Source organism: Oncorhynchus clarkii, chromosome 14, assembly GCF_045791955.1.
Source record: "Oncorhynchus clarkii lewisi isolate Uvic-CL-2024 chromosome 14, UVic_Ocla_1.0, whole genome shotgun sequence".
Taxonomy (NCBI): Eukaryota; Metazoa; Chordata; class Actinopteri; order Salmoniformes; family Salmonidae; genus Oncorhynchus; species Oncorhynchus clarkii.
In genome coordinates this window covers 8,577,894-8,649,982 of record NC_092160.1, presented here as the reverse complement: position 1 = coordinate 8,649,982, position 72,089 = coordinate 8,577,894, and the positions used below count along the sequence as shown (strand labels likewise).

At 44.3% G+C, this 72,089-nt stretch overlaps 1 protein-coding gene across 2 annotated transcripts in view; it reads right to left on the bottom strand.

Annotated features, from left to right (window-relative positions):
- Positions 1–70,630: 70,630 nt before the first annotated feature.
- LOC139365950 (centromere protein I-like) overlaps positions 70,631–72,089 on the bottom strand; it is a 23,917-nt gene continuing 22,458 nt past the window's right edge. For both annotated transcript variants that reach the window (XM_071103012.1, XM_071103013.1), the window contains exons 18-20: positions 72,033–72,089; positions 71,362–71,403; positions 70,631–71,174 (exon numbers count right to left, since the gene is read on the bottom strand). The exon at positions 72,033–72,089 is cut by the window's right edge and continues 162 nt beyond it. In XM_071103012.1, the coding sequence (XP_070959113.1) occupies positions 71,031–71,174; positions 71,362–71,403; positions 72,033–72,089 (243 nt within the window). In that variant the 3' untranslated portion in view covers positions 70,631–71,030. The remainder of the gene's footprint in view (positions 71,175–71,361; positions 71,404–72,032) is intronic.

The following is a 72,089-nucleotide window of genomic DNA, read 5'->3' as shown; positions in this document are numbered from 1 at the left end:
AATCCCACTCCATCATCATTTTCAAGGCCCTGCATGCGGTTGATTTAAGAAAAGGGTGAGAGAAAAATAAAGGGAAAGGGTAGGAGGGAGGGAGGGAGGGAGAAAGTGTAATATGTTTCTATTACATGCATCTAGGTCTGTGTTCCAACACACTAATGATGTGCTAATGATGGAGGAGAGATTAAAATATTCAGACAATGTTAATTCTCAGCAGGTCTTTGAGACCGCATTAACATGCTCTGACTTTCTGTTACCCTCAGTTCAAAGTCTGGCAATTTGGAGACTTTGGAGATTCACAAAGGACCCCCAGACCCCCCCCCCCCTATGCCTCCTCCCTTGGCGACATTCCCCAAAACTCTGCCCTTTAGCACAGGGAGAGTAGGCAGCAAGAATGGACAGAAAGTTACATTTAAGAACAACAATTTGACATAGCATCAAACCAGGCCTTTTGAAATGACATTCATTGTTTCCAGGGTTGAAGACACAGCTGTTTTTGCTCTTTGCAACATAGAGGACTGTATTCAGGCCAGACTATTGTTAGGCAGAAGGAAGGACAACACAATAAACGTCAAAGCCTCTGAATATAAACTGTTAAGAGCACATGAGAGAAGGGGTAGACAAGTGCTTATAAATATGCATATACACTATGGAAGCGTTTACTGGAAAGAGCCCACAGCCTGAACACTATGTTGTTACAACAAAGGTAGTCAAATGAACGATGGCGGTATTTTGTCTGGGAAAAAAAATAGCTTTATGTAACCTCAAAGAAAGAAGAAGTGGCAGAGAAAAATAATAAGAACTGAAGTGAGAAAATGTATTCTAGCTCATTAGAATGTGAGAACTACAAGACAGTTACTATGGCTACAGTGTCGTTATCTCATCAGCTCCCTGTCATTGTCCAACTCTGTATCGGCCTGTATGAAAATCACACAGCTTATCCGCATCATTTGATGCACTGCACATAATAATATAAAGCTCATTGAGACATCACTAATGGTTATTGTATGAGGCTAACATTTACCTCCCACCAGTCTATGGTGTTGTCGCAATTGGGAGGCCTTTGGAACTGCTTTCTAACAATGGGAATACAGTGGCCTATCAAGCTTTCTGGGTGCATTCACTGGCTTCCTCTGAGCGACCTATCCCCCCTTACTGTCCCCCTTAATGCCAACTCATCCTGAAGTCAGAACACACACAGAGCAATGGGTTTAACGCGAGCGGAGACATCATAGAAAATTTTGGCCTGCTTTTCCACCAAAACCTACAGAGGAAACCAAAGGGACATGTTATTCACCCAGCTACTTTAATATTCATATATTCAAGCCTATTATGTAATACAACACTACAATACATTCCTGCTAGGAAGGTTAGTTCAGAGGCACTTGATCTCTCTGATGGCCTGAAAACAGAGGTTTTGGAATAAGTGTTTGGTAAAGCTTTGCTGTTGTGAATTAAAGGCAGCTGGAGCTAAAGTTAGTTAATGCCACTGTTACTGCTTGGGCTCCTGGTTCCAGGGGAGCTGATGAGTTTGATTAATGGCTCTTTGGCTATGGAACGCAACAGGCAATGCCCTTCACTGCAGATCTTTCATTTGGAAAACCAGAAAGTGTTCCTGTCAGTCTGGCTCACTGTTGATTGCTACAGAGAAACAACCAAATAATCAAGAGAACAAATTCCTCCTTTTCATTGGCCGATCCTTTTCATTGGCCGAGAGAGCTCTTTGGCCACGCACAACAGTGGTGGGTTTCACATCATAACAAAGATACATAGGCAGAAAAGAACCCCATACATACTGTAAAATATGGTGGTGGATCTTTGATGTTATGGGACTATTTTGCTTCCACTGGTCCTAGGGCCCTTGTTAAGGTAAACGGGATCATGAACATTACCCAGAAACAGGACATTTTTAGACAGAATACCTGGTTGCCTCTGCCAAAAGGCTGAAACTAGGCGGCAAGTGGACAATAACCCACAGCACACATAAAATCCACAAAGAAATGGTTAATTGGGGGCCTCCCGAGTGGCGCAGTGGTCTAAGGCACTGCATTGCAGTACTAGAGGTGTCACTACAGATCTGGGTTTGAGACCGTGCTGTGTCGCAGCCGGCCGCGACCGGGAGGCCCATGAGGCGACGAACAATTAGCCCAGCGTCGTCCGGGTTAGGGTTTGGCTGGCCAGGATGTCCTTGTGCTATAGCGACTCCTTTTGACGGGCCGGAGGCATGCACGCTGACCTGGCATCCACAATCACAATAACCCAATTGAGATAGTTTGGGATGAGTTGGACCGCAGAGTGAAGTTCCAAGATAATGCCAAGAGTGTGCAAAGCTGTCATCAAGGCAAAGGGTGGCTACTTTGAAGAATCTCAAATATAAAATATATTTTTGGTTACTACATGATTCCATATGTGTTATTTCATAGTTTTGATGTCTTCACTATTATTCTACAATGTAGAAAATAGTACAAAATAAAGAAAAACCCTGGAATGAGTAAGTGTAACGGATGTGAAACGGCTAGCTTAGTTAGTGTGGGCGCTAAATAGCGTTTCAATCAGTGACGTCACTTGCTCTGAGACCTTGAAGTAGTAGTTCCCCTTGCTCTGCAAGGGCCGCGGCTTTTGTGGAGCGATGGGTAACGATGCTTCGAGGGTGACTGTTGATGTGTGCAGAAGGTCCCTGGTTCGCGCCCGGGTATGGGCGAGGGGATGGTTTAAAGTCAAACTGTTACATATGTGTTTCCAAACTTTTGACTGGTACTGTATATATACACAAAAAATAAAAATAAAAAATATCAACATGGTTAATTTACCACAAAATCAATATTTTGCAATGGCCAAATCAGTCTCCGGACATAAACCCGCTTGAAAACCTGTGGTTTAAAGAGGGCAGTCCATAAGCGCAGATGAAGGATATCAAGGATCTAGAAAGATTCAATGTGTGTTCTACAATCTTATAAAACATTTTAGAAAAAGATGCCTTTATCCTCGCAAGGTGAAGCATTGAAAGGCATTGAAAACAGGGGTGCCAATAATTGTTATACCTATCCTTTTGAGAAAAAGTATTATTATTTCTCTGAGCAATTGTATTAGTATAACGATATAGCTCAGCATTTGTATTATGTATTTTATATAGTATTTTTTGAGCACCTTTATCAAGGTTTACAATCATTTTGGACCTGATCAATAAGCCTACATAGGCTACAGAGTATAAACTGAACCTTATAACACTATGCGCAAGCACAGCTCAAAACGTTTGTGCAAATCTTCCATTGACATCAATGGCATCCTTGCGTGATTTAAGCCAAACCCTGGGTTCCATTGTGTGTTTCTAGGCCTAAGAGCCCTGAGCCTTGGGAGAAAAAGTCCTTAATCATGTCTCTAAGCAGACTCATAAAGCATGGAGCAGACCTCCCCAAGGAGCCACACTGGGTAAACAATACCCTCGCTCTGTCATCCTGTTGAATTAGGGGATTGCTACACGCATGTAATTAACATTTGTATTTGAGAGAGGACAATAATTAATCTTGATTAAATGGAAATTGAGCAATCCGCTGTGAAATTGAGAAATGGAGATAAACGCGGAGTAATTTCACCCAATATGGAGTTAGTACAAAAAATTATATCACTAAGCAAAACTAGGGGCACAGCTAGTGTTACACATTCGGTACTAGTGTTTCTTTAGGAGCAGGCTGGCACTGACAGTGTCTCTGTATCCCTGGGAAAAGGCAGGAGGAGAGATATCTACTGTCGGAGAAAGCGAGCTGGCTGGTTGGGATCAGTCCTCCCTTCTTTTCCAGGGAAAATGCTGCAGAAGACGAGGGTGTGCTGGTGTAAAAGTGACAGAGTGATGTATTGTGACTGCAGTGGTGGACATTTTAATTATCTGTCCTAACCTTTTGGGGAGGTGTCAGGGCCATGCATCCACCCATTCCACCCTTGAACAAAGCAATGTACGTCTGAGTGTTTCCTGACTAAACTAAATGCAAGAGACAAAGTCATTTAAATACAGGGGAAAGAGGCAGAGAGTGGGAGAAGGGAAGACAGAGACCGATTTTATTTATTGATGAGGTTTACTTGACAGGGACTATGCACAAGAAAACAGAAGTCTCAGAGCACTGAGAAAACATGTCGCACCAGATTTAGCTAATTGCTCATTTCCATCTGAGTTTCCTAAAACATACAGTGAGGTTCGAAATGATTGACAATAAGCAATAATGACAGTATGCAATAAATAATTCAAATACGGAGCTATATTGTACGCTCCAAAAAATGGGGAAATTATATTATTTTATATTAATACAATTGCCCAGAGAAAGAGATGTTATTTAACAAGTAATACTTTTTTCTCTCAAAAAGGTAGGGGTTAAAATAATCCCTAAAGGTTCTTATAAATAAAGTAGTCAAAAGTTTAGTATTTGGTCCCATATTCCTTTGCATGCAATGATTACATCAAGTTTGTGGCCCTACAAACTTGTTGCATGCATTTTCAGTTAGTTTCAGGTTGTATTTCAGATTATTCTGTGGCCAAAAGAAAGGAATGCTAAATAAAGTGTCATTTTGGAGTCATTTTTAGAATATGTTTCTAAACACGTCTACATTAATGTGGACGCTACCACGATTACAGATAATCCTGAATAATCCTGAATTATGATGACTCTTTCGAAATGTTGTTATGTTACAGCCGTATTCTAAAATGTATTACATCGTTTTTTCCCCCTCATTAATCTATACTCAATACCCCATAATGACAAAGCGAAAACAGGTTTTTAGAAATGTTTGCAAATTTACAAAACACAAATACATTATTTACATAAGTACTCAGACCCTTTGCTATGAGACTCGAAATTGAGAGTTCCTCTGTGGAGATGGGAGAACCTTCCAGAAGGACAACCATCTCCGCAGCACTTCACCAATCAGGCATTTATGGTAGAGTGGCCGATGGAAGCCACTCCTCAGTAAAAGGCACATGACAGCCCGTTGGAGTTTCCCAAAAGGCACCTAAAGGACTCTCAGACCATGAGAAACTAGATTCTCTGGTCTGATGAAACCAAGATTGAACTCTTTGGCTTGAATGCCAAGCGTCATGTCTGGAGGAAACCTGGCACCATTCCTAAAGCATAGTGGTGGCAGCATCATGCTGAGGAGATGTTTCAGCGGCATGGACTGGGAGACTAGTCAGGATCGAGGTAAAGTGGAATGGAGCAAAGTACAGAGAGATCGTTGATGACAACCTGCTCCAGAGTGCTCAGGACCTCAGACTGGGGTGAAGGTTCACCTTCCAACAGGACAACGACCCTAAGCACACAGCCAAGACAACGCAGGAGTGGCTTTGGGACTAGTCACTGAATGTCCTTGACATTATGGGGTATTGTGTGTAGATTGATGAGACAAAAAAGCATTTAATCCATTTTAGAATAAGGCTGTAATGTAACAAAATGTGGAAAAGGTTAAGGGGTCTGAATACTTTCCGAATGCACTGTATATATATACTGAACAAAAATATAAACACAACATGTTTATATTTTTGTTCAGTATATCTACAAAATAGGGAGCAAGTGAGAGTGAGAAAGCGAGAGGAGGGGGCTAAAAAATTTGAAGCAGCAATGTCTTCCTGCCTGAAGGTAGCCAGTACGCTAACTCTCCCATTCTCGGTCTCTCCTGAGCGAGGAGTTTGAGAGGCTTTGAAGATCACAGTGATGCCAAGGCAGTCTGCATTCACCTCCCTACCAGTGGCCCAGAACAAGACACAATCTCTCTCTCTATCTTTCTCTCAGTGGCACTTTCTTTCTCCTCCCTCATATCTTCATGCTCTCTTTATCCCTATCCTCCCCATTTCTTTATACGGGACTCCTTAAATCGTTCTCAGATTATTACCAACCGACTCCAAACACCCAGAAAAGGCTACTCTTCTTGATGTTATCCTCACAAATAATTCTGATAGGTATCAGTCTGGTGTTTTCTGTAATGACCTTGGTGATCACTGTTTTACAGCCTGTGTTCGTAATTGATGCTCAGTGAAACAGCCTTTCCTGATTTGTCATAGATGTTTGCTAAAAAACTTTAATGAGCAAGCCTTCCTTCATGAACTGGCCTCTGTAAAATGGTATAGAATCAGCTTGAACCCCTCTGTCGAGGACGCTTGGACGTTCTTTTTTTATATTTTCAGTTGTATTGTTAACAAAAACGCCCTCATAAAGAAAATTAGAATTAAAAACAGGTTTGACCGTGATCTTGCAGAGATACTCCACCTCAAGAATTGCATTTGGCGAAAGGCTCGGCACACACATACTCAGGCTAACTGGCTCTCGTTCAGGCAAATGAGAAATAAGTGCACTCAGGCTATCCGGAAGGCCAAAGTTAGTTACTTTAAGGAGCTGTTCTCTCTCTGTGGGTCTAACCCCAAGACGTTCTGGAGAATAAACCTTCCTCCTCATAGCTGGCCATGTCCCTTAAAGTTGATGATGTGGTTGACTCAGCCATGCCTCCTTGCCTGTCCAACATTTCCTCATCTCCCACCCCTTCTAATGCAACTATCCCCGATGCTTCTCCTTCTTTTTCCCCTGACCCGCGACAAAGCTTCTCCCTGCAGGCAGTCACTGAGTCAGAGTTGCTAAAGGAGCTCCTGAAACCTGACCCCCTTTCTTCTTTAAGGTTGCTGACCCTATCACCGCCAAGCCTATTTCCGACTTCTTTAACCTGTCTCTGCTTTCTGGGGAGGTCTCCATTTCTTGGAAGGCAGCCATGGTTCATCCTTTATTTAAAGGGGGGGATCAAGCTGATCCTAACTGTTATAGGCCTATTTCTATTTTGCTCTGTTTAAGTGTTGGAAAAACTTGGCAATAATCAACTGACTGGCTTTCTTGATGAATATAGTATTCTCTCTGCTATGCAATCTGGTTTCCGCTCAGGTTATGGATGTGTCACTGCAACCTTAAAGGTCCTCAATGATGTCACCATTGCCCTTGATTCTAAGAAATGTTGTGCTGCTGTTTGTATTGACTTGGCCAAAGCTTAAGATACGGTAGACCATTCCATTCTTGTGGGCCGGCTAAGGAGTATTGGTGTCTCTGAGGGGTCTTTGGCCTGGTTTGCTAACTACCTCTCTCAAAGAGTGCAGTGTATAGTCAGAGAATCTGCTGTCTCAGCCACTGCCTGTCACCAAGTGAGTACCCCAAGGCTTAATCCTAGGCCCCACACTCTTCTCAATTTACATCAACAACATAGCTCAGGCAGTAGGAAGCTCTCTTATCCATGTATATGCAGATGATACTGTCACGACTTCCGCTGAAGTAGGTCCCTCTCCTTGTTCGGGCGGCGTTCGGCGGTCGAAGTCACCGACCTTCTAGCCATCGCTGATCCACTTTTCATTTTCCATTGGTTTTGTCTTGTCTTCCATCACACCTGGTTCCTATCCCATCAATTACATGTTGTGTATTTAACCCTCTGTTCCCCCCCATGTCCTTGTCGGTAATTGTTTCTTGTAGTGCTTATGCAACGGTATGCTGGTATTTACCGGGTTTTGTTTGACCCATTTATTGTATTGTTCTGTTGACGGTGGTTTATGGATATTAGACGACACCGTTGTAAATCAGTTTTCGTTCTCCTGCGCCTGACTTCTCTGCCGCCAGTACGCACCTCACTACAGATACAGTCTTATACTCAGCTGGGCCCTCCCCAGATTTTGTGCTAAATGCTCTAAAACAAAGCTTTCTTAGTGTCCAACAAGCTTTCTCTGCCCTTAACCTGGTTCGGAACACCTCTTAAACAAAGGTAATGTGGTTTGGTAAGAAGAATACCCCTCTTCCCACAGGTGTGATTACTACCTCTGAGGGTTTAGAGCTGAGGTAGTCACTTCATACAAGTACTTGGGAGAATGGCTAGACAGTACACTGTCCTTCTATCAGAACATATCAAAGCTGCAGGCTAAAGTTAAATCTACAATTGGTTTCCTCTATCGTAATCGCTCCTCTTTCACCCCAGCTGCCAAACTAACCCTGATTCAGATGACCATCCTACCCATGCTAGATTACGTCAACATAATTTATAGATCGGCAGGTAAGGGTGATCTCGAGCGGCTAGATGTTTTTTACCATTCGGCCATCAGATTTGTCACCAATGCTCCTTATAGGACACATCACTGCACTCCTCTGTAAACTGGTCATCTCTGTATACCTGTCGCAAGACCCACTGGTTGATGTTTATTTATAAAAACTTAGTCCTCACTCCCCCCTTTCTGAGATATCTACTGCAGCCCTCATCCTCCCCATACAACACCCGGTCTGCCAGTCACATTCTGTTAAAGGTCCCCAAAGCACACACAGCTAGCGACTGGAAAGAGCTGCAACAAACACTCAAACTGGACAGTTTTATCTCAATCTCTTCATTCAAAGACTCAATCATGGACACTCTTACTGACAGTTGTGGCTGCTTCGCGTGATGTATTGTTGTCTCTACCTTCTTGCCCTTTGTGCTGTTGTCTGTGCCCAATAACGTTTGTACCATGTTTTGTGCTGCTACCATGTTGTGTTGTTGTCATGTTGTGTTGCTACCATGATGTGTTATCGTGTGTTGCTGCCTTGCTATGTTGATGTCTTAGGTCTCTCTTTGTGTAGTGTTGTGTTGTCTCTCTTGTCGTGATGTGTGTTTTATCCTATATTTAAATATTTTTTAATCCCAGCCCCCGTCCCCCAGGAGGCCTTTTGCCTTTTGGTAGGCCGTCATTGTAAATAAACATTTGTTCTTAATTGACTTGCCTAATTAAATAAAGGTTAAATAAAAATAAATACAAATATCCTGACTAAATTCACAATCTGGTCCTCATACCATCATGGCCACCTAATCATCCCCAACTTCCAATTGGCTCATTCATCACCCCTCCTCTCCCCTGTAACTATTGGTAAAATAAGGGTAAAAAAAAACAACGGCCATCATTACGATGCACTCAAAGACAAGGGAGAGAGGCAGAGCAGATAGTGCATTGCTCTAATCAGGCAGGCCAAACCCCACAGGAGGGTGCACAACAAGGGTACCCTGGATAAAGCAATTGTTAGTTCCTGGAAACATCATGCTCGCAGTGATAGAGAGAGAGCGAGGGTGAGGGCGAGGGAGAGAGAGAGGGCAACAGAGAGAAAGAGGGCGAGAGAGACTAGGCATGAGAGCCCGAGTGATGCTCATGACCTCTGTGCTTACAGAGAGAGAGGCGAGAGCTATTTCTGAATGCACCATGAATCTTTCACAATTAGACAGCCTGATTGACAGTCCTCTGGTGCTACATGATGACAACTTGCAAGAGTGCATGCATACCTTCACAACGCAGACATTTATCTGTGTCTCAACAGCTCTTTAATTAACAAAGCACACCGAAACTTAAGACTTAATTTTTTGCCACAGATTTTGTCTACAGTGAAGAAACCAAATAAACATTCATGAGTTTAACAGATAATTGACAATTTGGTGCTTTAATTACTTTAATTGTCTGTTTCGTGCTACAGAGGAGATTTCATTGATCTACACTGCGAGCTCTACCTCTATGTGACTTTACTGAAAAACCTGCCATGTATGTTAACCACTACTGTATGCAGAGCTTTGAGACAACGCTGCAATGAAAAGTGCTATACAATTTAAACGTATTATTTGTATTACGATTACTGTACACAGCTACCATGACGCCTACAGTTCTTTCCCTAACACTCAAACTGAACTCAGCGCGTCCCTCTTGCAGGCAGTGGTGTGACCACTGGAGCAGGCTGCTACATTTCCACCCTCCGGTATGTGCATGGCTGAGACTCCCGTCCGTCCGTCTGTCAGTCCAGGGCACTGGTCACGCCATGCTGCCTGGCACCATTACAGCAGCCATCACTCAGGCACAGAGCGAGCATTATTCATGGTCCCGGAGGAGTATGTCAGGAGGTGTGCCCGCAGGTGCGGTGACAGTGCTCTCGATCACCCACTCTCCAGCAGCTCCCACGAACCCCACCAAGATGGCAGCCCACGTCCCGGCCGTCCTCCCTGCCTCCCAGCCCCAGTTGAATGGGAATCGACATCCTTCCGTGAGCTACGTCCATACATAAATATGGCAGTGAATACCTTCATTTGGAATCTATGTGTTTCTGATGAAAGCCCACGGGGCGCCTGGCGTCTGTCCGCATCACAAATAGCGGCCAGTGACACATTTCAGCACCTAGCCTGTCAACGTCGACACGCTACCGGATAAAAGATTGCCAGGGGATTGTATTAACTTGTTTGTTCAATTTCACAGAGCCACATAACTCCTAGCGCCATCAGGAGCTCTCCCCCCAAACACATCGCCACTGGCGTGCGAGCCATTACTTTCTCTCGGTGCTGCCTAGCTAGCGTACGATACACTACACCAGGTGGGCCTGGGAACATCATTTATACACAACCATTCAGGTGTGCCATCCTTCACGGCAGACAGGAAATATCCCTCCTCCTGTCACCTTCTTCTTTCTGCTGACAAAGTGAGGAGGGATACGTGGGGCATATTTACCTAATAATACTGCACTTGATACATTTACATGGAATCTATCACCGCTGTCCTCACGCCCGGCATCTCAGCTCAATCACAGACATTAGAGAGACTGAAGGTGAGTTGTCGGCTCGGGTGTTATTTACGACTCCCTCCGACAACGTGCATAAGTTCAGTCGCATTACGGGAGCTATATTCCAACGCTCGACTTCCGCTCAAATCCATGATTAACTCTCCCTAAGGAGTGTGGATTTATATTTATTACTCTGCAGTCCTGTATTTATGTTTTACCACGGCGCCGAGCATCCCATGTTCTTTGAAGGATGAATAAGACTTGGTTCCGTGGCTTTAGTGAGATAACAGAATGCTATATGTAGCCTTTCCAAACAGGGAGGACGGGGAGGGAGGGTGGATAGAACAGTTGAGCACTTCTTCAAGCTCATTTCTAATTTACCATTTATCCAGGCAATATAGAATAACGTTGAGTTGGATCTGTGTTCCGAGACCCTCGCGAAACACTAAGTAAACACACTACATGTCCAAAAGTATGTGGACACCTGCTCGTCAAACATCTTATTCCAAAATCATGGGCATTAAATGGAGTTATTCTCCCCTTTGCTGCTATAACAGCCTCCACTATTCTGGGAAGGCTTTCCACTAGATGGAACATTGCTGCGGGGACTTGCTTCCATTCAGCCACAAGAGCATTAGTGAGGTCAGGCACTGATGTTGGGTGATTTGGCCTGGCTCGCAGTCAGTGTTCCAATTCATGCCAAAGGAGTGCGATGGGGTTGAGATCAGAGCTCTGTGCAGGCCGGTTAAGTTCTTTCACACTGATATCGACAAACAATTTCTTTATGGACCTCGCTCTGTGCACAAGGGGCATTGTCATATAGAAACAGGAATGGGCCTTCCCCAAAATGGTTGCCACATAGTTGGAAGCACAGAATCGTCTAGAATGTCATTGCATGCTGTAGCATTAAGATTTCACTTCACTGGAACTAAGGGGCCTAGTCCACACCATGAAAAACAGCCCCAGACGATTATTCCTCCTCCACCAAACTTTACAGTTGACACTATGCATTCGGGCAGGTAGTGTTCTCCTGGCATCCGACAAACCCAGATTCATTCGTCGGACTGTCAGATGGTGAAGTGTGATTCATCACTCCAGAGAACGCGTTTCCACTGCTCCAGAGTCCAATGGTAGCAAGCTTTACACCACTCCAGACGACGCTTGGCATTGCGCATGGTGATCTTAGGCTTGTTTGCGGCTGCTCAGGGCCATGGAAACCCATTTCATGAAGCACCCGACGAACAGTTTATGTGCTGACGTTACTTCCAGACGCAGTTAGGAACTCGGCAGTGGGTGTTGCAACCCACTTCAGGACTCAGCGGTCCCGTTCTGTGAGCTTGTGTGGCCTACCACTTTATGGCTGAGCCATTGTTGCTCCTAGACGTTTCCACTTCAGAATAACAGCACTTACATTTGACCAGGGCATCTCTAGCAGGGCAGAAATTTGACGAACTGACTTGTTGGGAAGGTGGCATCCTATGACAGTGCTGATTTGAAAGTGACTAAGCTCTTCAGTAAGCCCATTCTACTGCCAGTGTTTGTCTATGAAGATTAGATGGCTGTGTGCATGATTTTATACACCTGTCAGCAACGGGTGTGGCTGAAAATAGCCGAATCCACTCATTTGAAGCGGTATCCACATACTTTTGTATATATAATGCACTTAGCATTACTAAAAACAGTGTGGCTAATCGTCAAGTACCTTTACTAATTAAGTGTGGAGCAGATGATGTGTATCAAAACAGTAGCAGGTTCAATCCAGCGGATAATTGCATTAATTGATTAGTTCAACCCCGGAGGATCGAGACACGTCGGGCAGCAACCGCCTCACAAATCACATCCTAAAATACTGATGAGGAGCTTCATAAAAATGACAAGCTGTAGAATACACACACACATGATGTAGGATCTTCATTTGTGTCAGTTGGCTTCAGGAGGAAAATAGTCCTGCAGTAACAGGAAATGTTCATTATTATGTGGATTATAATTCATGGGCATTTTTGTAGGGGTTGATACATTTTGTGAAAGTGAAAATCATAAACTTCAGAAGCCTTTGTAAACATCAAACGCACTAAGAGTTATCCTGCAGCAGGATGATCAAATTAAGATCCTACATCTGTAGCCAATCACACTCACACACACGCACAAACACACACACACAAGAAACCTTAGTCTCTCACATTGAGAAACACATGCAAGGATCCTCATCGACAGCTAGCAACGCCCTTTACCGCAAAGACCCCCTCCGGCAATGAAGCCTTCGTCCGAGCAATATCTGCCACCATAAATAGGGATTAGCTCCTTGCTAATGAAGGGCAATCTGGTGGTGGTCTTAGAGAGCGCCAAAAGGAAGGACCCTGTTTCCCTCCCTGACAATTACTCAGCGCTGCCGGCGATTAGGACTGCTGGGAAACGCCTGGAGAATGCTGAAAGGTGCGTCCGTTTCTATCTCAGGCTGATACAGATACTTTTTTTTATTACAAGCAGGCTTGACTACTGTAATGCTTTCCTGTCTGGTCTACCCAAGAAAGGCATTGGTCAGCTGCAAAACATACAGAATGCTGCAGCGTGGGTACTGGCCAAGACCAGACTGAGAGCACACATTACACCAGTTTGAAAGTCAATCAATCAATCACATTTATTTATAAAGCTCTTTTTACATCAGCCCAAGTCACAAAGTGCTATACAGAAACCCAGCCTAAAACCGCAAACAACGCAGATATAGAAGCATGGTGGCTAGAAAAAACTCCCTAGAAGGGCAGGAATCTAGGAAGAAACCTAGAGAGGAACCAGGCTCTGAGGGGTGGCCAGTCCTCTTCCGGATGTGCCGGGTCAAGATTATAACAGTACATGGCCAAGATGTTCAAATGTTCATAGATGACCAGCAGGGTCAAATAGTAACAACGGCTGCCTGTGAGTTTTAGAATACATTTGAAGACTCTTCTATTGGTTTTAAATCAATCCATGATTGTGCATCAAATCAAATCAAATTGTATTTGTCACACGCGCTGAATACAACAGGCAGTGGCGGTTCTAGCTTGTATGGCTCCATGGGTGAATCCCCGCTTCAGCCCCTACACTACTGCACTTCAAACAAGAAACACACAAACTAAATTGCACAATTGCCATCCAAAGTCTCTCAAATGAGGAGCTGACAGAACAATGTGAATCCCTTAGTATGACACTGCACTATAAAGAACACTAAGACTTGGATGGAAGAAAGCTTGCACAGGAACTGAAGAACCTGCCTGACTTTCCATCGAAGACCATGACCCTGCTTGAGCTGCTGATATTTATACACGAAAGGGAGCTCTCAGAAATGTATCCAAATTTGTGGACTCCTCTCAGAATTTGTCTTACTCTTCCAGTGACCGTAGCTGAAGCAGAGAGCTTTACGAAGCTGAAGCTCATCAAATCCTACCTGAGGTCCATCATGTCACAGGAACGCCTTTAGTGGCCTTGCTGTCATCAGAATTAACCATGCAATTGGTGGGCAGATTTCTTATGATGATGTAATTGACGACTTTGCATCAAGGAAGGCAAGAAAAGTCCGGGTTTAGATGGCATGACAGCACTCCAAACTTCTCTCCTACATTTTCCAATGTGGAAAATCTTTCCTGAAGGGCTGAGGTTGCGGCATCAACAACGACATTAAAAATTGTCACCTCCGGCTTCTTCAGGGCATCACTCAAAGGCTCATCAAATGATTCGTATGAAAAGTGAAGGCTTTGTGGACCTCAGCTTTTTTTGTCGTAGAACGGACTCTACATTCATACCCTCTCAAATATCCTTGCCTGACGTTTGTGCAGTCATAAAGCCAGTTGCTCTGTAGTTGCTGAGACCTCTCTATAGAGGGTGTGGACTCGAGTCACATGACTCGGACTCGAGTCAGACTCAAGTCGCAAATATGATGACTTGCAACTCGACTTTAACACGAATGACTCGTGACTTAACTTGGACTTGGGCCTTTTGACTCGAACTGACTTGACGTCCTCCCCAAGCCCAAATATGAAAAATAATGCTTTTTAAAAAAGTGTGCAGCGGATCAACTCTTCATTTAACAGATTACAGTTTGAATCGGACAGCAGCCAATCAAATTGTGCCAGCGGAGAAAAAGTTGCCCGTGGCAGTGCAGAGGAACGTCGGCGGGTGAATTCAGATGGAGCCCTTGGAAAGATGATACCCAAAATTATTATTTTCGGATATAAAGACTACGCTGTAGTCAACAAAAAATGGATTGCAACTTGCAAAACATGCGGGAAGAAAATAACAGACGGAGGAGCAACTTCTAACTCTGTTCGACATTTGAAGCTGCACAAAGAACGGTAAGTCGTGGCTAATATAGTCGACAGCTATATATAACTTTGCTTGTATAGCATGTAGGCTAACGTAACGTTAAATCAATGAGCCTCCACACAGTCAGCCAGTACGGGAATGGGATCATTGCACCCAAGATTGAGCTACAACTGGCTAGGCAGTTGGTAGCCTAAATCCTGCCTGATGTTACTGCTGTTTCTAAAAACCATTGACATATGTAACCTACTGTGTGTGTGTGTGTGTGTGTGTGTGTGTGTGTGTGTGTGTGTGTGTGTGTGTGTGTGTGTGTGTGTGTGTGCGTGTGTGTGTTGGGCGATTGTGTACAAGCCTACATCGCCAGATTGCGATCCTCGATAGTCGATCACTATGGAGGGGGGCTACTGCCGCCGCTCAATCATTTTTTTATATGCTTACCTCTTACAGATTTCACCAATACCAGATGAACAAAAGTGCCACAAGTGAACCACAACAGTCTCCAATCTCACAGTTCATGGAGACTCATGTAGAGCAGTACAGCATGAATCATCCACAGCAGAAAGCTATCAACAATGCAATACTGTCCGACCTGGTTATCGATTGCAACTTGCCTGTCTATTGTGGAAAACAAGAGTTTTCATCACTTTCTGTCAGTGGTTGACAGTAAGTACAGCCCAGTGTGTCGTAGAACATTGACATCAAAAGTAGAGCTACAGAGAGACGTTACAGAGAGACGTTCAAAACTGAAAACTCAGTTGAGCAACACAGACCATGTTTCAGTCACCGTGGACATTTGGTCCAACCGAAAGATGAGGGGGTTCCTTGGTGTCACTGTGCACTGTATGGAGAAAGATGGAGAGAGGATACAGCTCAAGTCCAATCTCTTGGCCTGTGACCGCTTCAAAGGCCCACACAGGGACGAAATAATCTGTGAGGAAGTACATGACGTACAGTAGATCACCTTGATGACCCAGAGCTCTGGAATGACCTAACACTGGAAGACCAGCAAACAGTGAATGCTGCTATTGCAAAAAAACAGTGCTTGCAGTGTTTTGCTCACACTCTCCAGCTGGTGGTGGGAGATGGCTTGAAAGAAACAAAAGTGATGACTCCTTCTCTTTCAAAGTTATCAAAAATCAGCTCACTGCTGCATACAAGCACAACATTAAAAGAGGTGTTTGAGGCTGAGTTTGGGGAAAGAGGCATCCAGTTGCTGTCAACACAAGATGGAACTCAACACTGAGACAAGTGAAGGCAGATATCCAATGTGACCATCTAAAGCTCAGTCATGTTCTAGAAAAGGCTGGGCACAAGGAGTTGTTGTTCACAGTACGGGAGTGTAATAAGTTGAAGGAGTTGGTGGACATCCTGAGGCCAATTGGAGAAGCAACAGATATGACACGGGGGGAGAAGATAGTCACAATAAGTTCTGTTGTTCCCTCGGTCCTGTCCCTGAATCACCACCTGGAGCAGCGGAAGCCTCAAGTCCATTTCCTGAGCGGCCTGGTCAGAAGTCTCCAGGTATCCCTGAACAAAATATTTATTGGAATCTTCATCAATGTGAAAATGGCCAGGACACAAGATGGAATCACTGCCCCCTTTTCAGATCCAGTCTACCTCAAAGCAGCTGCCTTGGATCCGGCTTTTTCTCTGATGTGGGTGGAGCACCATGTGCTGGTCAAGGAAGAGGTCAAGGAGGAGGTCAAGGAGGAGGTGGCACAAAGAGTGAAAGGTAAATATTGAGTTTAATGTAACTTTTTCTCATAATTTAATCCAATTGACTGCAACAATAATACTTCTTCAGTTTAACCCACTGCATCACCAATGCTCTAATACCGGCCTTTTTGTTTCTGCTATGCTTTTACATGTTTTGTCAGAACTGATTCTGCAAGATGCTGCAGGGACTGAGCAAGCTGTGCGTCTTGTTGATGAGGAAGTGCGAGAGGACCATAGTCTTGGACAAGAAGAAGGGCTGTTTGCAGCATACTGTAAGAGGCAGAAGAAAGCTGTTGATACCACTCCAGCACTACAGCTAAGTCACTACCTTGACATATGCGAAGGACAGAATGCCCTCTTGTTCTGAGCAATGAACATGAAGGCTCTTCCTTCACTGTCCCGAGCGGCCATCAGGGTCTTGGCAGTGCCTGCCTCCAGTCTTGGCAGTGCCTGCCTCCAGTCTTGGCAGTGCCTGCATCCAGTCTTGGCAGTGCCTGCCTCCAGTGCGCCGGTGGAGATTGCCTTCAGCCAGGGTGGCATCGTACTGCGGCCTCATCGTGCACAAATGACTGACAGACTTTTTTATCGAATTTGGTATTTTGCAAATGCAATGCATCACAGGGCCCTGAGATAAGAGAAGAAAATGAAACTGTTTATGCATTACACACACACACACACACACACACACACACACACACACACACACACACACACACACACACACACACACACACACACACACACACACACACACACACACACACACACACACACACACACACACACACACACACGTAGTCTCCATGTTCAGGTTTTATCTCCCATCTTTGGGATCTGTATTTTTTTCTCAGACATTCAGGCCAGTGTTCAAATTGTAGTCCTACTTGAAGTTTAGTGTCAGTTGTTTTGATGTACCTTTTAATAAATGATTGTAACTTTATGGCAGGATTGATTTACGTGTCTAGAGTATATCTAGAGAGAGAGAGAGAGAGAGAGAGAGAGCACTACAATATTTAGTTTTTGTTGTCATTTTGATGTGTCTTTCTCATGGCTACCCATGTATTTCCATGTAAATATAAAGTTTATTTAGAAAGTAATAAAAATATATATTTTTAAAAGTATTCATGATTTGCGTAAATGTAATATACTAACACTTACTCTTGTTAAAAAAAATGAAATGGTATTACATTTGGTGAAGAGCACATTATGACTTGTTTAGGACTCAGAACTCAAAGTTTAGGACTTGAGACTTGACTTGGGACTTGAGTGCTAAGACTTGAGACATACTTGTGAGTTGTAAAACAATGACTTGTTCCCACCTCTGCCTCTCTCTGTCTTTCTGAGAAGACTGACTGCAACATCCACATGCATACTGGGAGACTGCATCAGCTTGCTCACATGTTGGATCTGGCTCAAGATGTCATACCACACCACTGTACAGATGCTGAAGCGGTATGATCCCACCTCCTCTGACAAGGACTGGACCTCAATCTTTATCACAGGGTCTTTGGTTTGATCCCTCACTTTAATCAGCGCCTCTCTCACCGCTGCTGCCTGATACCTCAGTGGCTCAACACTCTTAACTTTACTCTCCCACCTTGTCTCAGTCCACATCTTCAAAGTGATGTTTCTACAGGATGGCCCATCGCTGTATGGAGCCTGAGAACAAGGTGTACAGTTTGTATAAGATGCCAAGGTAACCTGTGGCATCGACAGAACTTTTAGTAGCCACAACCATGTTCAATGTGTGAGCCCCACATGGCACATATAGAGCTCTTGGATTCCTTTCCAAGAGTCTGGCTTGGACACCTTTGTTTTTGCCTCTCGTGTTGGCCCCATTATCGTAAGACTGTCCTCTGCAGTCCTCAAAAGCTCCTCTAATCTTTTGAGAATCAGGGATGCCAAATGTTGGCCCGTGGACTCCTCTGCCCTCCAAAACCCCCATAAAATGTTCCTTTATGTGGGGCTCCACCTTCAGGGACACAATTCTAATCACAACTGACAACTGTTCAATGTGGCTGACATCTGAGGTGCAATCTAGAATGATAGAGAAGAATTTTGCCAGCTTAATGTCATCTGCCATTATTGAAATGACCTTGCTGCTCCACAAATCAATGAGTTCATTCTGTATTTGGTGGCCAAGGTAGCTGGTGGTGTGACTCGAGGTCCCTTTTTGGACACGGTTAAGGTGCTCTTTCATGACTGGATCAAATTGTGCCATCAGTTCAAAAATTCCATTTGATGTAGAGTAGAGGGTTTCTGTGTGTCCCCTTAGTGCCAGATTTCTAACTGCCAGAGACTGCACAATAGCAGTCAGACGTATGAACATCTCTCTCCATCTTATCCTCTCAGCCTCCATAAGTGCCATCTCATGTTTATCAACTGTTTCCCCTTTTTTATCCTAATTGCCAGTTCTTTCCATGTTTTCATGCAGTTTTGGTGTTCTGGACTGCTGTCGTGTGAAGTCAGCACAGAACGTGCATGTTTCCAGTCTGCCAGTCCTGAGTTTGCTAAATTAATTTTATTAGAAAAGAGTTTGCAGCAGAAGAAGACGAGGCTGTTGTTTCTTTTAGAATGCACCAACCAAATTCTAGGGATTTTTTCACCACTCACCAAGGTCTTCCTGAAGTACTGGTGGTGGCAACTTCTTCCATCACTCTCATTCCCTGGGGAAACAAAGTGAGGTGGTCCTCTGCAAACTAGTTGGTTCATCCTCAGTCAGGAGGGTCTGTAGACAGTGGTTCATCCTCAGCAGCAGGGTCTGTAGACAGTGATTCATCCTCAGCAGCAGGGTCTGTAGACAGTGGTTCATCCTCAGTCAGCAGGGTTTGTAGACAGTGGTTCATCCTCAGCAGCAGGGTCTGTAGACAGTGATTCATCCTCAGCAGCAGGGTCTGTAGACAGTGGATCATCCTCAGCAGCAGGGTCTGTAGACAGTGGTTCATCCTCAGTCAGCAGGGTCTGTAGACAGTGGTTCATCCTCAGTCAGCAGGGTCTGTAGACAGTGGTTCATCCTCAGTCAGGAGGGTCTGTAGACAGTGGTTCATCCTCAGTCAGGAGGGTCTGTAGACAGTGGTTCATCCTCAGCAGCAGGGTCTGTAGACAGTGGTTCATCCTCAGTCAGGAGGGTCTGTAGACAGTGGTTCATCCTCAGTCAGGAGGGTCTGTAGACAGTGGTTCATCCTCAGCAGCAGGGTCTGTAGACAGTGGTTCATCCTCAGCAGCAGGGTCTGTAGACAGTGGTTCATCCTCAGTCAGCAGGGTCTGTAGACAGTGGTTCATCCTCAGTCAGCAGGGTCTGTAGACAGTGGTTCATCCTCAGCAGCAGGGTCTGTAGACAGTGGTTCATCCTCAGTCAGCAGGGTCTGTAGACAGTGGTTCATCCTCAGTCAGCAGGGTCTGTAGACAGTGGTTCATCCTCAGTCAGGAGGGTCTGTAGACAGTGGTTCATCCTCAGTCAGGAGGGTCTGTAGACAGTGGTTCATCCTCAGCAGCAGGGTCTGTAGACAGTGGTTCATCCTCAGTCAGCAGGGTCTGTAGACAGTGGTTCATCCTCAGTCAGCAGGGTCTGTAGACAGTGGTTCATCCTCAGTCAGCAGGGTCTGTAGACAGTGGTTCATCCTCAGCAGCAGGGTCTGTAGACAGTGATTCATCCTCAGCAGCAGGGTCTGTAGACAGTGGTTCATCCTCAGTCAGGAGGGTCTGTAGACAGTGGTTCATCCTCAGTCAGGAGGGTCTGTAGACAGTGGTTCATCCTCAGTCAGGAGGGTCTGTAGACAGTGATTCATCCTCAGTCAGGAGGGTCTGTAGACAGTGGTTCATCCTCAGTCAGGAGGGTCTGTAGACAGTGGTTCATCCTCAGCAGCAGGGTCTGTAGACAGTGGTTCATCCTCAGTCAGCAGGGTCTGTAGACAGTGGTTCATCCTCAGTCAGCAGGGTCTGTAGACAGTGGTTCATCCTCAGTCAACAGGGTCTGTAGACAGTGGTTCATCCTCAGCAGCAGGGTCTGTAGACAGTGATTCATCCTCAGCAGCAGGGTCTGTAGACAGTGGTTCATCCTCAGTCAGCAGGGTCTGTAGACAGTGGTTCATCCTCAGCAGCAGGGTCTGTAGACAGTGGTTCATCCTCAGCAGCAGGTTCTGTAGACAGTGGTTCATCCTCAGCAGCAGGGTCTGTAGACAGTGGTTCATCCTCAGCAGCAGGGTCTGTAGACAGTGGTTCATCCTCAGCAGGAGGGTCTGTAGACAGTGGTTCATCCTCAGCAGCAGGGTCTGTAGACAGTGGTTCATCCACAGTCAGCAGGGTTTGTAGACAGTGGTTCATCCTCAGTCAGGAGGGTCTGTAGACAGTGATTCATCCTCAGTCAGCAGTCTGTAGACAGTGGTTCATCCTCAGTCAGCAGGGTCTGTAGACAGTGTTTCATCCTCAGTCAGCAGGGTCTGTAGACAGTGGTTCATCCTCAGCAGCAGGGTCTGTAGACAGTGGTTCATCCTCAGCAGCAGGGTCTGTAGACAGTGGTTCATCCTCAGCAGCAGGGTCTGTAGACAGTGGTTCATCCTCAGCAGCAGGATTTAGTGGGATGCTGCTACAGGCATTTTTAATGGAGAGCACATGGGCATTAGTTTACACATGTTATTCACAGCATTTATAGTGGTGGAATATCCCACATACAAACCCAGTAATAATAAAATCATCATTGTTACCTACAATATGGAAACTTAAAACATTGCAAAAGGGAAATAATTTATTTTGTTTGTGTTATGCAGGGATGCACACATAAACACATGTGTGTGTACCCACACACACACGTGCGTGTGCGCACAAACACACCTGAAGAATCCTGCTGGGGAAAAGTGGAAGCAAATGGGTCTTCATCCTCATGCTCAGACTCAGACAACATTTGTGAAGACACCTGTGTAGGTGAGGAGGTAGATGGCTCCTCATCCTGGCCAGTGCCAGAGGGTGCTCCAAAATATTTCAGAAGTGCCCCTGAATTTGCATTGAAAAACAGTATATGAGTCTGACACCCTAAATACATTTGTTGCACAATTAAATATACATGTCATTATGCGCAATTTATACAATTTTCAGAATAGGAACCAAATGAACCATACAACCTCCTTGGCTAATTCTAAGCATAAGACACCCCAAAAGACTCAATATATCACAAAAGGTGCATAATATCTTTTAAGTTAGCCTACAACATTGGAAATTCCCCTTACTGAGCTCAGGACCTAGGCAGTACAATGACAGAAAAACTTTCTGATGTCACCTCAATGAAAGTGAACTAAATCAATAATGTGCTAGTTAGGTTGTAATCGTTTTGCTGCATTATCATGATGAAACTGTGTGAAATCATATTTAATGTTGTGTAAGCTATTTGGACAGAAAACGGAATACAGTCGCCCCATGTATAATAGCATAGCAAGCAACATAGGCTAACAAACATAAGTGTTATACTAGCCTATTTCATTACATGCATCGTATTATACTCATAAAGAGATGATAGAGCTGCAATTCCTTTTATCTTGTATGTGTTTCTCCTCTTCTTCTTTCCTCTCTTTCCTAAACTGGGCACCTGATGGCTTAGACCCTTTCTTATCCATTTGTGTTGATTTGGCACTCGAGCATCAACTCATTACCCATCCCCCAACACTGTCAACCAAGAGTCAAGACTAAACCAATTCACCTTGGTGGTGTACAGAGTGGTTTTATATTACTCTTAACCATTTCACACAAACCAGAAAAAAATTCAGCAATATGTCTGTGAAACTATATGCTCACAGTATTATGAATGAATTGTGGTTTATTTCATAGCGTTTCGTAGCGTGACTGATATATCGTACTTTTGAGTGGGAGACCTTCCCAGGCAGTAGCCTGCCCAGCTCACAAGCTAGAATGAGGGCGCCCACTCCGACAAGGTTAATTGACCCACAGTCCCACACGGTGACATGATATCATTGACCCACAGTCCCACACGGTGACATGATATCATTGACGTGACGTGCAAATGAGTGACAGAAAGCCAATGGCGCAAATGTCACCATTCGATATTCTTTGGTGCGGGAGCCCCGTGCAGTTCACGGCAAGATGTCGCCCTGGGCGGCTGCAGATGTCGCCCATACCGAAATCCACTAGTGACAACGGGTGTAGACCTTACAGTGAAATGCTTACTTACAAGCCCTTAACCAACAATGTAGTTTTAAGAAAATACCAACAAAAAAAGTAAGAGATAAGAATAACAATTAATTAAGAGCAGCAGTAAATAACAATAGCGGGGCTACATACAGGGGGTACCGGTACAGAGTCAATGTGTGGGGGGCACCAGTGTCGAGGTAATTGAGGTAATATGTATACGTAGGTAGAGTTATTAAAGTGACTATGCATAGATAATAACAGAGAAGAGCAGCAGCGTAGAAGAGGGGGTAGAAGCTGTTTATAAGCCTCTTGGACCTAGACTTGGCACTCCGGTACCGCTTGCCGTGCGGTAGCAGAGAGAACAGTCTATGACTAGGGTGGTTGGAGTCTTTGACAATTTTTAGGGCCTTCCTCTGACACCGCCTGGTATAGAGGTCCTGGATGGCAGGAAGCTTTGCCCCGGTGATGTACTGCGCTTTATGCACTACCCTCTTTAGTGCCTTGCGGTCGGAGGCTGAGCAGTTGCCATACCAGGCAGTGATGCAACCCGTCAGGATGCTCTCGATGATGCAGCTGTAAAACTTTTTGAGGATCTGAGGACCATTGCCAAATCTTTTCAGTCTTCTGAGGGGGAATAGGTTTTGTCGTGCCCTCTTCATGACTGTCTTGCTGTGCTTGGACCATGTTAGCATGTTAGTGATGAAGACGCCAAGGAACTTGAAGCTCTCAACCTGCTCCACTACAGCCTTGTTGATGAGAATGGGTGCGTGATCGGTCCTCCTTTTCCTGTAGTCCACAATAATTTCCTTTTGTCTTGATCACGTTGAGGGAGAGGTTGTTGTCCTTGCACCACACGGTCAGGTCTCTGACCTCCTCCCTATAGGCTGTCTCATTGTTGTCGGTGATCAGGCCTACCACTGTTGTGCCATCAGCAAACTTAATGATGGTGTTGGAGTCGTGCCTGGCCGTGCAGTCATGAGGGAACAGGGAGTACAGGAGGGGACTGAGCATGCACCCCTGAGGGGCCCCCGTGTTGACGATCAGAGTGGCGGATTTGTTGTTGTTACCTACCCTTACCACCCGGGGGCGGCCCATCAGGAAGTCCAGAATTCAGTTGCAGAGGGAGGTGTTTAGTCCCAGGGTCCTTAACTTAGTGGTGAGCTTTGAGGGCGCTATGGTGTTGAACACTGAGCTGTAGTCAATGAAGTGCATTCTCACATAGGTCTTCCTTTTGTCCAGATGTGAAATGGCAGTGTGGAGGGCAATAGAGATCGGATCATTTGTGGATCTGTTGGTGCGGTATGGAAATTGGAGTGGGTCTAGGGTTTCTGGGATAATGGTGTTGATGTGAGCCATGACCAGCCTTTCAAAGCACTTCATGGCTACTGTAGTCATTTAGGCAGGTTACATTAGTGTTCTTGGGCACAGGGACTATGGTGGCATCCCAATACATATCAGACATGTCCTCTGGCCTTTTAACTATCCTAAAGCCTAGGACCAAGAGGCATGGAGAAGCAGCCTTTAGTTATTATGCCCCCAGCCTCTGGAATAGCCTGCCAGATAACCTGAGGGGGGCCGAAACAGCTTTGCTTTTCCTTAGGATGCTTTTTATTCTTTCAGTTTTTATTGTTATTCTTTTCTTTCCCGTTTTTATTTTCATTGTTTTTATTACTTTTTCCTGCAAAGCGCTTTGCATTACATTCTTGTATGAAATGTGCTATATAAATAAAGTGTGATTTGAATAAACTCCCTTCCTTCGGCTGTAACATACAGCAACACTCTGAACAAACACACACACACGCAATGTGGATCACAAACATAAAGACACACACACCAATACATATACACATACACACACACTCTCACAATACACACACCACTGATCAATGGGTTCACTCTTCCCCTAATCTCCATCTCACACACACACTCCACAGCAACCCTACGACGTGTCAGTGTGGCACCAAAGTCAGGCACCATACACTGAACAACACAGAACAGTTTTATACTTCCCCTACTGCCCCACCCCACCCAACACACTCTCTCCTTCACACAACGGTTCGCCCGCCACAACGCCGCCAGTATTTCACATGAAAGCTCCTCTCACATTGCACAAAGCTGCTGAGAAAGCATCATTCATCCTGGCTAGTCGAGCTCTAATGATGATGGGCCTCCCAATTTGGTTCAGCAACATCAACTTAGATTAACCAACGCCGCCTCGCACACGTTTGAAGGTTGCCCGCGCCCGTTTTAGGGCAAGCTTTCCATTTGAAACGGGAAACAGCTCTAGCCGCCTCAGCAGGCAAAATAGAAACCCTTATTACTTTTCAGTGATGTCACACTACACTACATCCACTGTACTTATGCATAAATCATCATCACATTTATTTTAATGCTATTCAAGGCTCGTCTCCATTTTCTTGACATTCTATTTCAAAATAACGTTTTCGCTCTATAATGATCAATTTACTCTGATTATACAAGACAGGGTTGGGCCCAGAACAGTAGAAAATAGAATATGTGCTTTCATTGACAACCCCGTGCGCTATCACACAGGCCATCCTCACTCGTAAGCAAGAAAAATGTCTTGCTGCCCCCATCTTCCATACAACAGGACACTTAAGGAGTCCATTGTTCAGTACGACATCCATATTCTCACCGATATGATCAGTGTAAATGAGCTTCCCCGGGGGTTTGAGTGGAACACGTTGCAGTAGGAGGGAAAAGACCCAGATTCACAATGAGGCTAATATTACTGGTTTATGGGCCGTCTGCTGAGGTAAATCGATACAGATAATCTAATTGGCTAACGCTTTAGACACTTCAGATTAGATAAAACAACTGAATTGATCTTACCCAAGCCTCCCTGATCATGGCTCTGTGATCTAACCCAAGCCTCCCTGATCATGGCTCTGGGATCTAACCCAAGCCTGCCTGATCATTGCTCTGGGATCTAACCCAAGCCTGCCTGATCATGGCTCATGGCTCTGGGATCTAACCCAAGCCTCCCTGATCATAGCTCTGGGATCTAACCCAAGCCTGCCTGATCATGGCTCTGGGATCTAACCCAAGCCTCCCTGATCATGGCTCTGTGTCAGAACACAGTTTTGATGTTATTTAATGGTGAAAAATGAACACTTTTGATGACTGTATTGGCTCAGTGAGAGAGATATCCTCTGTATAAAATTAAGTAAGGTGACATTTTTCTGATGGAGGAATTGGAGCAAGCATCTGTCTCTAACATACAAAATGTCAAGTCCTGTTAGCCTTAACTGAATGCCTGCCTGCTGACGTAGATTTCATTTCACACAGGCGTATGCAGGCTGACGTGCGTGAAGGAACATGAGAGCACCCACATGCACACGGGGAACGTTTCTCAGCTCAAAACAAAAGTTGTGTGGTTGTTAACATAACAGACACACATACACCTATCACCCCCCCACCCCCCCACCTACACTTAAACACACAAACACACACACACACAGTGGTGTAATAAAATACTTGAGTAAAAATACTCAAAAGTACTACTTAAGTAGTTTTTGGGGTATCTGTACTTTACTATGCTATTTTTTATTTTTGACAACTTCTACTTCACTACATCCCTAAAGAAAATGTAGTACTTTTTACTCCATACATTTTTCCTGACGCCCAAAAGTTCTTGCTACATTTTAAATGCTTAGTAGGACAGGTAAATGGTCTAATTCACACACTTATCAAGAGAACATCCCTGGTCACCCCTACTGCGTCTGATCTGGCGGACTCACGAAACACATGCTTCATTTGTAAATTATGTCTGAGTGTTGGAGAGTGCACCTAGCTATCCGTACATTTAAAACATAAAAAATAAAAATGGTGCTGTCTGGTTTGCTTAATATAAGGAATTTGAAATTATTTATACTTGTACTTTTACGTTTGATTCTTAAGTATATTTTCAAATCAAATAGTTTTAGATTTTTACTCAAGTAGGATTTTACTGGGTGACTTTCACTTTTACTTGAGTTATTTTCTATTACGGTATCTTTACTTTTACTCAAGTATGACAATTGGGTACTTTTTCCACAACTGCACACACGCTCCAACCCCCACACTTTGAACCCATAACAAGTGCACACACAATCTCAATATCTCTCTATTTCTCTCATACACACACACACACACAGACACACAGTGAATGCTCCATTGAGAGCTCAACATACAAAGTCTGCTCCCTGCCACCCTATCCTCATCCCTATCCTCTGCATTAGCCACAGCCTCTGGAGCAGAGGAGACAATAGCGATTGTGCTTCTTCTTTCAGTTAGCATCGAGCACTGAGAGGAAGGAGGGGTGGGCCAATAGGAACCAGGGAGAACACTGGTGGGGAGAGGATGCCACAGTAGAGCATCCTTAGAACCGCTGCGCTCCAAGAGCCGTCCAGAGGAGAACCCATACACTGGGGTCGCTGGCTCCTCCAAGAGGGAGCAAGAGAGAGGGGGAGAGGAGGGGGGGGGGGAGTAGAGGGGAGAGGATTGTGAAGCAGAAAAACATTCTGGTGTAGGGTCGTAGTGTGTGACATAGTGGACATAGAGAGTGGTGACTGGCCGTTTAAGTTGGTGGGTGTGATTTACAGATCAGGCGGTGAGTGTGTGGGGTCTATAGACATTATGGACAATCAGAGACTATGTGGCCTGAAGTTTTCTATGTTCTCTACAAAGTGAGTTTGTATGATCTCCTTTGATTGGCCTGTGTATAACCATAGCTAGCTACCCTCTTAGCCATATCTCCCTCAGAAAAGAGAATTTTACATCAATGTAAATGCACTTCCTGGTTTGAATATATGGCTAAATAAAGAAGAACATCATGTCAAATCATGTCTAGATTACTCAACATGTCCCAAGAAAATACTACTGTACATAATTCCACAGTTAGATATGGATTATTATGGTAAGAGTATTAGTTTTAGTAAAATGTCTTGGTTGTAGCTTGGAGGTGACAGCAAAGGCTTGGTAAGGGTAAGAAGCATTATGTATATTTTAAGAGATGAGCATGAGAATACTTAGAGGGAGGTTTTCCATATTAGCTCCCTCTAAAGTAAACAGTTGGCTCTGAACATTCTGTGACACACACAGGAGCATAGTGACATTAAGAAAGGGTAATTTCAGCTGTTGGCTACGTGAAGGAATTAAGCCATCGCCTTATGGCACACATCTGAGGAGAAATTTTGCTTTTTACACCAATTTGTATCAACAAAATGGAAGCGCAAGGAACTAAACTTCCATCTTCCAACCTAAAAAGGAAATCGTCCATCTCCAGTCCAGAGTTGTCCATCTCCAGTCCAGAGTTCTATTGCATAGATAAGGGAGAGGAGAGAAAACAGGAGATGCAATCACACTCTTGTGTACTTCCTGGTAAAAATAAAGCAAGCTTTCCTCAAATGTCTCAGAGCAAGATAAGATTCTAAAAGTCTCCAGAGGCAGATCTGTTATTTCTGCTGGAGCGCCGAGGCAGCATCCCTGCGCACGGCCAGACCGACAAAGTGTGCCAGAGCCAGAGTCTGTGAAGCTAAAACTGTGCTGTGGTGCCAGCCTGCCAGTCCCGGGCATAGAGGGGCATGGGCTGCTACCCCAGCCGCGAAGCTGTGCAAAGTCCCCACCAGTTCACTGTCTCTTACACATTACCACACAACCTAGCTACAGTTGAAGTCGGAAGTTTACATACCTTAGCCAAATATATTTAAACTCAGTTTTCACAAATCCTGACATTTAATCCTCGTTAAAAAAAAACTCTTAGGTCAGTTAGGACTTTATTTTAAGAATTTTAAGAATGTGAAATGTCAGAATAATAGTAGAGAGAATGATTTATTTCAGCTTTTATTTATTCAATCACATTCCCAGTGGGTCAGAAGTTTACATACACTCAATTAGTATTTGGTAGCATTGCCTTTAAATTGTTTAACTTGGGTCAAACATTTCGGGTGGCCTTCCACAAGCTTCCCACAATAAGTTGGGTGCATTTTGTCTCATTCCTCCTGACAGAGCTGGTGTACCTGAGTCAGGTTTGTAAGGCCTCCTTGCTCGCAAACGCTTTTTCAGTTCTGCCCCAAAAAATTATATGGGATTGAGGTCAGGGCTTTGTAAAGGCCACTCCAATACCTTGACTTTGTTGTCCTTAAGCCATTTTGCCACAACTTTGGAAGTATGCTTGGGGTCATTGTCCATTTGGAAGACCCATTTGCGACCAACCTTTAACTGACTGATGTCTTGAGATGTTGCTTCAATATGTCCACATAATTTTCCATCCTCATGATGACATCTATTTTGTGAAGTGTACCAGTCCCTCCTGCAGCAAAGCACCCCAACAACATGATGCTGCCACCCCCGTGCTTCACGGTTGAGTGTTCTTCGGCTTGCAAGCCTCCCCCATTTTCCTCCAAACATAACGATGGTCATTATGGCCAAACAGTTCCGTTATTGTTTCATCAGACCAGAGGACATTTCTCCAAAAAGTACGATCTTTGTCCCCATGTGCAGTTGCAAACCGTAGTCTGGATTCTTTATGGAGGGTTTGGAGCAGTGGCTTCTTCCTTGCTGAGCGGCCTTTCAGATTATGTCGATATAGGACTCATTTTACTGTGGATATAGATACTTTTGTAACTGCTTCCTCCAGCAAGGTCATTTGCTGTTGTTCTGGAATTGATTTGCACTTTTCACACCAAAGTACATTCATCTCTAGGAGACAGAATGCATCTCCTTCCTGAGCGGTATGACGGCTGTGTGGTGTTTATACTTGCGTACTATTGTTTGTACAGATGAACGTGGGACCTTCAGGCATTTGGAAATTGCTTCCAAGGATGAACCAGACTTGTGGAGGCCTACAATTTTTTTCTGAGGTCTTGGATGATTTCTTTTGATTTTCCCATGATGTCAAGCAAAGAGGCACAGAGTTTGTTACATCCTCCTTTACACCTCCTCAAATGATGTCAATTAGCCTATCAGAAGCTTCTAAAGCCATGACATAATTTTCTGGAATTTTCCAAGCTGTTTAAAGGCACAGTCAACTGAGGGTATGTAAACTTCTGACTCACTGGAATTGTGATACAGTGAATTATAAGTGAAATCATCTGTAAACAATTGTTGGAAAAACTACATGTGTCATGCACAAAGTAGATGTCCTAACTGACTTGCCAAAACAAAAGCTTGTTCATTTGTGGAGTGGTTGAAAAATTAGTTTTAATTACTCCAACCTAAGTGTATGACTTCAACTGTAACACCTTGTATTTCCCGTTCTCCCTACCTCTGCAAATAGTTCCGCTTCCCTGCTCGACACGCCGGGGCTGGTGCTCTTTAATTTAGAGCCAGAGATAAGGGTAGGCGAGAGGATATTACTTGTGGGGAGACACTAACTGAATTGGCTCCAGTGGGTCAAACACACCTAAATGACAGCTCACCCAGGACCCAGCAGGCATTTATCTAACTCGGAGGAGAAGCCATGGCTTGTCTGATGGGGTCGGGACGTGTAGGGAAGACTGACTGACTGCTGGCTGGGTGTGTGTGTGGGGGCGGATGAAAATGATTAAATACATTGTGTGTTGCAGGGCCAGGGGCAGAAGCGGGGTTGCAAAACAAAGACTGGTCTCGTCTTTTGCCACGATCATGTGAGCCCATACGATGTGTGGGAAGGGGAGTAAACAAATCAACACGGATATGACCCACTGCTGGGGCATTCAGAGGGCCTGCGATGGAAGGAAGGAGGAGGCGGAGAGAGAGAGAGAGAGAGAGGTACACAGAGTGGTCTTCTTATATCTGATTTTCATTGAACACTTTAAGCCTTACTTTTTCCAATTCAGTCTCAGCTCTGGAGAAACAACATAGGGTTAGCAGTGCTAGCGCCTGGTTAATAGCCATTAGCAAACCATTGGCACACAAAGAACACACTAAAAACACTGCAGACTTGAACATAAGACCCATGAATGGCTGTCATAAGCCCTGCGGTCACCCCCTACATTGACTGGCACGTGTGTGCTACAGTGGTTGCTATTCCTCTCAGTTGAGGCTTGCATTTCATACAAAAACATTGGTTTAGCCTCCACTTTTCTATACATCTGAAAGAGGCCAGATTTGAAATGTTATTGGTGAGTTTTCCACACTTCTCAGATGACACCAGGAGACTGAATGAAATGTATTTCTAGTCGATTGACTGAAAAAAGACATCGCCGCTTTGATCGGGCCTCTGGGGAACCCAGCAACCCAGGTCCTATGTCGCATGCTTGGCTTGAGAGATCACCTCCTGCTCCCTCTCCCCCCCTCTCCTCCACTCTCCTCCACTTAGGACTTCAGATAAACATGGATGAAATCACTATGGAGGGGAAAACAACATAAAACTTCCTCATCTTTGAAGCTAGATCTGCAATCTCTCCACACACCAAAAAAACTGAAATCGGTCACTTGTGATTAATTACCCAGTGGTGAAGACGTGATTGACGTGGCTGCAGATTCGGCGTCTCCGTGGAATCAGGCCAACGCGTCTCTTCCTAGGGGAGGGCCAGTCGCTGTCACGTGGGGGTCCAATGGCGCTCTCCTTCTCTCCTCAGAGGGTGGACCTATGAGGGGAAGTGAGGAGGGTCAGAGAGGCACATCAAACATCTGTCATTTTGGCATTTTCAATTATTGGATTTGGGCAGCGTGCCAATGGAGAAGCCCTATCAAAATCAATGACATACAGACATGCAAAAGCATGCTATGTGTTCAGTCCTTAATCGTACGAGAGAGAAAGAGAGAGAGAGAGAGAGAGAGAGAGAGAGAGAGAGAGAGAGAGAGAGAGAGAGAGAGAGAGAGAGAGAGAGAGACTGAGAGAGAGAGAGAGAGAGAGAGAAAGAGAGAGAGAGAGAAAGAGAGAGAGAGAGAGAGAGAGAGAGACCGGATAGGTGCAGTGAAATGTGTTGTTTTACAGGGTCAGCTATAGTAGTACGGTGCCGCAGGAGTAAAGGATGGTTAAGTGCCCTGCTCAAGGAAGAGAGAGAGACTGGCTCCACCAGTCCCATCATCCCGTTATAGGGTGTTTCTTATCAGCAGCCAGCACGCGCCCCCCTCCTCATACTGGCTGCTGGGGAGCTGAACACTGAGCCCTGGCTGTCAGTAGGAAACAGAGAAACAGAGAGGCGGATAGGGGAAGAATGCCAATGAGCGTGGTCCCCTGGCCGAGCCAGCTCTGAGATTTCATTACTCCCCCAGACGGGGATATAGCGCTGGCCTGTGGAGCACTTCGACCCGTTCCAAGTCTGATAGCAATGTTAACATGCAACAGGAGCCCTCTCCTTACTCACCTTAACACACGCCCACCGCCCCCAGACGACCGACCTTTACAAACATCGATAACTGCACAAATCCCATTTGATTTGGCCCCTACTTGAAGATTTGGGAGTAAAATGCCTGGAAACGACGGCTAAGAGGGAGATAAGATATATACTTTGGGGGAGGTTAGGCAGTTACCAGGTCTGTGTTAAGGTGTGTCGAGCTCTCTAATACATCTGTGTGGGGAAGAAAGGTTAGAGGTGACCAAAATTGAGTGCACTCCCAAAGAGTTCAAACAGAGACATAAAAGTTTAATGCACAGCTGGCAGATAGCAGCCCGGTAGAAAAAGGTGAGTGAGATGAGCTATTTTCAAAGCTGTATTAAAGTTTTAGGTGGCAGAAAAAAAGGTGTTTCTGTTCAGAATCCTTGTCTTCCTCTCCAACTTTGCACATTCTATCTTCTATTATCTGCCGTGTCTGGAGACATGTCATAATGTTCCATACCTCAGATTTGGCAAAATGCTAACTAGCAGCAGAGACCCTCTCAAGAGTCGGAGAGAGGAATCAAGAAGATAGCTCACACTGGTTGTCACTTAACTCTGAGTGACAAGAAGCAGGGAAGCTTTCATTTTCCAATCTCCCCCAAAGAATCACCCCTAGAACATCTTTTTTTTATTTTTATTTTTTACATTTCATTGGAACAAATTAAATCTCTCTTTAGTAACTCTGGTATTATACATATTTAATCAAGGAAGCCTGATCCGATTATAAATCTTTGAAAAACAAACCCATGGCTGATATCGATGAACTACTACACACGCCCACAGTAATAATGACCAGAGGTGGGAAGTGAAGGAAAGAGGGAATGACAGGGAGAGAAGAAGACAGGGAGGGAAAATGAGACAGAGAAGCAGGAGTAGAGTAAGGCAATACACACTTCAAACGTCCCTCTACATATTCTATCCCCTGTCCCCTACATTCCTGGATGTCAATGTTCTCTATACCCTCATATCTCCACTCCCCCACCACTCACCATCAATCCATCCATCACCCAGTGCCCCTGAGCGTTTAGCTGACTAAAATCTAAAAAGATACCATCTGGGCACCCTTTCAAAGAGCAGGAGGAAGAGGGCCGAGGATGTCAACGCATCCATCAACTAGTTGGACCAAAGAACATGTGGCTGAGAGAGCCTGGAGAGAGGCGCAACAGTAAAAACCACTCAGGCAACCCACCGGACGCCCTATTCCCTCCACCAGAAAGAGGCCTCAGAGTTCAGTCACGAACCGAGGAGACAGAGTCACTAGTCGCTTTGGATAGGACACCACGCTGAAGTGGCTTCTTTCACAACACAACGCCAATTCATCATCCACACTGTTAACCCCCCTGTCACTTCCCCTCTGCCCGGATAATGAAGTGTTTTGTCACTGGAAATTGGTGTCCGTTCATTCAGATAAGCTTCAACAACGTTCCGGGAGCATGAAATAGCTTGTGATGGGGGTCGGGGTGACGTGGAGGGTTGACTTGATTGAATCAGTCCTTTTGGGAGTGTTGGTATGGGGCAAATTCATTGGAATTCAATCGCTTTTTGACAGCATCCTTTTTGATATAAACAAAACTTTCCATACATGTTTGCCCATGGAAGAAGGGTGAAGTGACTTTTTGGACCTGAATGCCCCCCCACCCCCCCAAAAAATGTAACCAGGCAAGTCAGCTAAGAACAAATTCTTATTGACCGTGACAACCTACACTGGCCAAATGACGCTGGGCCAATTATGCGCCGCCCTATTAGACTCCAATCACGGCCGTTTGTTATTTTTTAAACATTTATTTATTTATTTAACCTTTATTTAACCAGGTAGTCTAGTTGAGAACAAGTTCTCATTTATAACTGCGACCTGGCCAAGAATAAAGCAAAGCAGTTCGACACATACAACAACACAGAGTTACACACGGAATAAACAAACATACAATACAGTAGAAAAAAAATCTATATACAGTGTGTGAAAATGAGGTAAGATAAGGGAGGTAAGGCAATAAATAGTGGCGAAGTAATTACAATATATCAATTAAACACTGGAGTGATTGATGTGCAGAAGATGAATGTGCAAGTAGAGATACTGGGGTGCAAAGAAGCAAGATAAATAAATAAATAAAGTATGGGGATGAGGTAGTTGGATGGGCTGTTTACAGATGGGCTATGTACAGGTGCAGTGATCTGTAAGCTGCTCTGACAGCTGGTGCTTAAAGCTAGTGAGGGAGATATGAGTCTCCAGCTTCAGTGATTTTTGCAGTTCGTTCCAGTTATCGTTCCAATTATACCACTTGGATTCGAATCAGCCTCAAGAACTGAGATACAGTGCCTTAGACCGCTGCGCCACTCGGGAGCCCAAATATTTTACATTCAAGAGATAAAGGTGCTAAAAGTTCACCCATTTTACATAACTCGCCATACCATGAGACATACATGTCTTCATCACTGGAAAATATAATAGGTTTGAGTTTGATATCATTTAAAAGATTATAGTTTTTTTGTTACCATATCTTGGAGAAAAGAAAATTCTACAAATTGTCATTTTGAAACCTTCAATTGTCAAAACAATCTCCACATTTTTTCATATTCACATACAGTATGTATACGTGACAGTATCCCCTCCCCTCCAGCCGCAGGACGCCGTCAAAGGGGATGAACCCGGGGATCAGGAGTGGACAGGTCACTGCTGATGTGCTGGAACCTGTCACGCCAGCTGAGGCACGGAAACCTGTCGAGTCAGCTGGGTGTGCGGGAACCTGACAGACCGTTTGAAGCAGCGGAGTCTGGCAATCCGGTGGTGGCATGAAAGCCTGACGAGCCGGCTGAGGCAGGGGAGCCTGGCGATCCGGCTGAGGCATGAAAGCCTGACGAGTCGGCTGAGGCAGGGGAGCCTGGCGATCCGGCTGAGGCATGAAAGCCTGACGAGTCGGCTGAGGCAGGGGAGCCTGGCGATCCGGTTGAGGCATGAAAGCCTGTAGCGGTTCCCGGACCCGACGTCATTTACTCTGACACAAAAAAAAGGCACTCCCTGATGCTTCCCTTAGGTGAGGTGTTATTCTGTAACGGGTGCGCTCAGAGTCGGGAAGCAAGTTCAGGGAGGGAGTGTTTTAATAAATAAACAAAATAGAAGATAATCAAGGAAGTGATGGAGTCCAGGTGAGTGTCATGAGGTGCTGGTGCGCGAGACGATGGTGACAGGTGTGCGGGATAATCAGCAGCCTGATGACCTAGAGGCCGGAGAGGGAGTATATGTGACAATCTGAGCATTTCTACCATGGGCAAATATGGATGGAAGGTTCCATTCAAATCAAAAAGAGTGCTGTCAAAAAGTAATTGAATTCAAATTAATTTAGTGGGCTATTACACAGAGGCCACAACAATAACAACAACTAAAAAACTGACCAGCACACAGACAGCAGGGAGACATGAGCACCTGGCCTGATGTAGGAGAGGGATCACACTCACACTCACTCACACACACACACACACACAAACCGAGTGTGCTCCAATGCTCTTTTTGACAGTGAGAGAGCCTGTGATTTCTGATCATACAGCAGAATTTATGTAGACAGAGCAGTCTCGCTTCAGAGAAAAAGAGAGAAAAAGATAGGGAGAAGAAACAGAGATGAAGAACAGAGAGAGAAAGAAGCAGCAGGCTGTCAAGCAGCAGCAGCTCTGGCCCAGCCCTTCCCATTAAGACGGGCTGTGTGAAATGAGAGCTGAAGCACCGGGAGAGCCTGCTGTCAGTCTCACTTAGTCCAGCCCACGTCAATGGTCCCATGGCAGGCCCCAGCCTCACAGCAGTGTGCTAACATAATAATACACACCTTAGCCACAGCTACAGTACACTAGCTAGGCCTGGATGAGCCATAAATGTACACACTAGTGTTACAGCACTATGTGACAACGGTTTATTTTAAAATCACTTCATCAGTACATTTGTTCAATTGATTTGGTTGATATTACGACAAGGAATCAATACTTCATCCAACATTTAAGATGGCAGAGTCTATCGTTACCTAATTGCAGGTATACTCCGGGCAATTTAGGTTATAAAGGAATGGGGTCCTTATTGTAGGATCAAGAGGTAGAGCGTAATGATATAATATACATACAGTATTTGGTTGTGGTCTGTAGACATGGGGGATGCTTAGTTCCCTATCTTTATCTACTTACTTCGTTAGCCAACTTGATGTCATGCCAAACAACTTGATGAATGTACTTTATAAACACTCAGGCTACAATTTATCCACCCACACAACTATTTATCTAACACATAATTCAAAAACATATGCTCTAAACAAAAAGTGACTACAACTACATACACCAGTATTAAGTCCATAGAGAACCGGAGGGAGCATCTGACCCTGTGTCTTAACCTTTCTTATCCACAGCAGTCAGAGAAGAGAGGGAGATAATGCCAAAGAAAGAAATGGCCCCTCTAGCGTAACGGGCAGTATTGTGCCCACCAAGGTGGCATCTCAGGAAGCCATCTTCATTACTGTGTCCTTGCTTCCCTCTCGCCAACCTCATCACCACGGTTACATTATTCATGCTCACACATGGCAGGGACCCTGCCCAAGGAGGTTAAGTGAGGATTTTTCAGCCTCTCAGGGGTAGGTGTGTGTGTGTGTGTCTGCCCTTATTCCTTATGCGTGCTGTGTTGCATCTTTCTTCGCCACATGCCTCCAGGATCACCTTGAGTGGGCACGGTGCCGGGTGTGTCAGGGTCTGCTGCTGAAGCTACTGCGACACAGCATAACAAGCCAGTAGGACACTTTGCCTGAACCCTGGGCAGTTCAACTTTCAAATGGGAGGGAGACATTTTGAATGCTGTACATGAACCCAGTCAAACGTGAATGCTTTGGCCTCACACCTCCAAGAGCTGTGGGGGGGGGGGGGGGGGGGTTAAGTGTTTTGATGGCTTGCAGGTCATCTTATCTGGCAATGAACCCAGGCTGCAGTGTATATAACCCAGACTGTAGTGTATATAACCCAGACTGTAGTGTATAGACCCCAGGCTGTAGTGTAGATAACCCAGACTGTAGTGTATAGACCCCAGGCTGTAGTGTAGATAACCCAGGCTGTAGTGTATATAACCCAGACTGTAGTGTATATAACCCAGACTGTAGTGTATATAACCCAGACTGTAGTGTATAGACCCCAGGCTGTAGTGTAGATAACCCAGGCTGTAGTGTATAGACCCCAGGCTGTAGTGTATATAACCCAGGCTGTAGTGTATATAACCCAGACTGTAGTGTATATAACCCAGGCTGTAGTGTATAGACCCCAGGCTGTAGTGTAGATAACCCAGGCTGTAGTGTATAGACCCCAGGCTGTAGTGTATATAACCCAGGCTGTAGTGTATATAACCCAGACTGTAGTGTATATAACCCAGACTGTAGTGTATATAACCCAGACTGTAGTGTATAGACCCCAGGCTGTAGTGTAGATAACCCAGGCTGTAGTGTATAGACCCCAGGCTGTAGTGTATATAACCCAGGCTGTAGTGTATATAACCCAGGCTGTAGTGTATAGACCCCAGGCTGTAGTGTATATAACCCAGGCTGTAGTGTATATAACCCAGACTGTAGTGTATATAACCCAGGCTGTAGTGTATTGACCCCAGGCTGTAGTGTAGATAACCCAGGCTGTAGTGTAGATAACCCAGGCTGTAGTGTATATAACCCAGGCTGTAGTGTATAGACCCCAGGCTGTAGTGTAGATAACCCAGGCTGTAGTGTATTGACCCCAGGCTGTAGTGTAGATAACCCAGGCTGTAGTGTAGATAACCCAGGCTGTAGTGTAGATAACCCCGGCTGTAGTGTATAGACCCCAGGCTGTAGTGTATATAACCCAGGCTGTAGTGTATATAACCCAGACTGTAGTGTATATAACCCAGACTGTAGTGTATATAACCCAGACTGTAGTGTATATAACCCAGGCTGTAGTGTATATAACCCAGGCTGTAGTGTATAGACCCCAGGCTGTAGTGTAGATAACCCAGACTGTAGTGTATAGACCCCAGGCTGTAGTGTAGATAACCCAGGCTGTAGTGTATATAACCCAGGCTGTAGTGTATATAACCCAGGCTGTAGTGTATATAACCCAGGCTGTAGTGTATAGACCCCAGGCTGTAGTGTATATAACCCAGGCTGTAGTGTATATAACCCAGACTGTAGTGTATATAACCCAGGCTGTAGTGTATAGACCCCAGGCTGTAGTGTATATAACCCAGGCTGTAGTGTATATAACCCAGACTGTAGTGTATATAACCCAGGCTGTAGTGCATTGACCCCAGGCTGTAGTGTAGATAACCCAGGCTGTAGTGTAGATAACCCAGGCTGTAGTGTAGATAACCCAGGCTGTAGTGTAGATAACCCAGGCTGTAGTGTATAGACCCCAGGTTGTAGTGTATAGACCCCAGGCTGTAGTGTAGATAACCCAGGCTGTAGTGTAGATAACCCAGGCTGTAGTGTATAGACCCCAGGCTGTAGTGTATAGACCCCAGGCTGTAGTGTATATAACCCAGACTGTAGTGTATATAACCCAGGCTGTAGTGTATAGACCCCAGGCTGTAGTGTATATAACCCAGGCTGTAGTGTATATAACCCAGGCTGTAGTTGTCAAGGATCCCTCTGGAACTGTGTTATTACTCACACCTGGTCCCCATCCCCATTGATTAGTAATTTAATGAATGTGCCCTTTGTTCACCATTGTCGTGTCGATTATTGTTACAATGTCCGTTGGTCGTGTGAATGCCTGTGCTGTGTTGTTTTGGCTTTCGTGCCACTGGTATTGTGCAGATGATTACGGGTTTGGTCCCGTGTGGTATCATTGTGCGCCCCATGTATTTATTTGAGGTACTCCAAGATATTTTGTTTGGGTTTCAACCCTGTGTGTTGTTTACGTGTTTGTTTGGTCTTTGTCCCCGTGCCTTTACATAGCATGCTGTAATTTGGGTCAATTAAAACCCCTATTGCGCATTCCTGCGCCTGTCTCCCGATCCCTTATACCAGCGTGACAGTAGTGCATATAACCCAGGCTGTAGTGTATATAACCCAGGCTGTAGTGTATATAACCCAGACTGTAGTGTATATATACACCTGTTCTGAAAGAGCCCAGGCTGTAGTGTATATGCACACCCAGGGGGATGCAGAGAGATACTGGCAGTGTCCCAAATGTCACTCTATTCCCATAGTGCACCCACAGGGCTCTGGTCAAAAGTAGCACACTATGTAGGGAATAGGGTGTCATTTGGGACACATTGGCTGTATCTAGCAGCATGTACTTAGCAGCTCCTGCTGATATCTCATCTTTAAGCTCCAGAAGCCACAAAACGTTATGGCTATTCATGAATAATTATGATGACACCCTGTGTCATTTCTCCTTAAGATCATCCATCTTTGATTCCAATGCCCATAAACACCACCATCAAATCTGCTTTAAACTACTTTTAAAGTGCCTCTATGACACAGCAGGAGATTGAGCACCGTTTTAACTGAGCATCAGCAACCCATTTAGCTTGCAAGCCATGCACCGCACTGCCTACGATTTGGTCAACCCTCGTAGCTTAGTTTTATTTCCTTGGCCCATTGATTCCTCAAAGAGGCTGTGGTGCATATGTGTTTACTTCAGAGCAAGTCTGGGAGCCGTGGGAAGAAATAAACTCTCTTTCCTCACTCTCTGTGCAAAGCATCCTTACGTTTCCTTAAAAAAAGTGCATACAGTGCCTTGCAAAAGTATTCATCCCCCCTTGGTTTTTAAATATTTTGTTGCATTACAACCTGTAATTTAAATGGATATTTATTTGGATTTCATGTCATGGACATACACAAAATAGTCTAAATTGGTCAAGTGAAATGAGAAAAATTACTTGTTTCAAAAAATTCAACAACAAAAAAACTGAAAAGTGGTGCATGCGTTTGTATTCACCCCTTTGCTATGAAGCCCCTAAATAAGATCTGGTGCAACCAATTACCTTCAGAAGTCACATAATTAGTTAAATAAAGTCCACCTGTGTGCAATCTAAGTGTCACATGATCTGTCACATGATCTCAGTATATACAGTTGAAGTCGGAAGTTTACATACACTTAGGTTAGAGTCATTAAAACTCGTTTTTCAACCTCTCCACAAATTTCTTGCTAACAAACTATAGTTTTGGCAAGTCGTTTAGGACATCTACTTTGTGCGTGACACGAGTAACTTTTCCAACAATTGTTTACAGACAGATTATTTCACTTATAATTCACTGTATCACAATTCCTTTTTTTTTTATTTTTAATTTTACCCCTTTTTCTCCCCAATTTCGTGGTATCCAATTGTTGTAGTAGCTACTATCTTTTCTCATTGCTACAACTCCCGTACGGGCTCGGGAGAGACGAAGGTTGAATGTCATGCGTCCTCCGATACACAACCCAACCAGCCGTACTGCTTCTTAACACAGCGCGCATCCAACCCGGAAGCCAGCCGCACCAATGTGTCGGAGGCTACACCGTGCACCTGGCAACCTTTGCTAGCGCGCACTGCGCCTGGCCCGCCACAGGAGTGGCCCAATTCCAGTGGGTAAGAAGTTTACATACACTAAGTTGACTGTGCCTTTAAACAGCTTGGAAAATTCCAGAAAATTATGGCATGGCTTTAGAAGCTTCTGATAGGCTAATTCACATAATTTGAGTCAACTGGAGGTGTACCTGTGGATGTATTTCAAGGCCTACCTTCAAACTCAGTGCCTCTTTGCTTGACATCATGGGAAAATCAAAAGAAATCAGCCAAATCAACCCCCACCTGTGGAAGTTGGGCCCTCATACCACCCTCATGGAGTCTGTTTCTGACCATTTGAGCAGACACATGCACATTTGTGGCCTGCTGGAGGTCATTTTGCAGGGCTCTGGCAGTGCTCCTCCTGCTCCTCCTTGCACAAAGGCGGAGGTAGCGGTCCTGTTGCTGGGTTGTTGCCCTCCTACGGCCTCCTCCACATCTCCTGATGTACTGGCCTGTCTCCTGGTAGCGCCTCCATGCTCTGGACACTACGCTGACAGACACAGCAAACCTTCTTGCCACAGCTCGCATTGATGTGTCATCCTGGATGAGCTGCACTACCTGAGCCACTTGTGTGGGTTGTAGACTCCGTCTCATGCTACCACTAGAGTGAAAGCACCGCCAGCATTCAAAAGTGACCAAAACATCAGCCAGGAAGCATAGGAACTGAGAAGTGGTCTGTGGTCATCACCTGCAGAACCACTCCTGTCTGTCTTGCTAATTGCCTATAATTTCCACCTGTTGTCTATTCCACTTGCACAACAGCATGTCAAATTTATTGTCAATCAGTGTTGCTTCCTAAGTGGACAGTTTGATTTCACAGAAGTGTGATTGACTTGGAGTTACATTGTGTTGTTTAAGTGTTCCCTTTAATTTTTTGAGCAGTGTGTATATATATATATATATATATATATATATATATATATATATATATATATATATATATATATATATATATATATATAAAAGTAACAAGTAATTAAAGAGCAGCAGTTAAATAACAATAGCGAGACTATATACAGGAGGGTACCAGTACAGAGTCAATGTGCGGGGGCACTGGTCCTAATGCTATGATGGAACAGACCTATTCTTACAAATTGACTGATATTGTATGGAGAAAAACTAAATGGCAGGCCTACAGTATATTATCCATAATCTCCATTAAATGATGGTCACCGTGGAGAAGTGTTTCTTTTCATATAACTAGCACCAGTACTTCTTCATTTGTTGTCCTCTGCTTAATACAAATCAGCACAAAGATATTGTTATCATATAATATCAATACAAGACTTCATTATAGGACTGTGTTGGTGTGGAGACTATGACATTAGGCTGAAAATAGAAGTAGTCATGAGAAACGTCTGCAAACATTTTTGTTCTTCCCTTGGCTGGCGAAACGTACTGAAAAATGACCTGTCAGCCCCACATCTATCAAGCAGAATAGTATGCCTTCACAGGAGAGGCTATTACCACCATTGAAAGACTGTCTTAATAAACGTTTCGCACACACGCTCACATTTACAGTTTCTTTCTTCTGTTTCCTTTCATGAGTCTTACCCAATCATGGCTGTCAGGTCAAATTTAAATAGAGCCCAGCTCAGTTATCATGAGAGCCTACCCACACTGCTGGATTAGCTGTGGACAAGAGGAGACAGAGAGGAGGATATTGTCCTTGCTGTGAAGTGTATGGCATTCTGCTGGGTGCCACTAAAGGCTTGATGTTCACAAATTTCATGGCCACTATTCTCTCCACAAATCACAGATTATCTGTCCCTTCCTCCTCTCCCCCCTCCTACCCCTCGTATGTTCCCTGCTCGGAGCCTTCCGCTTTTACATTGAGGTCCTTGAGGTGCCTGTGTTAAATGTTCGGCGGCCGTAGCAGAGGGCTAAGTGTGCGCTGAGTTATGTTGACAGAAACATTGCTTCACGGGAGCAACCCCCGCCTCCTTCCTCCTGCACCACCCCCATCCCTTTCATAGTGACATTTCGGGAATGAATGATACTGTATTTAGGGGCCAGATGGAATTTCACTTGAGCAATGAAATTACCCATTGTTAAAGGAAAGGAAAACGAATGCAATCAGGCCATTGATTTTCAGACAGAAAATGTCCATGCGGTGATCCATTGGAGGCAATAAATCCAGTTTATAAATAAGTAGGCTCTGCCTTTGTGCTAAGCCTATAACAGTACAGAGAAACAGATGTTCTACTCCTTTGAATTGTGATACACTATTGGGGGAATGCTATATTGGAATACTGTTCCTCAGAAATATAGTACACAGGAAAGTGGAATTTGCCCTCATATTATGCTATTGTGTCCCCTAGCTTATTTTTACCTAAGAGCGCAAGACCCATGAAGCAAAATACAGGTCTACGTACACAAAAAAATTATATGAAAAGCAATTAAATGTATTTACATCGATTTAGACAGGGGGACAGTTTTAGACAGTTGACAGTTACTGTCACCTGGTGAAACGCAAACTCTCGCTCGCAGTCCAATCCTACTCCATCTCTCAACTACTGACAGCTAGGCCTATACCTATTCTTATACTTGATTGAATTCATATTTTTTTGTGGCAGTAGTGTCGAATTGATTTACAACATCAACAAGTAAGAAGCTAGTTTTAATTTCTAGTCTTATGTTAGCCCTATACTATATATAGTATGCAACCTAGTTGTGTGTACGTAGCCTTCATAAACCAGTTTAATGCAGACAGAGAACTAAATAGTAGAAGTGACATCTGCTCTGTACTTCTGTTTATGAAAATCCCCATCAAGGTCAGTGAAAATAGGAAAGGCGTTGCATTATACTGGGGATACCAGTACTTACAGTACACAATACCGGAAAGAGTTTAACTTCAAAGTCTCGTCATATCAGTAGGACGTTAAATTGACGGAGAGCCATGAAATAACCCTTCCAGGACTGAAGCCCCAAAAGATCCACATCAATAGGCTTCTTTAACTTTAATAAGAAATACATAGCAAGCAAGTAAAATTTTTGTTTTATCCTACACCCGAGCCAGACATCTTGAGAAGAATAGAGTTTTTCCGATGTCAATTCCATAAAGCATGCACAGCAAATTTCACACAACCATTTTGCGCTCTGCTGATAAAACACATTGAAAGCCCAATGACACAGACAATGCCTTCAGATGAGGGAAGAGCGACGTTCCCTTTCTCTCGCTCCTTTTCCATCAATGTCCCTAAAAACCTAGTGAACAGTAGTATTGGAAAAGAAAAATGTCATAAAAACAGACTATGGCATTTACAGATACACTTCAAAAGAGCAGGACAAATCATTTGGCTGAGGATGAAGCCATCAAACAAAACATGTTCATTTGAAAAAAACGCAGCAGCTGATAGCACTCCTTTCGCAAATGATTAAAGCATCTCTTTCTCTGGCATGGATGCCATTGTTTCAAGTGCTATTTGTGATAACACTTATTAGAGCCAATCGGTAAGGTCCAACACAATGACACTAGAACTGTACACCTGCCAGCCACTCTCTCTCCCAGCCAGTGTTTTCAGCTCAGCTCATCTCATCTGCATACTGGAATTCACAGCTCTTTAATCAAATCCAAAATCAAATCTAATTGTATTTGTCACCTGCACCAAATACAACAAGTGTAGGTAGACCTTACAGTGAAATGCTTACTTACAAGCCCTTAACCAACCATGCAGATTTTTAGGGATTTTTAAAAGAAAATCCCCCCAAAAAACAAGAGATAAGAATAACAAATATTTAAAGAGCAGCAGTAAATAACAATAGTGGGGCTAAATACAAGGGGTACCGGTACAGAGTCAATGTGTCAATGTGCGGGGGGCGCCGGTGTCGAGGTAATTATGTACATGTAGGTAGAGTTATTCAAGTGGCTATGCATAGATAATAACAGAGAGTAGCAGCGGGGGGGCAATGCAAATAGTCTGGGTAGCCATTTGATAAGCTGTTCAGGAGTCTTATGGCTTGGGGGTAGAAGCTGTTTAGAAGCCTCTTGGACCTAGACTTGGCGCTCCGATACCGCTTGCTGTGCGGTAGCAGAGATAACAGTCTATGACTAGGGTGGCTGGAGTCTTTGACAATTTTTAGGGCCTTCCTCTGACACTGCCTGGTATAGAAGTCATGGATGGCAGGAAGCTTTGCCCCAGTGACGTACTGGGCCGTACGCACTACCCTCTGTAGTGCCTTGTGGTCGGAGGCCGAGCAGTTGCCATACCAGACAGTGATGCAACCCTTCAGGATGCTCTCGATGGTGCAGCTGTAGAACCTTTTGAAGATATGAGGACCCATGCCAAATCTTTTCAGTCTTCTGAGGGGGAATAGGTTTTGTTGTGCCCTCTTCACAACTGTCTTGGTGTGCTTGGACCATGTTAGTTTGTTGGTGATGTGGATGCCAAGGAACTTGAAGCTCTCAACCTGCTCCACTACAGCCTTGTTGATGAGAATGGGTGCGTGATCGGTCCTCCTTTTCCTGTAGTCCACAATAATTTCCTTTGTCTTGATCGCGTTGAGGGAGAGGTTGTTGTGCTTGCACCACACAGAGGCCTCTGACCTCCTCCCTTGTTGGTGATCAGGCCTAACACTGTTGTGTCATCAGCAAACTTAGTGTTGGAGTCATGCCTGGCCATGCAGTCACGAGTGAACATGAAGTACAGGAGGGGACTGAGCACGCACCCCTGAGGGGCCCCCGTGTTGACGATCAGCGTGGGGGATGTGATGTTACCTACCCTTACCACCTGGGGGCGGCCCGTCAGGAAGTCAAGGATCCAGTTGCAGAGGGAGGTGTTTACTCCCAGGGTCCTTAGCTTAGTGATGAGCTTTGAGGGCGCTATGGTGTTGAACACTGAGCTGTTCCTTTTGTCCAGGTGGGAAAGGACAGTGTGGAGTGCAACAGAGATTGCATCATCTGTGGATCTGTTTGGGCGGTATGCAAATTGAGTGGGTCTAGGGTGTTGATGTGAGCCATGACCAGCCTTCAAAGCACTTCATGACTAAAGACATGAGTGCTACGGGTCTGTAGTCATTTAGGCAGGTTACCTTAGTGTTGTTGGGCACAGGGACTATGATGGTCTGCTTGAAACATGTTGGTATTACAGACTCAGACAGGGAGAGGTTGAAAATGTCAGTGAAGATACTTGCCAGTTGGTCAGCGCATGCTCGGAGTACACGCCCTGGTAATCCGTCTGGCCCAGCGGCCTTGTGAATGTTGACCTGTTTAAAGGTCTTACTCACATCGGCTGCAGAGAGCGTGATCACACAGTCGTCCAGAACAGCTGATGCTCTCATGCATGTTTCAATGTTACTTGCCTCGAAGCGAGCATATAAGTTATTTAGCTCGTCTGGTAGGCTTGTGTCACTGGGCAGCTATCGGCTGTGCTTCTCTTTGGAGTCTGTAATAGTTTGCAAGCCCTGCCATATCAGACGAGCGTCTGAGCCAGTGTAGTACGATTCGATCTTAGTCCTGCATTGACGCTTTGCCTGTTTAATGGTTCATCCGAGGGCATAGCGGCTTTCTTATAAGTTTCCGGGTTAGAGTCCCGCTCCTTTAAATCAGCAGCTCTACCCTTTAGCTCAGTGCAAATGTTGCCTGTAATCCATGGCTTCTGGTTGGGGTATGTACGTACAGTCATTTGTCATTTATTAACAAATAAAAGGACATGGATGACATGCCTGCTTTAAAAGATTTATGTGAGGGAAAATTAAATGGATTATGGAGTCAGGTCCCTGTAAATCAAGTCAGCACTTCCGGCTCAATGCCTTTTATTCATCTCCGGAGGAAACTGCGTTGCCTAACGAAGATTTTACATCTGGACCTCTCCTGGAAGCACTCATATTTTACCTCAGCTCCTCACATCATCTTCCAAACCAGTGGAGCGTGCAGTAAACATGTATTTGGAGGTGGCCATACCTTTTCCCCCTGCGGTCCGTCTGGGGAGTTTTTGGAAGAGAACATTCAATTACAGAGCGCTTAAAGAAGTCATATCTCTCCCCTGACCACCTCTCAGACCACCATGGTGTTTTGTCAACTTGCTATCAATTGGCTCATTCAAAGTTGCTGCCGAATAAAAAGAAATAAAAAAGTGCTGAGACCATTTCTCTTTTTTTGCCGGTGTCCTTCTGTTCACTTCTCTAATCCATTTGGCACAGTCACAGCTGATGATGTTACATGTTATTAACTGAGTATGGGGAGACATGTGGGTTTGAATCCCAGGCCTATGCTAGGAAGCCATTGTAGTTTCCCAGCATGCCCACAATCGAGTTCTTCAAATGGCTCTAGCTTGAGCTCAACTTTCAATTTTGTCCACACTATTGACCATTTAGGGGTTTATGTTGGAGTTTCATGAGGACAGTGGGGGCATTGGCGCACGGCCTCCCACGGCGAAGGAGAATGGGGCGCCGGGCAGTGTCGGGCGGACCACATGCGTTTGATCACCGCAGTCAGCCTCCATCCCTCTTAATCCATCCGAGGCGTCTCCCCATGTCCCTTTTTCACAAGTTCAGAGCTAGCGCTTTGCCCATTACCACCTCAGGCTGAGGCTGCCCTTCTCTGGACTAACCTGACATTCAGTCGCTATTTAGAGCCATTAGGCCACCAAGGTCAGAAATTAACTTACATTTTCACAGCTTCGGGCTGCACTGTTCTTTTTCTGTGTCTAGTTGTTTTGTCAGCAGACTCCACACAGAGCATTCAATTGCTTATTAGCCTGGGCGTGTGGTCCATTATAAAGCTGGAAAGGGAAAGTAGGGACGAAAGCAGGGACATTCAAGTCTGCGTTTTAGTTATCGTTTGTGCAGCAGCTTTTAATTAGGAATTTTCTGGGAAACCTGCGGGAAACGAATGGAGGCCAATCTGTTTTACTGAGGTAGAGATGGGTGAAAGAGCCTAGAGATGCCATTTTAATCTAATCTAAGATCGATTTTTATAGGATAACGACTTGGGACAGCCAATGACAACTGACAGCAGAATATTAACCAGCAGTGAGAATCTCGGAGGCTCCACCAGTGTTAATTTGATAGAAGCGTCCAGGCTCATACATTTCCTGATGGAGTTGAAGTGGAGGAAATCAGAATGAGCGGGGCAAAGACAGGCGGGTGAGCCGAGAGGCCAAACTGCTCTAAACAAGCCTTCAAAACATCAAAGGAAAATCACCCATCTTCAATTTCAACAACACTTAGAAGCAGCATCGCTGTGAAAAACCAAGTGTAATTTTCAAGAGATTATATGTGTGAAAATGCATTACGAAAGGTGGAAAAGACAGAGGAACAATTGAATGGTTACAAATTGAAGATGATAACTAAGCATCTTGGGGTTAAAGCTGGAATCTGTAGCGGTGAAACTGCCACGTCCGATTGTGATATTACAACAACAACAAAGACGTTACATCAAACAATGAACACTTTTTCTCTCCCTCTGACATCATTGCACATCGTTGCATGTGCGACAGAAGAGCAGGTACAGGATTTTATTTGTACCACGATGCGAGATGCTAATTTCCTAAAAAACAAAAACAATAACAAATGTGCCTGGGAGGCGGCCAGTGGCGGCCAATAACTCAATACCACTTTCTTCAACAGCAGCTTGCTTTCTCCAAGTAATGTTTTTAATGGGTTTTCATCTTTTGTCCATTGATTGGATTTATAAAGCACTTTTTCTAGATGCTTAACATTGTATGGGGGCGTCTACCATGGGGCAATGCCACGTTGGGATTTGCCTCGACCAGAGGAAAGAGTGCCCCTACTGGCCATCCAACACCCCTTTCAGAAGTGCCTGGTTTTCCATCCCGGTGAGGTACCAACCAGGATCAAACCTGCTTAGCTGCAGAGGCAAGCCAGCAGCGGGACATGCATTTCTGTTAGATACATACTTCAATGTCAATAAAACAAGCCTGCTTTATCCTTTTCTTCTTCTGTTTTTTGTTTCCATCTTGTTGCAGTCTACTGACAAACTGAGAGACAACATTATGTACTTAATGAAACAGGGACAAACTCAGGGAGGTGAAGCATATGGAATTCATGGGGGAAATTCAATGGGCGGTAGAGAGATACAAGACATGTCTGATAAAGACAGAGAAGGAGACACTCATAGACAGCCTTCACCAAAAATATAGTAGCTGTGGTCTGATTTCTCAAGAGAAAATCAGAGCAGGGTTTTATAGTCTTTAACTGTGGAACCTTTCTTACATAATGTGATACAATTTTAGCGTCACAGTCTGTTTCATGCGGGATTCATTATGCTGTTTTTGTTGGTTCATTAACAATAATGCCTGAAAATGAACTGGAATTTAACTGTACTTTGAAATGAACTCCTGGCACAAGTTTTGCTCCTACAGAGAGCCCTTAGAGTAGAACACTCAGACAGAGTAGAACACATAGTCCCTCACAATTCATTTTACAGTAAAATCATTGTCCTTTGAGCAATATCCGTGGAACTAAGTCCAAGTGTCACTTTCCAGGGAGGTAGGCTCCGGCTGTAAATTAATTTCAATTTTCCACTTACAAATTCTAGAGCAGGCTATAGCTCAAATAAAAAAAACTGTAAGAAATACATTGAGTTTAAGTAATAATACATTCAGTATAAACAGGAAAAGAAAACAAAAAAGAAGTGGGCTTCCACCCCTGACCTCCCATCCAATTCCCACAACCCCGCCAACTTGTCTTCAATGTGCTGTAGCCACACAAGAAAGTAGTCCCCAGCATGTATGACACCACCGTACATTGTCCATTGTTCACTACTTACTGTGTCATCACTGTGTAAATGTACTTGACCATAGGCAATATAATTAGAACAACGTCAATGCTCAGCAATAATAGTAATATTGTTGCTGGTGCCCAAACATGAGGGGATGTCCTCATCATTGTCTTATGCTGAAGCCAGCATCATATTGGCGGCAGGTAACCTAGTGGTTAGAGCGTTGGACTAGTAACTGGAAGGTTGCAAGATTGAATCCCCGAGCTGACAAGGTAAAAATCTGTTGTTCTACCCCTGAACAAAGCAGTTAACCCACTGTTCCTAGACTGTCATTGAAAATAAGAATTTGTTCTTAACTGACTTGCCTAGTTAAAAATAAAATGAATACCCATAGGCTAGGCTGCAGGATTGTGCATGGATAGCATTCCTGAATAACGTCATGGGGTACCATCTGCTGGCTTGTCCCCTTGTGTGTTGGGTTTGATGTGCTTCTCAAAGAAGTCTTGTGCTACCTTGGCAGTGGAAAACGTGCATGTTCTGTTCTGTTCAGGAAGGTCAAGATGAGTTTTGCCAGGTGGATGAGGTTTAGCTTGGGTAGCGGGGATCTCACCTCGTTGTAGGTCTCCCTCTGTTTTAGCAGTTCAGCACTCAGTTCTGGGTAGATGCTGATCCTCTTCCCTGCATAGGTCAGACCCCTGGATTCCGTTGCAAGGCGAACAATTCACTACTTGACTTTAAAGCTGTGGCTCTGTACAATCATACAGTGAGAGCCGTAAGCCAGCCAGCTTTTCTCTGACTAAAGATCATAGCAATGAGCAGTAGAGAGGCTGAGGCCCACTAGTATATAGCCAGCTCCCTAGCCCCTACTCCTCATTCACATATCCGTGAAATGTCAGCCTTTTCAGCGCGCTCGTGAAAAGTGAGCTGTAAACTCGACTTGACCTCGGGCGGAAAAATGACAAAAATGCCTTGTCATTTCCACGCTGTGAAGAACAAACTAATCTGTGGCGTGTGGCTGCACCACAAGCCCTTGCCTCAGCCACAACCTAGAGAGAGAGAGGGAGAAACACAGAGAGAGGGAGAGAAAGGAGAGAAAGACCGAAAGAGGGAGAAAGAGAGAAAGAGGCAGAGTAATGGGACGAACGAGAGGGAGACGGGATGAAAAAGAGAGAGAGAGAAAAAGAGAAAGAGGGAGAGAGGATGAAAGAGAGAGGGAGTGTGGCGGTCCTTATTAAATTCGACCAACATTTATTCCAAATGTTAATTTCATTGCGCTATCAGGGCAGTTCCAGGGGTGAGAAATGAAGGCATAGCAGGAACAAATTGCTTTCATGTACAGAGAGCATTCCCCCTGGATGGCAGCGTGCAGGACGCGTCTCCTCTAATTAAATTCCTCCCATTGTATTTAAAACCATATGAAGTAATTAGAACATTTAGTTCCATTTAATACACCCACATTTTTCCCCCTCCCCTCCTCAATTCCAAAATGCAATTACATTTGGGTTTGATGCGGTGTCCCTGAGTCCTTGTCAAGAGAGTTGCTATAGAGATGACCATCAGGATAGAGCCTGTGCCAGGCAATCCTTCAATGTTGCACACACACACCCACGCTCTCCCTCGCTAACTGTTTTCACTGCCCTCACCTGCACACACACACTTTCCATCGGTCTCTACCACAATATCTGCACAAATGCAGACATACACACACACTATTTTCAATCAGACACTGGCCAATAGGGTCTGAGCTTAGACGGCCACCTTTATCATCATCATGAGCAGTACGCACCTGAATAAAGGCACATGACTAAAGACGTCAGCATCCTTCAGTTCGGCTGGCGCCAAGCCAAACTCGGCTGGGCAAACCCAACGAGTGTCCTTGCATAATCCCTTAAAACAAATTTCTTTGAAAAATGAGAAAAACGCGGCAATAGTACTGTTTGTCCATTTTGAGCCGCCGTAACCAGTATACACTTCCTCAAAATTGTCAGAATTCATCTAAAATAACTCAATACATCTGTCATTAATTTTGGACTTTTTTTGCAGAGGAGATCTTAGTCGCGCATTTTTACATCTAAGATGTTTGGTTCATTACTACTCAATGGAAAAATGTACATGAAAACGAGTCGTCTCTCGTTGAATGACAACCAACATTTTATTGAAGAATCTCTACTGTTGACCAATCACGATTTCGGCTTGCCTCGAGAAAAAATGTAGTGTGCCCGAACAGCCGAAAAAAACGTCACAAAATGTCTTCATAATATATGCAGAAACGGTTTTGGCTGGGAAGCATGTGGACGCCTTAACACTTCCCTCTCGACAACTCCCTACCTACCTCCCTCTCCACTTCCCTACCTCCCTCTCCACCTCCCTACCTCCCTCTCCACACCCCTACCTCCCTCTCCACGTCCCTACCTCCCTCTCCACGTCCCTACCTCCCTCTCCACGTCCCTACCTCCCTCTCCACGTCCCTACCTCCCTCTCCACATCCCTACCTCCCTCTCCGCCTCCCTCTTCCCTCTCCACCAACCCTCACCACCTCCCTACCTCCCTCTCCACGTCCCTACCTCCCTCTCCACCTCCCTCTTCCCTCTCCACCACCCCTCACCACCTCCCCATCTCCCTCTCCACCTCTCTACCTCCCTCTCCACCTCCCTCTTCATCTACTCAAAGGAACTCTGGAGCCCTGTCAGAGTGACCACTGGGTTCTTGGTCACCTCCCTGACCAAGGCCCTTCTCCCCCGATTGCTCAGTTTGGCCGGGCGGCCAGCTCTAGGAAGAGTCTTGGTAGTTCCAAACTTCTTCCATTTAAGAATGATGGGGACCACTGTGTTCTTGGGGACCTTCAATGCTGCAGAAATGTTTTGGTACCCTTCCCCAGATATGCACCTCAACACAGTCCTGTCTCGGAGCTCTACGGACAATTCTTTCGATCTCATGGCTTAGTTTTTGCTCTGACTTGCACTGTCAACTGTGGGACCCTATATAGACAGGTGTGTGCCTTTCCAAATCATGTCCAATCAATTACCATAGATGAACTCCAATCAAGTTGTAGAAACATCTCGAGGATAATCAATGGAAACAGGAAGCACCTGAGCTAAATTTCAAACAAACAAAGAGTCTGAATAGTTATGTAAATAGGTATCTGTTTTTTATTTTGCATAAATATGCAAACATTTCAAAAAACCTGTTTTCAATTCATCATTATGGGGTATTGTATGTAGATTGATTAAGAAATATTTGTATTTAAACCCTTTTAGGATAAGGCTGTAACATAACAAAATGTGGAAAATGTCAAGGGGTCTGGATACTTTCCGAATGCACTGTACTTCCCCTACCTCCCTCTCCTCTCTCTTTAATTTCCTCTCCACCTCCCTCTACCCACTTCCCTCCCTCCTCACCTCTCTCTGCGCCCTCCCCACCTCCCTCCCACCCTCCTCACTTCTCTCTCCACCCTCCCCACCTCCCTCCCTCTCCGCATCTCTCTCAACACCTCAAGCTGAGCTGCTGCCATAGGTGCCATCTTGAGCTGACTCCTTTATATGGTTTTCTGAGGACATGCCAACAGAAATCAATGCCAATGTGATGGCCCCTACTGTATCGCCGTCGTTAAGTCTCTTTTCTCTCTGGCTGAATGGAGTGCATCCCACCTTAGTTAATTACCTTGGCCTGGGCAACAACATTAGAAGACCTCATTCCTTGGTATCCATCGCCATACCAATGGTAACCCCAAACCACACCCATGTCAACAATAACCACCCACTGCATATACAATACAACAATGCAACCCTTAATTTACAGTAGCAAATTCGGTTTTATATCTGGTACAGGCAACCTAAAGCTGAAATGTGGGGGGATTTTAAATATTAAAGATCATTTCACAAATCCAATTCTTTATTTGTACTTTTCTTTATTCATGCTTTCCCAATCAATAGCAAAGATGATCCCTGCAGTCACTGACAGTCTGTGTGGTATCGAGGTCACAGATTTTTAGCTAGGCTGGTCTTTGTATCATGCCAAGTGTATGCATTGGTTTTATATAATGCTGGGATAAGCCATGGGTTCTCAGTGTGTATGAGTACACAGCTGTCTTAGTCTAAGCACGACCTCCCAATGCATCCGGGGCTCTATTCAAATTCACAGCGTGTTGCTTGCAAAGTAAAATAACAAAGACCATTACAAACATCACTATAACGACGCGCCACTGGTGCCTTCAGAACACCTTATTTGCTTGTAAGTGAAGCAAAGAATTCAAAGGTTTATACCGCCGTGGCGCCCGCACTTCAAGATCTTTCAGTCGATCTAATATTCATAAATCCTAAAGAGGCCTTGGGTTGAAACAATTGCCTTTTTCACTCTGCGTGTTAAATTGACGAAAAGAGAAATAGCATTAAGGAAGCCTTGCAAATGTAATGACCTTGGAGATGGTTGCTAATAAAAGGCATGCTAACAAAGCCGTTGACGCTGGGCCTACTGACTAGCCTTTGCTTGAAGCTGTTCTGTGTTCCTGTGAAGGAAAGCTGTATACCTGTGCATTTCAGGAGACAACACCAGAGCTTTTTCTCACTCAATCTGGGTGCTATGCAGGCTAACAACAGGGAGTGTGACATGTTAATGTGAGCCTGACGACGCATCTCATTAGTGGGCCACATTGTGTGTGGTGTGGGAGGGGTTTTGTGTGCGTGTGTGTGTGTGTGTGTGTGTGTGTATTTGTGTTGATTGTTAATAATCTGTAATGTGTGGGCAATGTTCTACCTACAAACAGATTACTTATGGTGATTCTCTTCTTTGCTGTCAAGACTGGCCCAGAAATATACATTTAATGTCATTATTTTCTCCCCTTTCAACTATCAGCCCACAGAACAGACAAGCCAGGGAAGGCTGCACTGGCATCACTGACATGAAAGACCTCATTCCCTCGAGAGACCGGTCAACACAACAGCCCTCTCTCTCTCTGACTGAATGCACCTATTCCCTGACCCTGCAGGACACTAAACTTCTAAAGCCCCGCGCGCCAAGGACAGTGGGGCACGCACGACTTGGGGGGGAGGGGGAGGGGGGGGGGGGTGAACAGCTTACTCGCTTTTCATTTTGACACACAAAGCTGACTCTTTTCTGTCACCAAACGGACCTTTCCAAATCACGCCAGAGCCCATATGGCGATCATCTGCAACCCCCTCGGAGTCAGCCTATTCCACTTCTGACCAGAGGCGAGCGCCCAACTACACCTCCTGCTGTCGGCCCATTGAAATCGTGGCAGTCGTTGCGCACACACAACGGCACTTCTGTGGAAACAGTCACAGGGAAATTACACCTCCACTGTTAACACTCTTATTTTCCTCCTGAAACCCCTCTGTGTTGTGGCTCCACAAGCAGGACGGCAATGGCACATCACTGCATACCAAGGGAAGGCCACAATTCAAATGGGAGCATGTTCCACTGGATGAGCAGGCATGTGGCCATACTCATAGGCAAGGAAGGTGGGGGGGGAGGTGGGGGGGGGGGGGGGGGGGGCCCGCTATGAGATTGGCTGTTGTAATCTGGGCTGAGGAAATGGCTTGGTTTGGTATTGTAATCCACCAGGACACATGCAGACTCACTATCAACTTGGCGGCTCTCAGGTAACTACCTACAAAGATTCACTAAAACCAACTTTGGTTTCGAATCGTGACTTTCTGGTTTGTCTGCCAGGTGACTTGTCCCCGTCATCAATCTACACACAATACCCCATAATGATAAAGCAAAAACAGGTTTGTAGACATTTCTGCACATTTATAAAAATAAAAAATAAACTGAAGTATCACATTTACATGTATTCAGACCCTTTACTCAGTAATTTGTTGAAGCACCTTTGGCAGCGATTATAGCCTTGAGTCTCCTCTGGTATGAATCTTTGAAGCTTGGCACACCTATATTTGGGGAGTTTCTCCCATTCTTCTCTGCAGATCCTCTCAAGCTCTTCCAGGTTGGATGGGAAGCATCGCTGCACAGCTGTTTTCAGGTCTCTCCAGATACAGTGCCTTGCGAAAGTATTCGGCCCCCTTGAACTTTGCGACCTTTTGCCACATTTCAGGCTTCAAACATAAAGATATAAAACTGTATTTTTTTGTGAAGAATCAACAACAAGTGGGACACAATCATGAAGTGGAACGACATTTATTGGATATTTCAAACTTTTTTAACAAATCAAAAACTGAAAAATTGGGCGTGCAAAATTATTCAGCCCCCTTAAGTTAATACTTTGTAGCGCCACCTTTTGCTGCGATTACAGCTGTAAGTCGCTTGGGGTATGTCTCTATCAGTTTTGCACATCGAGAGACTGAAATTTTTTCCCATTCCTCCTTGCAAAACAGCTCGAGCTCAGTGAGGTTGGATGGAGAGCATTTGTGAACAGCAGTTTTCAGTTCTTTCCACAGATTCTCGATTGGATTCAGGTCTGGACTTTGACTTGGCCATTCTAACACCTGGATATGTTTATTTTTGAACCATTCCATTGTAGATTTTGCTTTATGTTTTGGATCATTGTCTTGTTGGAAGACAAATCTCCGTCCCAGTCTCAGGTCTTTTGCAGACTCCATCAGGTTTTCTTCCAGAATGGTCCTGTATTTGGCTCCATCCATCTTCCCATCAATTTTAACCATCTTCCCTGTCTCTGCTGCAGAAAAGCAGGCCCAAACCATCATGCTGCCACCACCATGACAGTGGGGATGGTGTGTTCAGGGTGATGAGCTGTGTTGCTTTTACGCCAAACATAACGTTTTGCATTGTTGCCAAAAAGTTCAATTTTGGTTTCATCTGACCAGAGCACCTTCTTCCACATGTTTGGTGTGTCTCCCAGGTGGCTTGTGGCAAACTTTAAACGACACTTTTTATGGATATCTTTAAGAAATGGCTTTCTTCTTGCCACTCTTCCATAAAGGCCAGATTTGTGCAATATACGACTGATTGTTGTCCTATGGACAGAGTCTCCCACTTCAGCTGTAGATCTCTGCAGTTCATCCAGAGTGATCATGGGCCTCTTGGCTGCATCTCTGATCAGTCTTCTCCTTGTATGAGCTGAAAGTTTAGAGGGACGGCCAGGTCTTGGTAGATTTGCAGTGGTCTGATACTCCTTCCATTGCACAGTTCTCCTTGGGATGTTTAAAGCTTGGGAAATCTTTTTGTATCCAAATCCGGCTTTAAACTTCTTCACAACAGTATCTCGGACCTGCCTGGTGTGTTCCTTGTTCTTCATGATGCTCTCTGCGCTTTTAACGGACCTCTGAGACTATCACAGTGCAGGTGCATTTATACGGAGACTTGATTACACACAGGTGGATTGTATTTATCATCATTAGTCATTTAGGTCAACATTGGATCATTCAGAGATCCTCACTGAACTTCTGGAGAGAGTTTGCTGCACTGAAAGTAAAGGGGCTGAATAATTTTGCACGGCCAATTTTTCAGTTTTGGATTTGTTAAAAAAGTTTGAAATATCCAATAAATGTCGTTCCACTTCATAATTGTGTCCCACTTGTTGTTGATTCTTCACAAAAAATACAGTTTTATATCTTTATGTTTGAAGCCTGAAATGTGGCAAAAGGTCGCAAAGTTCAAAGGGGCCGAATACTTTCGCAAGGCACTGTATGTTCGATCGAGTTCAAGTCCGGGCTCTGGCTGGGCCACTCATAGACATTCAGAGACTTGTCCCAAAGCCACTCCTGCGTTGTCTTGGCTGTGTGCTCAGGGTCGTTGTACTGTTGGAAGGTGAAGCTTCGGCCCAGTCAGAGGTCCTGAGCACTCTGGAGCAGGTTTTCATAAGGATCTCTCTGTACTCTGCTCCGTTAATCTTTCTCTCCATCCTGACTAGTCTCCCAGTCCCTGCCTCGGAAAAACATCCCCACAGCATGATGCTGTCACCACGCTTCACCATAGGGATGGTGCCAGGTTTCCTCCAGATGTGACGCTTGGCATTCAGGCCAAAGAGTTCAATCTTGGTTTCATCAGACCAGATAATCTTGGTTTTGGGGAATCTGTACTTTACTATTTACATTTTTGACAACTTTACTTCACTATATTCCACTACACTCTGTAAATTTTCCCTGACACCCAAAATACTTGTTACATTTTGAATGCTTAGCAGGACAGGAAACTGGTCCAATTCATGCACGTATCAAGAGAACACCCTTGGCCATCCCTACTGCCTCTGATCCGGCGGACTCACTAAACACAAATGCTTCGTTTGTAAATTATGTTTGAGCCTTGGAGTGTGTCCCTAGCTATCAGTAAATTTAAGGAATTTGAAATGATTTATACTTATACTTTTGATTCTGAAGTATATTTTAGCAACTACATTTGTTACTTAAGTATATTTAAAATACAATTATTTAAGACTTTTACTCAAGTAGTATTTTACTGAGTGACTTTAACAATTACTTGAGTCATTTTCTATTACGGTATCTTTACTTTTACTCAAGTATGACAATTGGGTACTTTTTCCACCACTGAATACTGATGCTCCCAGCCTCCATGCCCTCACTCTGTCTATGAGGTTCTGGAGGGGTGTGTGTGTGTTCATTTGTGACCCCACCACTGTCTCTAGTCCTTTCTGCAGTCCCATAGTCTCAAACCGCTCCAGCATCCCCATAGTCTCAAACCGCTCCAGCATCCCCATAGTCTCAAACCGCTCCAGCATCCCCATAGTCTCAAACCGCTCCAGCATCCCCATAGTCTCAAAACGCTCCAGCATCCCCATAGTCTCAAAACGCTCCAGCATCCCCATAGTCTCAAACCGCTCCAGCATCCCCATAGTCTCAAACCGCTCCAGCATCCCCATAGTCTTAAACCGCTCCAGCATCCCCATAGTCTCAAACCGCTCCAGCATCCCCATAGTCTCAAACCGCTCCAGCATCCCCATTCAGCCACTGCTGCCGTTACTCCTCATCTCTCCTGTCCCTCCGCACCCAAAGCACTGGAGTCTCCACCTGGACAGCCTAAGGGTCCGGCGTGATGCAGATGAGCTTTCTCATGCTAGAGTGGCCGTCACCCACACATATTGTATGGCTACACTATAACCTCAGCCAAACCTGACTCACACTGTTAAATATTTTTTCTCAGACACACAAATGCGCGCAAGCACACATACACACTAATAATAACCTCAGTCAAACGTGAAGTACACACAACTCACTTCTATAATTAATATATCTGGACCACAATAGAGTGGTAGTGTGAAACAAGTCCTGCTATATATCTGTTCTGTACTAGAGTATGCAAGGCAATGGATAAGGGCTGCTAGTCTGAATTTGTGAGTTTTGATGTTAAGGCTACTAGCTATGGCAGACGTGATCAGAGTAGAGGAGAAGGGAATAAAAACAAGGCATTCAGATACTGGCAGCCATGACAGAGTTAGATAAACACTCAGGTGCTATTGAGGTCACCGTTCTCCCTACCTGCGTCTGGGCCATCAATTTCAGTTCAGCTCTCTGGTCCTCTACTGATTAAACAGACGTGATTGGGGCCACAGATCAATACCAAGTTTGGGCTATTGTTAGAGGAAGTTATTTCCATTAAGGCAACAGACGAGATCTAAGGATACCAGAGCTGTTTGAAGCTTTTCCCACTCCATAGGAGATCTAAGATGAACAAAATTTTAACAAAGCATGGTTTGTTGACCCATAAATGCAAGGCATTCTCTGTGTGTTATTCAACCAAAAGTTTATTTTTATTTATTTTCTTTTTATTTAACTTTTATTTAACTAGACAAGTCAGTTAAGAACAAATTCTTATTTACAATAACGGCCTAGGTTAACGAAGCTAATTCACGTTGGCTATGTTAGACACTGTTGTTGCTGGAGGACAGTTCCATGTGTTTGGAATTCCCTAGAGATAAGCACTCAATTAGTAGTTCCTCCCCAACAACTGCTTGTAAATACCATTAATAACGATAAGCAGGCAGCCCACCGGATGGGGATTAATAAATTAATCATCACAATCTGATTGAAAGGAGTCCTTGTGGGTGTTATGCTTAGACAGAGCATATCCTAAATATTCACCACAGTACATTTTAGAAACATACTCATATTGGTTACAGTTTTTATAGAGTCGTATCTGTCAGATGAACACAATTGTTGGATGTCATTAAGGATGTTCAAAAACCTTCACTTTGAAGTGTACTCCTAAAGAACACCTTCAGTTGCAGGGATTTGTCTGCCATTAAAAGTCCAAACACTGTAAAAAAAAAAAAAAAAAAAAAAAAAATGTATAAAATCTTTGAGAACTAACCATCATCAAAATAAAAGATAGACAGTCAGGCAGAATTGAAAATCGCCAAAACAATTAATTTAGTAGTATTGATTAGGTTTTTATGCTTAAATAAAAAAAATCAGCATTAGCCATGGCAAGATGCATAGAATTGCAGGAAATTAGCTTTTAAACTGCAAAAACATTCTCAGATCCATGGCAGAATATATATGGAATCATGTAATGTGCATTAAAAATGTTATAGAAAATTCAGCTGCGCCGACGGGCCAACTGCGCCCATTGCCACGCCCCCTTTAACGCGCCCATTGCCACGCCCCCTTTAACGCGCCCATTGCCACGCCCCCTTTAACGCGCCCATTGCCACACCCCCTGCCCCCCCTTTGCTTTTGCATGGATGCATCACAAACAATTAAAAACATATTCTTCTTAGAGACAAACTAACACGGTTGTGTTTATTGATGGCTGAGTAGGTGGATGGAGAGGTCAGCTATAGATTTGTTTCCCTCTGACAATTTAGCTATGATATATAAAACGTCTGGATACCAGTAAATATCATCCTGCAGTACACCAATACAAAATAAACTGCTATACTGCCACAAATACTCGTAATTGACGTTTGCCAGAGACAATGTCTATTTTGATGAAGAGATAATGGTTGTTTTAATACAAATACACCCAGAATCCCTAGCACAATGAGGATGGAGAGCTTCCTACCACTGTGGGCTTTGTCAAGTTCATATTCATTGGTTTAAACATGACTCACTGCCTGCACACTGAGACAGATAGAGAGAGCGAGAGAGCACTCGGAGGAGATGGGCTCTAAAAATAAAGACCAGGCATGATTAGCATTCCCTCACATACTGTACATCTACATGGCTGCCTGCTACTGATGCAGCCAGCCACAGCCACAGCACCAAGTAGAATTAGGCAGATTGTTCCATATTAGCCCCTCTCAGGAGGGAGCTTTGCAGCGCACAACACAGACAACCCATTAGGCGGATCACATCCCCAATGTCACTCACGTCGGGTTTATAGGTGTGAAACTCTGTGACAGGGAAAAAGGATTTGTTCTGTGTTTTACGGAGATTGATTTTGTTGGGAGCCGAGGCCTAGCATCCGCTTCCTTTCTCAAAGGTCAAAGTGATTGTGACGATCTCGCAAAGGTCAGGCCATTGCAATAATCGTCCAGCTGAATTGTTGGGATTTGCTCCAGCACATTTCTCCCAGGCCTGCGTTCCCCAATTCCGGTCGAAAGACCCAAACTGAAACGGTTGGCAGAAGCACAGAAGGTCAGAGCCCTACAAAAAAGGAGGGTTTAACATCAAGAGTGCAATCTGCCAGTGTAAAATTTTATTGGAAAGGCCTGAATAAAGATCAGCTTGAACTCTCTCACTTCACTGTTTCCATAGGAACAATAACTAAGAAAGCAGCCCTCTCTCACTCAAGCTAAATTGATGAGGAGGTAGTTGAGGAAGTAGGTAAATGAGGTAGGAGGTAGATGAGGAAGTAAACGCTGTAAAAGTGCATCTATGCCGACAAAGTAATTTAGAGAAAAACTACTATGACACATGCCTGGGTACTAGAATCTTGCTCTATTAAACTTGTAAATATGAGTGCAAATGTTCCATTATTTTAGTATTGCCCTGGGCACTCTGCCAAGTTTGAAATGTAACAAATGACCTACATCTTAATCATAAAAAACTAATCCAAATCTAACGATAAGATATGCGAATATAATCCTAGATTTGCTGGGTTTAACTCTATGTAAATGTGTTTGACTTACATTTATGCAGATTTGCTTGATTCAAGTATCTCCAGAAAGGCCTTACTAAATATATAATAAGAAGACACTTCTATTTAACTTTACATGCTATGGCAATTAGGCTGTTCTGTCACGAGCAGCAGCAGCAAGTGCACTCAACAAGCCCTATACACACACTACACACTACACTACACAGCAGGCCCTCATTGGTCCACAGGAACTGACCTAGACCTAGTCTGCCTGCCCTAGACACACTACCCAGCAGTCAGGCATATCACCTCTCCCCTGCTATGTGAGTTACAACAACCTCCCACCCTGCCCCTGATAAGAGAGCATCATGATTTAAATGAAAGCTGCCCCTTTCCTGCGCCGCTGTCCCCGAGACAAACCATGTAATGAGATATGCCACTAATGGAGAAAGCGCTCCCATGCAGCACCAAATAAAAGCAGACAGATTTAATTACAGCCTGCCAGACTGACCTTTTCCCTTTGATAAATCATACAGCCGGAGAGGCTAGGGAGGCTGCCATTAGGGCATGTGGATGTGGGACGCCCAGGCTTGAAAAACAATCTCTTCCTAGGATCTGGGGCTGTTGTATCGACCAACCGGCCCGGTCTCCGGCACACAGGCAGTCAGGCAGCACCACAGAACAGCCATATTAACACTCCACCTGTTTAGCTAAAACAATCTAGAAATCATTTTCTTTATTGGGGAGGTTGCCGATTTTGCATATTAGCTCCAAAATTGCAGGTGTTTCAGCCTAGCTGTAACAAGGGCACTGAGAGTCAAGAAGCAAGTTCAGGGAGTGAGTGTTTTAATAAATAAACACAAGTAAATACAAAACAAGAAATGCAAACAACTCCTGGGGAAGGAACCAAAGGGAGTGACATATATAGGGAAGTTAATCAGGGAGGTGATGGTGACAGGTGTGTGCCATAACGAGCAGCCTGGTGACCTAGAGGCCGGAAAGGGAGCACACTTGACACTAGCTCAGTGGTTTCTGTGATTGTGGGGCAGCCAGCGGAAAATACGGAGTGTAGGGGTTTGTAATGTTCTCTAGTTGCGCCGTGACTGGCTCAGTGTTCTGTCACTCATGGGGAAACTACGTCACCGCAAAATCTACAGGTAGAGCTGGAAAATTCAAGCCCCTTGGGAGCTGCCATAGATTTACATTAGAAATGCCCATCCAAGAAGGCTAAAGGTCATTGGCCACAGAAAAACTGATGTCAAATCACATTATATCCACCATAGCTTTGGTTAGATGTCAACATCATACTTTCAAAATCTTAGCTAGCAAGCTAGACAAGGAGTCATCATCAAGTAGGCAATCTACTGGAAAATCCTTTTCAATCCTTGTCATACTGTGTGAAGAGAAATTATAGATAAAATGTATCAGTGCTCATCGGCCATTGGACATAAACATTACAAGTTAAAAATCGCATATTCAACAATGAGTGCTGCATCCCCGGGTTCGATCCCAGGCTGTGTCACAGCCGGCTGTGCCAGGGAGACCCATGAGGTGGCGCACAATTGACCCAGTGTGTCAAGAAGCAGTGCGGCTTGGCTCTCAACCTTTGCCGAGTCCGTAGGGGAGTTTCAGCGATGAGACAAGATCTTAACTGCCAATTGGATATCACGAAAAAGGGAGTAACACCATGGGCAAGAAAGGTTTGAATACATTGGCCATGCTGTCAATCCAGCATGACTTCTGCAGTGTTCAAAACATCTGGAAACTATGATAAAACTAGCTCTGACTGGGAAAATATGGAAAATAATTTTGAACAGTCATCCAACTCGGAATTCCAAGTCGGGATTTTGGGCCTCTTCTAGAGCCTACAAGCAGGACCACCGCGCCACCTTCCTGTTCAAGTGAGAACAGCACAACAAGGTGAGTCCACAAACGTCTTGTATGTTGCTGCATAAATTATGTAATATGCCAGGGAAATGTGTCTACTGTAGCTAAGAAAGTAATACTAAGTGTTTGTTGTGATGTAAGCTGTTAGTAGCCCATGTGCCTCACCCTAATAATTTGGTCCCTTTTCCCCTCATAATTTAGCCTACTGTTCTGACTTGGTGCACATGTAGCCTATAGCATGTTTTAGAGAAATGTAATCATTGAATATTGTAAGAGCTTTCATTGTCTGCTTATATGCCCCCTTTATTTATCCTATGGTTCTGACAGGGTGTACAGGGAGAATTCTGTAATTCTGGCCCATATTCTGAATTCTGTCGCAATACATTTCAAAAGTGCTAAACAAATAGTTGTATTGACTGCGTCCAACCTAGCTCGCTCATTAATGTCTTAATCGAAATTACTGATTGCCTCTTATCCGCCTGTCGTCCACTTATGCCATAGTTTGTACATCTCAATTGTCAGCAGAAACCACATTTGTTTAAGCAAGTCAGCCATATCAGCTATGTTTTTTTAAGGCAGTAAATGAGGCTGAATTAACTGTTTCTCTGCCAGACAAGGCTCCACTCATATCCAGGTGTAGCAGTGGTAAAGATTCACTCCATGGTGATGAAAAGAAAGCTCTGCTGTCAGGGCAGCTTTATGTAGGCCCTAACAGTTTGTGGGCACCGTTTGTCACCGTTATAGTGCAATTAATGTATTGTTTAGTGTTGTGTTGTGTAGTGGCTTTGCTGGCATGCATCTACACATTTTTTGTTTTTTGTTTGCCCCAACAAGATTTACATGCTAAAATTGCCACTGATTAAAACAAAAATTATTCAGATGGAAAACTCACACAGTATCTATTTCAAACTTGCAGTGGGAGAGTGGGACACTGGCGCATTCCCTCTCTTTAGGGAGGTTAAACATTATCATTCAGCACACAGGATCGGTCCCTTGAGACTCAAGCCATGGCTCCTTCAGTAACTACTAAGGAGTCTGTAGTCTGTCTGCTAGGAGCTAATGTAGTCATAATGCTCTTTTTTGGGATATACCTTTCATACGCTCTCTCTGAAGAGGCCTTCAAAAGCAGGCTTTTTCAACTGCCATCTTCAAGGGATGGTGAGCCTTTCATTCTCACTTCATTATCTGCCGTCTTTGAATGGTGAGGTTCAATTCGGGAACCGATTCACTGAGCAAATGAAAGGCTGACGTATACTGGGAATCCCACACACTTATCCCTTCCCCAACCAGAAGCCTAACAATAGAACTTCCGGTCCTAACTCTACTCATCAGGATTCAGATCTAGGCGCATACAAAGACTGTGGCGACGAAATTGACCAACTCCGCCAATTCAAATCTTGAAGATTTCAATCAGATTAACTCATTTCCATAGGCAGATTTCGCCAATCATGCGCGTAGATTGGGAGAGCATTACATAGCCTACTGTACCATCTGCCAGAGAACAATGGATGAAACTGCTTTATCAATTTCTGGAGAGACAGTAGCTCCTTTGAAGACATGCCAGAGATGGTTTCCTATGGCTCTCGCTCTCTCTCCCTCTCAAAACACACACAGAGAGAGACACAGACCAGCACACTCAGTGTTTCACCTTCAAATCCTGAGTTATTTCAGATTTCTGATGAGTTCATCACCTTGTATGTGGAAAAGCACAAATTTCACATTGCCATAAACACTCCATCATGTCTCTAAAATGAAATGAAACCCTAGGACTCAAGGCAATTATCCAAATCCGTCCCCTCCCACCTTCCGATCGCAAATGTTCAAAACAGTGCATGTAGGCCTCAGTTTCCCTCATGAAAACAAATCATGCAACAAAATTGCCCCCGTGTGAAGATGTAACAGTATAACTTTAGTCCGTCCCCTCGCCCCTACCCGGGCTCGAACCAGGGACCCTATGCACACATCAACAACAGTCACCCACAAAGCATTGTTACCCATCGCTCCACAAAAGCCGCGGCCCTTGCAGAGCAAGGGGAACTACTACTTCAAGGTCTCAGAGTGAGTGACGTCACCGATCGAAACGCTATTAGCGCGCACCACCGTTAACTAAGCTAGCCATTTCACATCGGTTACATTCACCAACCTTTTAACCTCCTCCTTTTCCGCAGCAACCAGTGATCCGGGTCAACAGCATCAATGTAACAGTATAACTTTAGTCCGTCCCCTCGCCCACACAAAAGCCGCGGCCCTTGCAGAGCAAGGGGAACCACTACTTCAAGGTCTCAAAGCGAGTGACGTCACCGATCGAAACGCTATTAGCGCGCACCACCGCTAACTAGCTAGCCATTTCACATCGGTTACAAAGACCATGCATATTCAGATGTTGACACATCTCTTTGACTCGGTGCATAGCCTACCATCTGCATATTACCAATAGAATGCTCCATGTATATTAAGAAGCGGAGAGGAGAGAGGCGAGCCTCTACATAATAATGCAAGAGAGAGAGGGGGAGAGCAGAACAGAGCAGCGGACCAAACCCAACTTCAGGTCACGTCGCTAACCGTCAGACAAGACGAGCCACATTGAAAAGGCAGTTCACAACGCGGCTGCTTTAATTAGACCACATTAGCACATTACAAGATGTAAAGTGACCAACGCAGACACTAGTACTGACTGCCCTGACACAAGAAAGACTGCTAGTCGCAGATGAAACAAAGCTGATAGAAACAGTCACAAGGCTTTAAATATTCAGCAGAGTTTTGCCAACTAATAGGTCCCGGGAAACAAATGCAGAGAGAGACCATTAGCCTGAATAGATGTTGCTAGACGCAGAACTGGAGCTATTAAGACAAATTACAATGGGGCCACTGCAGTAGCCTAGCCTGGTTAAACCAGACTGCACTCACTTGTTTTAAACTTTAACCAGGCTAGCCGTAGTCTACACTAATGTTAATGACAATAGGTCTTGGGACTCCACACTGAATACCAAAAACAAGAGGATTCATTATACAGCCCTTCTTTACATATAGATTCGCGTCAGATGCACTTCTATAAACCGGCGGCAAAAAATGCAGCATTAGATTAGTTTAAGCATTCCCGTTTTTGCTGATTAACAACTAATTTATACAATCTCTGTAGTGGAAATTACAAGGCCCAAGGCCAAAAATGGATTGGAGATATAATAAATTATTAATAACCGATGAAGGCCTAAATAATCATGCATTTATTTGAACCTTTACTCAACGCTTATGAAGTAATTGGGACGTATTTCTTTGGGTTATTTTTAAAGCAGAATGAAAGAGAAACGTTTATCCAGGAAGGTAAGACATATGTTCACCCCCCTCTGTGTATTTACGCTATGGTAGAGACGAAAGGAAGGAAACCAAAGGCATGTGCATCAATATTGCTCTGGATGACAGGATTAAGAAATACATCACCTTGCTGTGTGAAGCTTAAACAGCACAGCAGAGCACAGCAGCCCGACAAGCTAGACAGAACGTATGACCTTTTTTGGAGCATGGCTCACAACGTCTGTGACAACTCCCCCCCCCCTCTCCGTCACACCAGGAAATATAAAAATCACACACACCACCCACCTACAAACACCCTGTTCCTCCATAATAAGTAGGAGCGGTAGCCACCACACACTGAGCTTGGCTCTGTCAGCGGCTCAGAGAGCAAGGCCTGCAGTGCCAGGAAGTAAATAACAGGCATAAAGGTGTCGCCGGAGACAACCGGCAGACGCCAAGCCATTCAATGTTAATAGGAGAGCATCGGTTACCAGATTCAAAATAATAGCTCCCAGTCACCATGGTCGGGGTTAGGTACCCAAGGTGGGTTGGATTTATAGAGTTAGCAAATTACTTTTCCATCCCCCTCTATCCCTTCATTTCATCTCCTTCAGGCTGGGGTGAGGATGATGAAGAAGGGCCAATGGGTGATGGCTGATTGGGCTTCTCTGTACAGCTTGAGTGTATACATCATGTCTGGAGGCCAAGGGAGCGTGCTCCGAGCTACAACAGCACCAAATCAAATCACATTTTATTTGTCACGTGCCGAATACAACAGGTTACTGCGGATTGCTTACTTACAAGCCCTTAATTTAACCAACAGTGCAGTTCAAGAAATAGAGTTGAGAAAATATTTACTAAATAAAATACAAATAAAAAGTAACAGTAGAATTACATAACAATAACGACGCTGTATTCAGGGGGCCCGGCAACGAGTGAATGTGTGGGGGTACAGGTTAGTCGAGATAATCTGTATATGTAGGTAGGGGTAAAGTGACTAAACAGCAAGTAGCAGTGTAAAAACAAAAAGTGTGTGTGGGGGGAGGGGGGGGTCAATGTAAACCATCCCCTACAATCTGTGATTCTTCTGTGAGACTCACTTAACACTGGGATGGGAGCAGTTGGTATGGCTGTCTGGTGGCCCTTCTGTTTGATAGAGGGATTGTGATGACTGAAGACTGTGCCTTTATATCCAGTCCCCAGGCACTATAGGGTTTTCTGTACATTACTATGTGTAGGCTACATGCTGAGCCAGAGCCACAAAAAATAATTACTGGTAAATCACAGCCAACCTATAGGAGAGTAGCAGCGTGACTTCAATAGGTTGAGGCTGGTGTCATGCGTAATTACATCACAAAGACACTTTGACCTCTTGACTCCATTAGACACTTCTTAATCAAGACTGCTGTAGCCTATAAAAGGCATTTGGACAAGAAGGAGAAAATGACAGAGGAAAATGATTGGGGAAATGATTTTTTTCACGGAAGCACTAGAGTATTCGACTCAGGTAGAACAGAGACATCAAGCAAGAATATATAATGTCAGAGAGTAACCGTTGGTAGATTGCTCGTTCTTAACGCTCGGGCTAGAGTTCCTGAAGACCCTGGAAAGACTAAGGGGAACTGACATTTTCAGAACACTCTCCTGAATTAAACGAGGGGGAAATAAAAGCTGGCGCCTCAGACACTCGTTGGCTCAGGCTGTGTCTACTACCACACCGCCATGTAAATACTGCAATACAAAAATACATGTTTAGGAAAGGAAAGCAGGCATACCTCAGGAGCACTGTGCATTGGGGTTGGTTTAAAGATTACACACACTCGTACACGCGTCCAAACGCACAATCATCTACACATGAATGCACTATCACCATCGATAGGGCTGACAGTTTGTGTTTTATAAAGACAAATAGGAGCCATTGGAGGAATGATCAGGACAATTTGGAGATATCCTGTAGAGAGCAATCTAAACACAGATACCACAAAAGTGTGGAGAAACTGTATAGCATGTAAGTGAGAGGGACTGACAATGAAACAAGATTCTAAACCCTTTAACATGTTTCACATGGATACTGAGCCCCTTCAGCCAACATGAAAGTATTTGCTACACTAATTGCAGATAAATGAACTATAGCATCAGAAAACCAGTTGTCTTAGGTTGGTCACACACTCTATTCACAACCATTCCCTCCCAGGAAGGATATATAATGTTTATTTATTTATGGGCATTATTCTGTTATTTCGAAAGCAGCACATGGAGCTCCCAGACACTTGTATATGTTCATCTCACTGACTGAACTACACTGCCATAAGCACGGCGAGCTGTGGGGCAGTAAGGAATATCAAATAATTATTCACAATGCAGCTTCATAAGAACCTTCAAATTCCTATTTATTAAGTACTGTCATCTAAAGTGGGGTAAAAATCGTTGAATACAAACGGAGACAATACTAGATTTTCCCTTTCAAATAATTTCCCCGGAGTCACTGTCAACTTATGTTTCTTCACACTACAGTAAGACAGACTTCTTTACCTGTATCTTGAACCAAATGATGTATATCTGGCTCAACCTGTATCACTCAGCATCGGGAAGCTAATATCCCGATACCCAAGTAAGAATTCATACTCAATTTAGACTACAAATAACGAAAATGCAAAATGCCATGAAACTCTGCAATTCGGAATGACATGACAAGACTGATCTTTGCATGCATTGGTACAGTGTTCACACATTTTGGCTTCTGGATGAGTCGTCCGCTGCGCCGGTTTCCAAAATCTTTAGTTGCGTACATAAAACCTTTCGTATTATCTCACGTAGAACCATGCCGAACAGAAAGCACGGTAAGTGTATTTAATATTATTTAAATCTATGCAACATTGTAGCCTACAATATATCGACTATATTGTAGCGTTTTTATTCTGTCTGTTATTAAAAGCCTGGCAGCTCATCTAACCGGGACATCATCGCCAAACATCGGTCATTACAGCATTACGCCCCATTAAAACATTGATTGGTTTTCCACCAAAATACACAGCACAAGGAGCGAATATGTGGTATTATGTCAGTGACAAAGGTATTATAATGCGAAACACATTACTTGCGTTCATGGTCTAATTAAACACATTACATAAATTCATACTTAGGATGCATTGACTCTTACCTTTTTCTTGTCAAGAGATTTGGCACAGGTCGTCTCTCAAAGTGCCATGCAACAGCCCAATAGACTTGTATTGCAGACTGAAATACCCATCAACAGGGGGAAAGACGAAAAGTGCAGAGAGACTGGTGCGAAGATGAACATTTCAAACGGCAAACCATACTCCGGTCAGAGTAGCGCTGTAAAACTGGAGTCTCCTCTCATTGACGTTGACATCAGAGACCTGCTTAAGGTGGTCCTCTCGCCTATTCAAATCCTCCTTGGTGCATCAACTAAATTCTATAAACTATGTCATATGTTGAAAATCCATATCCACAAACAGCCATGAAAGGCTACTGTATTTGGAGCATCCTTGTCCTGTGATATAGTCTAATTAGGATACTGTATAAAGGATCTTATGCATTCAGGCAATGTTTTCAACCATTCAAAACAAGAGCCAAACAAAACAGATGCAGGATAGTTCCAGACACCCATGGAGACTATGAGGTGACAAGGGTCTCTTTAAATCAGCCCATTAACACAGCATTCATTTTAAAATATTCATCCCCTGTGAGTTGCCATCACTGCATGATAATAACTGTATTTGTTGAAAGGAATTCTAATATTAAAAGCACACAGTTAAAAACAGGTTACAGGAGCTAATGCAAACTTTCACCTTTGAAATTGAGGTACTTAGTTTAAACAGCAGGAAATAGAGCCTGAGAGCCTGACACAGCAATGGTCCAATTATGATGGATTGGTGGACAGTCAGCAATGTATGTGAAATTGACCATTACATTGACATTGGTCTACTACTACGTTGAAAAAGAAAATAAGCAATGTGCTGAAATAATTGACTCAAATTGACACGAATACAGCTATAATACATGCAGTGTAAACACAGCAGACCTGTTAACCCCATTGTCAGTAATGGTGGTGCTCAGAGGGGAAAGTCTGTGGTGGCACAGTGAGAATGGAGGGTGTGTCTGGTTGCCCTGCAACCCAGCATGTTCCAAGGTACTGTAGCTGGAGAGTGTATTAACTATCCAGATGGAACCCTCAATTAAGGGAAAATGTTGTTTTCCAGATGGTGGAGACAATAACTGCAATAGACGCTGATGATTTCACCCTTAATGAATTCTACAAATGGTTTTTAATAGAAAGGATATTCACATTTTAAATTTACTAACAGATCAGGGGGATGCTTTTGTCCAAAAAAATACAAATGAGATAAAATGCATTCTTATTAATGTGCAAGTTGCACCGAAATGATATAGATAGGTAAGCTATAGAAGAAAACAGACAGCACCAAGCATAATTCAAATATGGACAAAACTAAATAAAATGCAGTCAGGATTAAAAATAGTGGCTATTTACAGAGAAAAAGACACTCAAGTCTCTTGTGAATCTTTCCTTGGAGAATATGGCAAGAGATAAAATATGTACAAGTATTTTACAACAGGGAGAAGTGTCAGAGTCTTTTGTGTTTTCTGTTTCATCCTCCCGTTAGGCATGTGGTTTACCTGCTTGTGGGCTGGCTGCCTCTTTGGCCACTGATCCCAGCCACAGCGCGCCGGTTGATGCTACTTTGGACAAACTGTTGGAGGCCCTGAAAGCCCTGAGAGAAGAGGAACTCCATGTACCAGTTCCACGGCTTCGCCGCCTACAGACAGAAAGACAGACAGCTTTACAGACCATCAACTACATACAGGCCATCCAGGACTCCCATACCTGAGCCTGTGGCTCGCTGATCAATAGAAATGATAATGAAAAATGAATGGCACACTTCAAACGCACATCAGTGCACGTACATTACAAAAAAAACGGAAGAAGTAATAAGACTGTGGTACCTTTATGGAATTGAAGTCTATGTCCTTCCTCTCTGGCCAACACTGATAAAGAGAGAATTATTCATATTCAACAGTTACCCCCCTCAGTAGAACAGTGTTGCAGCGGTTTCGGACCAAAAGGTACTTGGATTATTTAACATGATGAAAACTCAAGTCTCATGCAACACCCATGAATAATAAACTGTGATTCTGATCTTCTATGAAATATACATTTATACCACATTCATCCCCTTGTCCGACCTTAAACTTGATTAACTCAACTGGAGAGGATGGCTGCTCTCTTGAAGTTTGGAAATTAGACTTCATATATAAACTGAGCACAGGTAGCCTAGTGGTCAGAGCGTTGAGGCAGTAACTGAAAGGTTGCTAGATCGAAACCCTGAGCTGACAAGGTAAAAATCTGTCGTTCTGCCCCTGAACAAGGCAGTTAACCCACTGTTCCTAGCCCGTCATAGTAAATAAGAATTCGTTCTTAATAACTGACTTGCCTAGTTAAATAAAGGTTAAATAAAATACATTTAAAAAACAGTTATGTGGACATTTATGGAAATTATATACAATATATATATTAGTTTCACAGATGTGAACATTATAAAATGCCTGGCAAATTTCAATATGTAAATCACAATGCAAATCAAATGATCACGAAAATGAATTAAATCTAAACTCACCTTGTGGTGAAAGTCGAGGGCACAGCCCAGGAAGGCAGGGTGGTGGTTGAGGTCAAA